This window comes from Trifolium pratense, linkage group LG4 (assembly GCF_020283565.1).
Source record: "Trifolium pratense cultivar HEN17-A07 linkage group LG4, ARS_RC_1.1, whole genome shotgun sequence".
Lineage (NCBI taxonomy): Eukaryota > Viridiplantae > Streptophyta > Magnoliopsida > Fabales > Fabaceae > Trifolium > Trifolium pratense.
In genome coordinates, this window is record NC_060062.1 from 19,095,823 (window position 1) to 19,167,911 (window position 72,089).

The 72,089-nt window shown below is 32.8% G+C and overlaps 5 protein-coding genes and 2 pseudogenes across 10 annotated transcripts; 4 read left to right on the forward strand and 3 right to left on the reverse strand.

Moving 5' to 3' along the window:
- Positions 1–2,160: 2,160 nt before the first annotated feature.
- LOC123924250 (transcription factor bHLH153-like) lies at positions 2,161–6,935 on the forward strand. Of its 3 annotated transcripts, none has more exons than XM_045977078.1 (6): positions 2,161–2,550; positions 4,454–4,579; positions 5,227–5,292; positions 5,672–5,731; positions 5,972–6,019; positions 6,471–6,935. In XM_045977078.1, exons 1-6 carry the CDS (start codon positions 2,509–2,511, stop codon positions 6,624–6,626), a joined length of 498 nt encoding a protein of 165 aa, XP_045833034.1. In that variant the 5' UTR covers positions 2,161–2,508; the 3' UTR covers positions 6,627–6,935. The 3 variants fall into 3 exon arrangements, with proteins under 3 accessions (XP_045833034.1, XP_045833033.1, XP_045833035.1); XM_045977077.1 differs by having other exon boundaries at positions 2,192–2,550; positions 5,672–5,737; XM_045977079.1 differs by lacking the exon at positions 2,161–2,550 and adding an exon at positions 3,468–3,759 and having other exon boundaries at positions 5,672–5,737.
- Positions 6,936–7,712: 777 nt separating this feature from the next.
- On the reverse strand, positions 7,713–10,769 carry LOC123924251 (selenoprotein F). Its single transcript, XM_045977080.1, has 4 exons — positions 10,515–10,769; positions 10,222–10,280; positions 8,872–9,053; positions 7,713–8,081 (listed from the first exon to the last, which is right to left on the reverse strand). Exons 1-4 carry the CDS (start codon positions 10,681–10,683, stop codon positions 8,009–8,011), a joined length of 483 nt encoding a protein of 160 aa, XP_045833036.1. The 5' UTR covers positions 10,684–10,769; the 3' UTR covers positions 7,713–8,008.
- Positions 10,770–12,794: 2,025 nt separating this feature from the next.
- LOC123924252 (BAG-associated GRAM protein 1) lies at positions 12,795–30,061 on the reverse strand. Of its 3 annotated transcripts, none has more exons than XM_045977083.1 (19): positions 29,575–30,061; positions 29,053–29,100; positions 28,804–28,901; positions 27,527–27,602; positions 26,020–26,148; positions 25,854–25,900; positions 25,538–25,658; positions 25,249–25,365; positions 24,978–25,007; positions 24,698–24,797; positions 24,179–24,285; positions 22,723–22,866; positions 22,535–22,639; positions 15,954–16,100; positions 15,710–15,763; positions 14,740–14,803; positions 13,540–13,601; positions 13,404–13,446; positions 12,795–13,272 (listed from the first exon to the last, which is right to left on the reverse strand). In XM_045977083.1, exons 1-19 carry the CDS (start codon positions 29,770–29,772, stop codon positions 13,181–13,183), a joined length of 1,782 nt encoding a protein of 593 aa, XP_045833039.1. In that variant the 5' UTR covers positions 29,773–30,061; the 3' UTR covers positions 12,795–13,180. The 3 variants fall into 3 exon arrangements, with proteins under 3 accessions (XP_045833039.1, XP_045833038.1, XP_045833040.1); XM_045977082.1 differs by having other exon boundaries at positions 26,020–26,151; positions 29,575–30,055; XM_045977084.1 differs by having other exon boundaries at positions 26,020–26,151; positions 29,053–29,120; positions 29,575–30,055.
- Positions 30,062–39,639: 9,578 nt separating this feature from the next.
- LOC123924253 lies at positions 39,640–44,209 on the forward strand. The gene is made up of 6 exons (XM_045977085.1): positions 39,640–39,852; positions 40,510–40,860; positions 42,277–42,587; positions 42,708–42,761; positions 43,065–43,501; positions 43,796–44,209. Exons 2-6 carry the CDS (start codon positions 40,565–40,567, stop codon positions 44,096–44,098), a joined length of 1,401 nt encoding a protein of 466 aa, XP_045833041.1. The 5' UTR covers positions 39,640–39,852; positions 40,510–40,564; the 3' UTR covers positions 44,099–44,209.
- Positions 44,210–49,804: 5,595 nt separating this feature from the next.
- Positions 49,805–51,169, forward strand: LOC123924254. 2 transcript variants are annotated; one of them, XM_045977086.1, is made up of 2 exons: positions 49,805–49,959; positions 50,522–51,169. In XM_045977086.1, exons 1-2 carry the CDS (start codon positions 49,871–49,873, stop codon positions 51,099–51,101), a joined length of 669 nt encoding a protein of 222 aa, XP_045833042.1. In that variant the 5' UTR covers positions 49,805–49,870; the 3' UTR covers positions 51,102–51,169. The 2 variants fall into 2 exon arrangements, with proteins under 2 accessions (XP_045833042.1, XP_045833043.1); XM_045977087.1 differs by having other exon boundaries at positions 50,528–51,169.
- Positions 51,170–63,573: 12,404 nt separating this feature from the next.
- Positions 63,574–65,230, reverse strand: LOC123922225 (annotated as a pseudogene).
- A 178-nt stretch (positions 65,231–65,408) lies between these two features.
- LOC123922226 lies at positions 65,409–67,096 on the forward strand (annotated as a pseudogene).
- The last annotated feature ends 4,993 nt before the right edge of the window (positions 67,097–72,089 follow it).

Here is a 72,089-nt window from a genome sequence, read left to right on the forward strand (position 1 = left end):
GATGAAAATGGGTGATTTCGGATAATTTTTTTGTTAATTATAGTAACAAAAAATATGGTAAGGAAAAATTATGTTATATATTTCTTCCGTTTTAAATTATATTTATTTTGTAAAAAAAAATATTTCTCTCATTATAATTAGGCCACTTTATAATACTATAAGAAAACAGTATTTTGTTTTAGTAAAAAAAAAATATATTTTGATATTGTCAAAAAGAAAAATTGTTCATAAATTCTAACATAGCTCACGAAATGTCGATACTCTTAAGTTTAAGGAAGTCAGCAGAACAATGATTGGAGAATACTTTTTCACTCGTTTGTTTTACGCAAATAAACTTAATTCATTTCAAGGTGAGCAATAATTATAAAATTGGGAACAATTAACTATAAAGCGAGTCATCTGAGCCAACTCATGAGCAACTCAATTCGCTTCTCCTGACACAACTGACCTTCCAATTGTTATTAGTAATCAGCATCCGACAACACATATCAATAAATACCGCCAAGTTCATAGTAGTTTGTGTGTTATGCATTAATAGATTGCACTATCTGTGTTCAATAGTTGTATTCTCCATGTCCACAATGCTTAGCCAATGAAGAGTTTCTCTCACACCCTGTTAGAGTGGAAGAGAGTGAGAGAAAGGGAATAGTTTCATCAATGAGGATTGATTATTATTGATCTTAGAAATACAATTTATAGAGATACAAATTGTAGTGTGATACTTGGTTAACAAGTAACCATGATTAGAGTAACTAACTCAAGTTAGTTACTAACTATCTAACAAACTAAAGTAGTTACAACAATCAAACTAATAACTAACTTGCTAAGCAAGTAACTAACAAGCTGTTGATTGTTTTCACCAAGTCATTGGATTGTATTTCTCAACACACCCTAGGCTTCTTCCTTTGCAATCTTTGGTACCCCCCACAAATCGTTTCGAAAAAGCTCTCACGAAATGTCCGTGCTTGTGCGCTAGACATGCTCCAATACAATACACATTCTCTTCCACATAGCAAGCGTTGTCGACATTGCATTTAAATGTTCTTGATGCCGGTTTTTGGCAAGCGATTACTATTGTTACTGTTGCGCCTTCTCTACTACTGTTGTGCTGCATTTTTGCGCTTTTCCAGTGTTGAAGCGTATCTCTAGCTTGTCTTATAACATAAAAAATTGTTGTCATGCCAACATCTTTTATTTTATACTTTTTCACTCTTCTCCACCATTTTAAACGCTCCTCATCTCCGGAAAGAAAAATTATCCGCCTTTAAATTCCCAAACGGAACAATCCCTACAATGATCCTTATTTACAGATACAATTGAAATCTTTAGTTAGGTAGGACGATATGCTTTTTCTAACGGCTATAACCATTTTAATTATCTACCAAAAAAATCTTTTCTTATCACACCCTTTACTGTTTCTTACTCTTTCTTGTTTTGATTCATTTGATTTCTATATTTTAAGTCTTTAATTAAGAATAATTTTATGATATTTTAGTCATAATTTTTTTCCTTATATAAAATTAACCAACTTCTTAATTTATGTGAAATTAACAAAGAATTTAAAATTTAGTATAACAATTATAATTTATGGAATGGAAAAATAATTGTTCTGGATACACTAAAATAGTCTCACATCACTTGATAATCGAGGTTAATAGTAGTTTATACCCAACACTCACACCTTTTGATTTCAAACCACTAATGCACATTTTCTACAAAAGATAAAACCGTGACGGATTAACCCCCAAACGAACAATTTCTCGGAGATGCAGACTTGAGGTTGGATCGAAACAATAACCATTTTTTTATTATTGGATACAACGTATTGTAAAAATCAAACTTATTATTTATGTTTTTTTTTTTGGTATTCAACTTATTATTTATGTTACAAAATATAAAATCTTATTTGCAAAAGCAAAAAAATTAAGAAAAATAATTTTTGCATTAAATTTATCAATAATATATTACGTTTTCAAAATTATCATTCAATTATTAAGAGAGACGCACTTGATAATAATTTTTTGTTAGTTTAAAATGAACCGAGGAAAAAAAAAGTATAATATAAGATAATCACCAAAAAGATTAAGAGGAAAAAAACTGAAAACAGAAATTCTATCATGGTTGGATATTAGCTGTCAAGTATATTGATGACAGTATACAATTAAATAAAACTTACATAAATAATTAAATACAACTTTATAAATTCACATTTTCACATTAACCTGCTCCCCCTTTCTTCTTCACAACTCTGTTTCTTCCTTTCTTTCTCCTCTTCCTCCATTGATGACCTTTCACTACTAAAAGCTTTTAACTTTGATCAACTTTTTGAACTTTCATGCAAAAATCTTAGAAATGAAATTGTGAACACAATAACTGCTTAAAGTTACAATCTTTCCTGCTTTTAGAACATACCCACCAAATTTTTTTCACTCATCACTTGTTTAACAGTACAAAGGGTTTTGGTTTCAAGTTTCAACCCTTTTTCTGGTTTTTGCTCCAAAGTCATACATGATAGCCAGCTCCTTCAACAATGCTGATTCTATGTTTTCAGTAAGTTCTTCACACTTTTCCTTTTTTTTTTTTTTTTTTTTTTTTTTCAAGTTCTCTTTTTTGTTTTCTATTTTTTATTTGTTTATTTTTCAATTCCAAATAGCTTTATCCCTAGAGAGAGTGTATATGTATGATCAAAATTGTTTTTCTAAGTCTATATAAAAAAAATGTTTTTCTAAGTAAATGAGTGGTTATTTTTGTTAAAAGTAGAAATTAAACTCAGTTTTCGAGTTTACAACACTCTCACACAGACACTGCACACCAACCATTTGCGCTTTCTGTGCTTGGTGGTGTGCGGTGTGTGAGAGTGGTTATTGGATTTATATATTTATGATTTTCAAAACTCAGACCTAAAACCAAAGCCAAAGCCTATGATTCCTTCTTCATTAGATGTTGCCTTTTTCAATAAACTAATTAATTATTCTTATGTCCTTATGCAATTTGTCAATTAAGATATCCTTTATTATTCAACTGAAGTGGTTGGGAAGATTTTGTACGCAAGTTAGATTCATTCATGCAAGGTGTATGTGTATATGTGTGAATGTGTAAATTGATTTGTGTATGTATGTTTGCATGTCTATGTCAAGACTAAAAAAAACACAAATGGTGGGACCATCTAACATTTTTTGAGGTTCTTGCCTTCTTAGCAACATCAAAGAATTAAAAAAATTGATAATTAAATAATAATTTTGATATGGTGGATAAAATCACAATCTAGATAGGATTCTCGTACCTGTATGTTTGGACTGTTAAAAAACTCTCGATTAATTATAAGCCGTTGAATTTGTGGTTCATTGTTAGTGACAGTGATGACTCTTGGCTTGTTCTAAGGAAAAGCTTATGTGGTTTGAAAATGCAATCCATAGCTTGTTCTTTTTCTTTAGCATAAGACTTTTTGGGACCACTTTTGGTTTTGTTATAATAAATTCATGATATACAGTACCAATCAATCTTACTAGTTATTTATTACTATTAATTTTTGCATATGGTGCTATGTATCGTGTGTTGCATGCTGATGCACTTATATTAGGATTCAAGACCCTAGAGCAAATATGGATTTGGATTGTCTGCATTCAAAAATTGTTGTAGTTATGTAGTCAGAGTAGTTTGCATCGTTTGGACAGTTCATTCACATCATACATTTGTCAAATTGATAATTAAGTGGATTGTCTGCGGTCAAAAGGCAATCCGTGCTACCTCGTTGGGGTGGTGAGTTGAATTTTGATAAACTTCCATCAAATTAAGGTTTTGATCTCAGGGTTCCATAATCTTGTGGTCGAGGGTTTTGATCTCAAGGAAGAGGATATGGTGGGAAAAGGGAACTCATTACCTAAAGAGATTAGTGTCTAGCTTCTGGTTGGGGATATGAATGGATCATCATATGATTCAAAGGGTTGTCAGGGTACACAATAAGTCAATAGATATCCCCACATAAGGACACTCATAATTAGTCCTTGCGCGTCAAGAGATCTCATTAAGAAGTATGACATAATGAAAATCAAGCTGAAGTACTGAGCAAACCAACTCACACTGACCCCACTTGCTTTTAATGCTTCCTCAATTTGTAGCAACTGATGTCTCCAAAATTCTATCAAACAAATTTCAAACTCGACATATCTAGCAATAGTTAGTTTGTTCAATTAAATCGATGGATTGTCATCAGGACTTTGTTCTAGTGGTTACTTGATAATTACTCGGATCATTGTGTGTATTTCATGTGCATAATGATTATGTGTGTAACTGTGTGACTGCTACTATGAACAAAACATATCCTTACCGACGTTACCGTTTGATCATTTGTGTATAACTGTTTTAATTTTTTGCCTCATTCTTGCTACTACAATATCTTCTATCTTGGTTAAATTCTTATACATGGTTTTTCTTTGTTGTTTGTTGCCACCAGAATGAAGAAGGGATAGATGTTAGAAAGATGATGGGACATAAAAGGAGCCTTTGTTCCGTTGATCAAAGCAATTATAACTCTATTGCTTCTAAAAAGCAAAAGCCTGATTTATCGATCAGCACTAAGGTTTCTTTTTGCTTTTCTTTCTCCTTTATTAATTATTGTTGTTTAATAATAGTACTATTTCCTTTTTTCCCTCAAAGTCAAAGTAGTTCCTGTATCCAAGCTTTAGAAGATTTTTATTGAGAAATATGCAATGGTGCCTCTTTTCTATGGAAACGTTTCGTAATCATTAGTGTATAATCTATGACTTTCATATACCATATTGGTGGTGGTTATAATTTCAATTCTTGAATACAGCGGCATTATGGTTATTTTCAAATTGTTGTATTAGGTTGGAATTTTGGATCACTTTGGTTTCTGAAAGATGAGACATCAATTCAATCTTTCAAATGTTGAAAGTGATATCAAAATCACCCTTTTATGGACAAACCATGATATTGAGGGGGCTAAAGTGATACGAACTATCCTTGATTGAGGGACTAATTAATTTGACATCATTTTGTATAATTAGGGGACTAAATTGATGTCAGTATCTTTTGAGGATTAAATTGGTGTCACTTTACATATTTGAAGGATTAATCCAATGTAACTTATCCTTAAGGACCAAAATAGTACTTACTCTAAATGGAATGAAGAATCATTAGAACTTTCCTATGTAATTTTTCCTCATTTTTGTATATCATTTCTAATTCCATTGTTTCTGCCTATAGGATAGGAAGGAAAAGCTCGGTGAACGAATTGTTGCTCTTCAACAGCTTGTTTCACCATATGGAAAGGTATACAATAATTGATTCCATTCACAATGTATTATTTAATGAATCACAATCAGTTCTGTATCTAGGGGTGTTTACTGCAAATTAATCTCAGCCTCTTGTTTAAAGCTTCATTGATGATCTAAATTATAGGGCATGTCAGATTATAATTTATATGTTTATTTGACTTGAGTAGCAAAGTAACAACAAAAACGAAAACGATAATAATAATTAAAAAGTGTTTATTTAAGTTACTTAATAGCTTTTGATAAAAACAAAGTTACTTAATAGCTTTTTTTTTTTTGAAGACAAACTTAATAGCTTAATTGTTATTGTTTTTACCAATAAAATGATCTGCTCTAAGTTTCTGTTAGCCTAAAGACTGCTTAATTTCTAACCGCAGACAGATACATCTTCTGTTCTAAAGGAGGCGATGGACTACATAGAGTTCCTTCATAAACAAGTTAAGGTTTGTCCATTCATGCTACACTGTACTCATTTATCATTATAAATATCACAGTAACAAGTTTAATATACCACAAGCATGTATATTCTTGGACCTAAATTAAGTCCTGACATAAATTTCTTGATAAACATACTTCAATAATAAAAGGATGTCATGTAACATGTTGCACATTCCAAATTATGCTAACACAGTTTGACTTTGATCTTATGCAAAAGTTTTCTCTTCGTGTTTTGACAGCTGCTTAGTGCTCCTTACCTCGAAACTTCACCAGCCGCCCAGATGCAGGTGAGCATAACATTAACATGAATACTACTAGTTGTCTTAAAGATCATTCTTATTATCGGTTCATATGCAAGAAAAGGATCGCATCAATTAGATTTATGCATACTTTCAATGTATGTATGTATTTTAGAAAATGATATTATGACATGATATTATGAAGCATGAACACTTCTTAGATTAGGCGTGTCCCGGTGTCGGACACGCGTTGGTGTCTTACACCAAAACGACACTGACACTTATGATGATTACATTGAATTATGTCATTTTCTCAAATTATTATCGGTGTCCATGTCTGTGTCTGACGTTTGTGCTTCATAGACAATGAGATATGATTATCGGTGTCCATGTCTTTTACGAATTGAATTAACTTTTGGAAGTCATTGTAGTTGAATTAACTAGTGATATTCCTAGTGTTAAATTGGATTGTGATAGAATTGTTAATTACATTTATCAGGGTACAGAGTCATGCAGCAGCCTGAGGAGTAGAGGGTTATGTCTTGTTCCTGTCTCATTTACTATTGGAGTTGCTGAGGGCAATGGTGCAGACATCTGGGCACCAATCAAGACCACTTCACCTAAACATGAGAACGATGTCTCGCAAATTCAGTGATTAATTTTGTTAGCTTAGTAGCCTTAAGGTTGCCAAGTTGCTAAACCAGTCTATTAGCATTAAAATTTATCATCTATAGATGGAATCATAGTAGTAGCTAAAATAGTCATAAGCTTTAAGAACCCTTCTATTAAGAAGCTTTCCCATGCCTTAATAATTTTAAACCGGTGATGGTAAGCTTTTAAGTACATCATATGGATTCAATTCTATGTGCTGATTATCAAGTGTATATTTCAATATTCTTGCTGTTTAATGAATGATTCCATGTACTGATTAGCTTAATGAAATTCAGTTTCTATGATTTTTTCATCTCAAGTGTAATAGAAGTAGTAGTATTTGACACTACATTTAGGGGTGCGCATGATTCATAAACCAAACCAAACCTAATATATGGTTCGGTCTGGTTTCTAAAAACCATTTTGATAAAAAACCTTTTTTTTTCTTTTTCAAAATCAGTTCAGATTTGGATTGGATCCGGTTCAGAATCAATTTACAATAGATAAAAACCATTTGACAAAAAGCAAAATTCACGAGTGTTTCTTCTGACTTTGAGTCACAATGTAATGAATCACGAGTCAACTCGTCTTTGAGAAATAGAAACAACACAACTCAAATGCAATTTTCTTGTTTATATGTCGGTTTGAATTGAATAAATCAATTATTAACCACGTACCTTAGATGGGAGGTATGTGCTTCTACAGCCAAAGTGTTTTTATATGATCTGAGAACAATAGATTAATGGCTTATTTGACATTTTCACAGTTACACTTTCTCACTTTCTTTTATCATTTTTTCACTACAAATACTTCCTCCCATTTACGGTTTCACCCTCGGCCACAAGCCTTCTCCCCCATGCAACTTAGTCACTCCTCTCACATCTTTCCTCTCAATATCAAGTGTATATCCATCCGATCTAAGATGAAAATAGTCAAAGCACAGATCTTATAAAAATGCCAAAAACATCAGTTTATAACTTTTCTATAAAGATTGAGTATAAAAAAAATGAACTTTTTTCAAAAGACAGTATAATAAAATTACATTAGATACGCACCATTCGTCCATTCCTGATAAAACATTGAAACAAACTTGTCACAAAAGAAACATACATTACATGGCTTCATTCAATACATTACAATATTCTACAGTTGCCATAGTAACTGGGAAAAGTAAACTGCTGTATCGTAATCAATTATCACAAAAACTCAGAAAAATCTGAAAATAACCAAACTATCATTACATTTCGTTATTCGGTCACTAGGAAGCAGTGACACAGGTGAGTTTAATTGGTTTATCTAAGTTACAGTATATACTCTTTTCAATTTTTTTTCTCGAGTTTAACAAGAACAAGAGTACAAAGCATGAAGAGATCAAATAGAAGCTTCTCAATCAGCTTTCAAAGGTTTCACCTTCTCACGCAGATACTGCAGTATATGCTCACGTTTCCAATTATCGATTCTGCAATAGACAAACAAAAGAAAAAAACATCGATCAAAAACAAGTTAAAACTCTTTTTTTTTGTCTTTTTTCAATATATATATATATATATATATATATATATATATTGGGGTCATCAAATATGGACTTCTAAAAAAGGGGTATGAGCCCCCATTTAGACCCTTTTTGGGAGGTCTATATTAGATAAACCCAACAATATATTAACTACAACCTACAAGAGTACACAAAGAAGTTTTCACTATAGTCACAACTGCTGCTTTTATGTAAATCGAATGCAGCTACACAATATGATAATAGATTTTAAATCAATTCAAGAATGATTTTTCCAAGATGTTGTTGCAATTCTAGTTTATAGTACTTCTGCTGCAGCCATGCAACCATAAAAAAACATTGTTTTTAAATTTTGCTAAATAATCCAAGTAGTTATTGACAAATTTTTTGTTGAATTCAATGTAAAAATCATTTTTATTACAAGTACAACATACAAAAACCCGATAAGCATAGTGTTAGTAATCAGCTGATTTATCAACTCCTAGAATTGTAACTAAATGAGGCAAATGCAATAATCACAACTCACAACATTCATAGATATTCTATAACAATTTTATCAGAATCATGTCATTCTACTGTACCATTCACATCAACTTTCGTTAGCAAATAAAATAGCACATTTGAGAAGTTATATACTTCCAAAAGATGCCTTAGGATCAATTTAAAACCAAACAAACTATAAGCGCCAAGAACAGGATGCAAGCAGTGTATTCAATTGTGGATAATCAAGAAGTTTCACCTGATTGTTTCCTTATGTTGCCCTGCATCATCCAGCATAATTAACTTTGGTGGAGAATTAAAAACATATTGAACTTTAACTGATGGAAATTGGTCTTTTTCATCTTCAATAAAGCCAACAACTTCAGGATAGAAAACAAGTTTCCTCATGCAAACTTCCAATAATGCTCCAGAGTATGTAATCTACAATTAAAGAATTATAAATTATAACTTTCCCATCCAAAACAAGGGTAGAGGTAAATATATGGTGGAATGGTGAAATGACAAAAAATACATAAAAATAGAGTCAGCAATTGAGCAGACAGCCACACTTGATCCTGATATTTTGTTAATTCAAAACATTGATTTTGGGTAAGCTAGGCAAATATTGAGATAATGTTGCTTAGGAGACATTTTCATTGCTCCTGTGTCTTATAAAAAACACAGCTGAGATGTTTTATTTTTAAACTAAAATAAAAAAATATGCTATCTTATTCACATGATTTCCTATCTCCAATAAGAATTGAAGGAAATGTTAAAAACAAGATTATGTGGTTTTCATCACTTCCTTTGAAAATTCTTGAAAACCATAACAAAGTGAAAATCATGCAACATTATTGTAATTAATTGTAACTAATTAATAAAAACAAATCACATGAACATGAAAACAAAAAATATACCAAACACCGCCTTAGAGAACCTCCAACGACAGTCCTAAGAGACAAACTTTGTATAATAGAGTCCAATAAATTCAAAAAGCATGTCCTTAAAGAGTTTCTCCAACGACCACTTTTGGAAAAGATTGACATGGCAGATTGCTTGCCGAAGCGATACGTCCTTAACAATATGTTGGGTAAATTGTGGAACCCATCATAGGTTCTTTCGGGTTGCACAATTGGAGTAAAAAATCAATCGGTCGTTTCACAGTAATTTACACAATGGAGTCCACTTAAGCCATCCATGATGGGCTGCACTATCGGAGGTGCTCAAATTTTACATCATCTTTCAAATCATTCACTTCACATATGGCCATATGGGTAAGGTTGAAATTAGGCAAGTCTAGACTCTAGACTAGACTTTGCACAAATAAGGCAACACTAAAAAGTATATCATTATATATATTCAAGATAATTACACATAAATGAAAAACAGACGGGCAACAAGCCGAGCCGCTAACCCTTTCTGGATGACAACACTTGTTTTGCAAATACAAAACACCACCTTACTTTTCCTCATCACTTGGAATTAGGGTAGTCTAGATTCTAGACTAAAATTTGCCGAAATAAGGCAACGCTAATGGCCTAATACTAAGCAACATTCCCTATTGAATCGAAATCAGAAATCTTGAAGAGGTAGCTAAAATGGATCATACCTTGGTAGTGGCATCTTTGGAGTCTTCAGTGCAACACTTGAGACAATCCGATACCAACTCTGCAACCAAAATTCGAGCTTAATAATACAATCCTAATTCACTCACTCTATTGAAACAAGAAAACAAAACCTATCTATACGCCATAGCTATGAAATTAACATTTGGAATCTCACATTTCAATCAAGTAATAGTGTTAGACAACGAAACTAAACCCTAACCAATAAAATTGAATTTGCGAGAGAGAGAGAGAGAGAGAGAGAGAGAGAGAGAGAGAGATCTGAAATGGATATAACCTTTGTCTTTGACATACTCGGATAAAGTATTGCAGTCAGAGCACAAAGCGAGTCCGGTGAAACCGAGATTCTCGCATTCTCTAGAGCTCAATTGTTCCGATGAAACACCCAAGGTGAGAGTAAACGCCACCACAATCACACTCACAACCACGGCAACGACTTTCCTCATCTCTCTCACGTCTCAACACCTGAACCAGTCAGTCAAGTGAATGTTCAATTGTAATCAGGAATAAAAACAAAACATATTTTCTTTTTATGAAAAATGTTACTCCCTCCTCCCCAAAATTTAGTTTTTTTTTTTGAGTTTTGCACGAAGATTAAGAAATGATGAGTAAAGTCAATTTTACCCTTATTTTATTAAGAAAAAAAAAATATATTTAATTAATGTTTTAACTTTTGTAAAGTAGAAATTGTAAAGTACCACTAAATGTGTATTGGTTTGTTAAAAGGACTAAAGTTTTGAGACAAAATTAAAAAGGTAAAAAGACTAAAGATATGAGACGGAGGGAGTAATATTTTTTTTAGGAAAATGCTAAAGAGTATCCGGACACTCATTTTTCCAACTTGTTAATAAATGCGGAGCTCTCTCATATATGGTGTGGGTATTATCAATGACATTGTCCCAAACTTTATTATTTCTGCACTTCCAAAAACTCCACACTAAAAAGTTGTACAAATCTTGACAACCCGTAAAGCAAATCATCGCACCTAAGGTCCATCCAATTGGGAGAGAATGTATTAAATCAACTACAACCAAATTCCTTACACCAACAAAAAATATGTCCACACATTTGCAAAATATGAGTCAACTTATCAATCGAACAAAATGCTTTGTCAAACCCCTCTATTTTCCTTTTAAGGTGTTGAATGCACAAATTTCAAAACAGAATTTCCTTATTATTAAGCTTAACTAATGCCCCGAGGGACAATTTAGCAATTTCCTTTTTTATAAACTAAAACTACTAAAACTCAGAAGTATCAATTAATAATATACTTTAGTAAAACTTTTTTTTTCCAAGTAGTATGGTGGTTAGAACTTAGAAATTCCACACTTAAGGTGGATAAGTAGAATGACCGATGTTCGAATCCCGACACCCTCTACATATATAATGTAATATCCTTGTCAACTGAGATAAGCTCACGGTACTCTAATAAATCTCAACCGGGAATCTGAGGCCCAATATTGCTAAGGCTGCGAACTTACGAAATTAGAAATGGAAAACAAATTCAAGAAAGAACTTTTCTCTCCTGACCCCCCCATTTCTTTTCTACCCCCCAAAAATCTCATTTTGCACCTTGCGGTTTGAAAATTTTTTGTCAACAAACTTCGGTTTTTACGAACTGAAGTTTTTAAACATGGAAAAAAAATTCGGTTTATATAAACCGAAATAACATATACCCCCCAAAAAGAAGAAAAAATTATGTGAAAATTCGTGTAGAGCTACATGTGGTAAATTTAGCATATCTCTCTGAATATAAGTCGTATGCTAATGATTTTTTATCCAGTGTAAAGAAGACAAAATTTACTACAAGATTGACACCGGAATTGTTAAATTTCATTAAGTATAGTATGAGAAAATCTATCTACAAGTTTCAGAAAGGTTTCTGCAAAATGTTGTAGAGATACCTGTGGTAAATTTATCATAGCTCTCTGAATATAAGTCGTATACTAATGATTTTTAATCCAGTGTAAAGAAGACAAAATTTACTACAAGATTGACACCGGAATTGTTAAATTTCATTAAGTATAGTATGAGAAAATCTACCTGCAAGTTTGAGAAAAGTTTATGCTCTGTTTCTGTACCAGTACCCATTATTTGGTCAAATTGAACCAATTGGATAGTTAACCCTCAAAACAAAAATTATATTTGTATTCTTGACACCCTAAGCTTTCCAACGAGTGGTCGTTTACTCAAATCGAAAATCGTTTAGTATTTCAAATAAATTGTGGAAGTTGAGGGTCTCATGCAGAATTTATGTAGGAAAGTTGGAAAAAAATTTGGAACACAATATTTCGGTTTAATATAAACCAAAATTTTTTAGCATGACAAAAAAATTCGGTTCGTATAAACCGAAGTACCCCCAAGGGCAAAAACGGAAATTCAGGGGGTAGAAAAGAAATGAGGGGGGTCGGGAGAGAAGAGTTCTTCAAGAAATGACTTCAAATCTTTGTGTAGTGACCCCTAATCGAATTGTTTGGGATTCAGATAGTCACATAAACTTCAATTAATAACATTTCTGACATCTTCAATAAATCATCTCATTAACAAGACCAGAAAATTTATGAAATTTTCTCACTATTATTTTACTAATAAAGTGGCAGAAAACAATATTCAAGATACAACCCCCCACAACGCTCAACAAGACAACCCAGTTCTTATACAATAGCAATGCCAGGTAGCCAATATGATGGTTTATTTTGAACTGCAAATCGTATAGAAAGAATAAAACATGACAAATAAAGACATTTTCATTTCCACACAAACCTTTCAAGAACAATGATGTAAAGTGTAAACACTATGACGAGCAACCAAGTTACCGACAGAGATACACTAGACAAAAACCAACTGTGCATCAAAATATACGCATTCCGGCACTGTGTTACAAGAATAAATAACAAAAGAACAGGGAGGTTACAATATTGCACAGACCAATAAAATCCTAATCTAAGGTTGCCCATAAATATTAACTTCTGAAGTTGCTGCAGGGGACGAAGAGGCCTTATCATTCTCGTCATCAGAAGTATGCGACTTTATATATGAATTACAATATTGCACAGACCAACAAAATCCTAATCTAAGGTTGCCCATAAATATTAACTTTCTGAAGTTGCTGCAGGGGACGAAGAGGCCTTATCATTCTCGTCATCAGAAGTATGCGACTTTATATATGAACGAGCAACATCTAACATCACATCAACTTCTTTCTTGTACTACATTGACAAAAAAAAAAAAGAAGAATTATTTAAAGCTGAAGGATGATAATAATGCAATAACTTTTTGTAAACGATTAAAGATCCACCAACCTCATTGACTGCCCCTGACTTTATTTTGGATTGCATCACACACCATTTCTTGAAATGTGCACCTGCAGAAACAATTCATCAATTCAATCATCCTTATTCCTAAATAAAATTCTAATTAAGTGGAAGAAGGAATTTAATCTAGCTGTTATTTTTACTTCAAAATTTCCCTAACGATGTTTGTTTTGGGCTCCTCAAGTCCTGGAATTCTAAGTTACTCCTGATTCAGTAGTTTAACAAGAGAATAGACTATGGGTAGAATATCGAGGAGAAAGGATCCATCCGGTACTCGGATGGTTCTAGCAGGAGAGAGATACATCTTTTTAACATTTAAGAAGATTTTTCCTCTCATTTAAAGTCGTTATTAGTATCTTTCTACTGGTCCCATGCAGTCCGAGAGCACGGTTTCCCATGAGAAGATATTACCAAAGTATCCAGAAATGATCTGGATGCAACTGGTGTCCATGTCTCGTATTGTTTTGAAAGCTTTACAACGGGGACTCCATCATTCCTAGGAACAGTAAACAATACCCCAAGATATTCAACTGTGAAAAGAGAAAACCGGGTCATCTTTTATTTTTGGTTGAGGTTACAGAACCAAAGTTTCCAGATAATTGTTGAACAGGATGTCATAATAAATAACATGGCACCAATCTTGTTTATGCATAAACCAAGATCTGTGATTGTAGGATCAAAATAATATTTAATTCATTTCAATCCAGCTGGGCAAATGGTTCGAGCCTTGTTCATCACATCGTACGTGTGGAATTTGAGTATGTGGTTAATCTTCGAGAAAAAAAAAACTCACTATTCAGTCAGTTACTTTGCCTTCTACAGCTCATTTTGAATTTCATTTTCTCCAAGATTAACCAGCTTAGTATGTTACTTTAACTTTATGGTTGCATCCAAGATGCAAAATAATATTTCTCCCCTTAAATACACTGTGCAACCCAACCTGAGTCATTATTTCTGATGGTTTAATGGTCATAAGTTACCTAAGTTACCACACATATAAATAAATAAATATATAAATGCATGTTTATATTATAGTGACTGTCAGATATTACAATTAGAATAAAAAACTCCAATGTTTATTTGGGTGACTGAATTTGTGACTGGAGATAGCAGAGGACTGTATCATAAATGACAGACTCAAATGCTGAATTCAAAGTAAAAGCAGGACAATCAGGAATCAGAACTTACCCACTCTAATGTCCAGAGTACATGAACTTTCACTGGTTGTCTCCAAACTCCATTTACAGTGCACCTGTTTGACCAAGAACAATAGAGCATAATGTCATCTTATATCAGAAAAATATAAATATTCGAACAAGTATGCTAGGAGACAGACAGGGCACCGATAAAGGAGTAATTGTTAGAATGTTCTCCATTTTATTCGGTTCATTAATTGTGAATAATAATCCTGCTCCTGCCAATCATCTGAGGTATAACCAATTAACCATCCTGGATTTCTATTCTAGAACAGGTATACCCAATCACTCATCCTCCCTTTTAATAGAAAAGTAAAAAATGAACATATTGAAAGAAAGCTAATGATAATAAGAGTTTGTCTACAATCTACATTATATCTAAAATGGAAACACCCTCCTTTCTTTATTAGTGGGCACTACTTACATTAGATGTAGCAGAAGCTAGACAGGATTGTGCCCCTTAACTAAAGCTGGGATACAGTGGGTTTGGTGGGTTGCAGCTTCACTCTCTAAACTAGCTAATCACAGAGAGGTGCAATGCCAAAGTGCTGTCACAGCCGTCGGGCGAGAAGAATGGACAATTTCTAATGACATGTACAAGAATACGCAGAGCAGAACTTCATGCCATATTTAAAGTATGTTAAAAAAAATCTATGTTGCAATATATGGGCTGTATAGAATAAATTGAATAATGAACTTGAAAAGTAGATGTGTTTGACACTTTATCTTGCTTCAATGGCTACACAATTAAAATTATTATGGTTTAAATTGACACACGCATATAGTGTCTAAGAAATGAAATTCCTCAGTGACGGTGGACTATATGTAAACCTTTTTTATCACCAGCAATCATATATAAGCTGAATAATCTAAACGAGATCTCAGTAACAAAAATCTATTATGAAAAAAAAGTAGCAATAACAGCTAAAAATTTGATATATGAAATCGCAAGTATTCTGTACCTCAAAATAGGATCCAAATGGAACATCGTGCGCCTGCTGCACAGTCTCAAACACCTAAAAGAAGTAACACCATCCCATCAAATCGTTTTAACTTGGTGAATAATAGTTTTTTTTTTTTTTGTGTGTGTCTAGGGGGAGGGAAGGGAAGATATGAGTTGCAATCCAGACCACAAAAGAAATCAATATAATAAAATCATTATTATCACTATTCTTCTTGATATATAAATACAAGCAATAGTCTAACCAGGTTTTTCTTGTCTGATGATAGAACAACATGTTGCCACTCAGTCATGGCTGTGTCTGGCGGGCACATAGGGCTGTTACAAAGGGATCTGAAGGTTATCTCTCGGACTTGACCGTCATATTCTTCTGCTGTGTGCCACTGTCCCATCTGAAAAAAAACATGACCATAGAGCAATTCAACAACTTGAAAACAGGATGCCATTTGGTTAACCAAATTTATATCATGCATAATAGTATGTACCAACTATTCTAAAAGCTTTTATTATTAGGTGAAGACACATGCATGGTTTTTTTATTACATTTTTGAGTTTTGACACATAACACATCCATTCACGTGAGAGCCCTTTGAACTTGAAGTGCTGACATTGCACAAACCCACCTACCTTGTGTTTGAACCTCAAATTCAACTTATTATTTGAGGAATGGGGGACACCAAGGATCAAACTCTAGACCATGTGGTCTTTGATACTGTATATGTACTAACTGTTCTGAAAAATGTGAATGACCAATACTACATGTTGGAATATATTTAGTTTCCTAATTTGTTATTTTAAACATATCATTATTTCCTTTTATTTCTCCTAAAATCAAGGAGATAGCCAGTTGTACTTTTATTATAAATACCAGCCTTGAGCTGAGGAATAAATTAGAAAAGCATTCTCTCATATTTTTAACATGGTATGACGAGACCTAGGTTAGGGTTAGAGTGCTACTGTAAAGCTTTCTGTTCGACCCGTGCTTTTACCCGACCCATTCCCATACCCGTTTAGCCTCTCATGGCCGACCACAACAAGTGGCCTTCCCTAGGCCAGGCCTATACCGGATCCTCGGTCAATAACGATGGCCAACCTGCAAGTGCTGGCCGCGGAAACGGAGGAGGTGGCCGCGTAGACGGAGCTGGCCGCGGAGACGGTGGTGGCCGTGGTGGTGGGATACCAGACTTCGGAAAGATACCAGACTTTATCGCCACCAGTAGCGGTAATGGCGGAAACAACGAAAACAGGAATAAACCTGTTTATGGTGACAGAGATTTCAACACAGGCTTCAAAGACAAGGAGGGTTCCTCCCTCAAGGTCGATATTCCTAAGATGAACGGGAATAACTATAATCAATGGGCCCAAACTGTTCGATTGGTATTGGATGGCAAAGGAAGACTTGGTTTTTTGACGGGTGCTTTCGCTGAACCGGCACAAGGAGACCCACTTCACCAACAATGGAAGTCTGAAAACTCCATGATTATTGCCTGGTTAGTAAGCACTATGGAACCTGGCATAGGCAAGCCTTACATGTTTTTGCCTTCAGCAAAGGATGTGTGGGAAGCTGTTAAGGAAACATACTCTGATATCCAAAACGCCTCTCAAATCTTTGGTTTAAAGTCACGATTATGGCATGCTAAGCAAGGTGACCGGAATGTAACTACTTATTACAATGAGTTGCTGACCTTGTGGCAAGAGTTGGATCTTTGTTATGATGACAATTGGAAATGCGCAGAAGATAGTGTTTTATTTCTAAAGAGGCAAGAGAATGATCGTGTGTTCATGTTTCTCGCTGGGCTGAATAAAGACCTTGATGAGGTAAGAGGTCGAGTTTTGGGAAAGGTTCCATTGCCAACTCTTCGTGAAACTTTTGCAGAAATAAAAAGGGAGGAGGCACGACAAGGAATTATGATGGGCAAGACACCTCGCATCTCTGAATCTGAAGGCTCAGCTTTGGCAACTAGAAACCCCTACGAAGGAAAAAAACCAGACGAAGTTCCTCGATGTGATTACTGCAACCGCGAATGGCATACGCGTGAAGATTGTTGGAAGCTCAAAGGCAAACCTCCTAACTGGACTCCTAATTGGAAGAAGAAGAAAGGTGGTCGTGCATTCCAAGCAAGTAATTCTGATCAAGGACAACAATCTACTTCAACTCAGGGTCCATTCACTACGGAACAACTAGAGAAACTGTTCAAACTCCTCGAGTCTCAAACTCCCTCTTGCTCTGTAGCAACAAAAGGTAACTCTGTTTTTCTTAGTGTCAGTCCCAATCATACTTGGATAGTAGATTCCGGTGCCTCTGATCACATGACAGGTGAATCCGCTTTGTTCTCTTCATATAGTCCATGTGCAGGTAATCAAAAAATAAAAGTCGCAGATGGCTCTTTTTCAGCCATTGCCGGTAAAGGGTCAGTTGTGTTGTCTCCAATGTTAACTCTTAAAAATGTCCTTCATGTTCCCAACTTGTCCTGTAGTCTAATGTCCGTTAGTAAGTTAGCTCAAGATATAAATTGTCAAACTAATTTTTTCCGATCTCATTGTGTCTTTCAGGATTTGAACTCGGGAAAGATGATTGGCAGCGCTAAGGAGAGTGGAGGACTCTACTACTTTGACATTGGATCTGCATCACAACTACATTCTGAAACAATAAGTTCCTGCTTTGAGTCTTTTTCTGTTTTGAATAATCATGATGACAATATTATGTTATGGCATTTACGATTAGGTCATCCTAGTTTTCCCTATTTAAAACACTTGTTTCCAAAGTTATTTCGTAATAAGGATATTTCTTTGTTTAAATGTGAAGCATGTGAATTTGCGAAACATCATCGTTCCCATTTTGCAATACAGCCTTACAAACCATCAAAACCTTTTTCTATTATTCACAGTGATGTTTGGGGCCCTAACCGTACAAGTACACTATCTCTTAAGAAATGGTTTATCACCTTTATCGATGACCATTCAAGGGTATGTTGGGTGTACTTGTTAAAGGGGAAATCTGATGTTTGTCAGGCTGTAAAAGATTTTTGTACAATGGTGCAAAACCAATATCAAACTAATATTCAAGTCTTTAGAAGTGATAATGGCAAAGAATATTTTAACGCTAATTTGAGTGATTTTTTTCTTAAAAATGGAATTATACATCAAAGTTCTTGTCCTAATACTCCCCAACAAAATGAAGTTGCAGAAAGAAAAAATAGACATTTATTGGAGGTAGCTAGAGCTTTACTTTTCTCAAGTAAAGTACCAAACTATTTGTGGGGTGAAGCGGTTTTGACTGCTGCCTATTTAATTAACAGAATGCCTTCAAAAGTTCTCAATTTTCAAACTCCAATTGATACTTTCAAAGAATGTTTTCCTAGTACTCGTGTTTCAAATGATTTGACATTAAAAATTTTTGGTTGCACAGCCTTTGTACATGAACATAAGAATGTTGGAAAACTCGAACCACGTGCTATAAAATGTGTTTTTGTTGGATACTCCCCAACCCAGAAGGGATATAAATGTTTTGATCCAAAAAACAAGAAAATGTATGTCACTATGGACGTTACATTTTTTGAAAACAAATATTTTTTTGATGATACTCATCTTCAGGGGGGGAATTTAAAGGAAGACTCGTTTCAAACCGAGGACATGAGTTTTTTTAATAATTTATCTTTGCCGGAATCAGAAAGTTCTAAGACTTACAGTTTTGCACCAACAGAAAATGGCCATGATTCTTTATCTGAGCCTACTCCTGTTATGAGTAAGGAACTTGGTGAATCTGAGCCTACATTTTCTCATGAAGAAAATCATGAGAATTTTCAAAGTAATAATGATGATCTAATTGAAATGCCACAAAGTAGTGAGTCATCTAAAGAGAATAGGTTTGAAGCAGAAAACAACATTTGGAAAGGAAAGGTTTTTGTGAGAAAGAATCACAAAGGAAGTGATGAGTCCACATCTCAACAGTGTCATGAATCTGAACCGGGGAATGATCAACCTCCTAAAAACCGAAAAGGTAAGTCTATCTCTATTTCTGAGAGTCGTATCTTGTATCCCGATATAGATGATCCAGTTGCTGTTAGAAAACCTGTTAGATCTTGCACTAAACATCCCTTGTCTAATTTCATATCATATTCAAAATTGTCTTCATCATTTTCTGCTTTCACCTCAAAATTGTCTAGTGTAGAAATTCCAAAAAATGTACAGGTTGCTCTAGAAGTTCCAAAGTGGAGGGAAGCTGTACTTGAGGAGATGAAAGCCCTTGAAAAGAACAAAACTTGGAGTATTATGACACTACCGGATGGGAAGAAGACAGTTGAATGCAAATGGGTGTTTACTGTGAAGTATAATTCAGATGGGTCAATTGAAAGGTATAAGGCTCGATTGGTAGCTAAGGGGTTTACTCAGACCTATGGTATAGACTACTCAGAGACATTTGCTCCTGTTGCTAAATTGAATACTGTTAGAATTCTCTTATCTGTTGCAGCTAACCTGGATTGGCCCCTACATCAGTTAGATGTTAAAAATGCCTTTCTCAATGGTGATTTAGAAGAAGAAGTATATATGGACATTCCTCCTGGTTTTGAAGACAGGTTTGGATCAAATGTATGCAAACTAAATAGGTCTTTGTATGGATTAAAGCAATCTCCTAGAGCTTGGTTTGAAAAATTCACTCAGTCCATGAAGAAACAAGGGTACGTTCAAGGGCAGGCTGACCACACCTTGTTCACAAAGTTCTCCCAAGATGGGAAAGTAGCTGTCCTGATTGTTTATGTCGATGATATTGTTCTTACCGGAAATGATACAGTTGAAATGGGAAGAGTAAAAGAGAAATTAGCAGCAGACTTTGAAATCAAGGACTTGGGATCCATGAGATATTTTCTTGGTATGGAGGTTGCTCGATCAAAAGATGGTATTGTTGTTTCCCAGCAGAAATACATCATCGATTTATTGAAAGAAACGGGAATGAGTGGATGTCGACCGGCAGATACCCCTATGGATCCTAATGCAAAACTTTGGGAAAAAGGTAATGTTCCTGTTGATACCGGAAGATACCAGAGATTGGTTGGGAAATTGATTTATCTGTCACATACCAGACCAGACATTGCGTTCTCAGTTAGTGTAGTGAGTCAGTTTATGCATTCTCCTTTTGAGGAACATCTTGAGGTAGTCTATAGGATACTGAGATATTTAAAGGCAACTCCCGGAAAAGGATTATTTTTCAGGAAGACTAATGAAAGAAATGTGTCTATCTTCACCGATGCTGATTGGGCAGGTTCGATTACTGATAGAAGATCAACTTCTGGATATTGTGCCTATGTTTGGGGTAATCTTGTGACATGGAGGAGCAAGAAACAAGGAGTTGTAGCAAGAAGTAGTGCAGAAGCTGAGTTTAGAGCTATGGCTCAAGGTATATGTGAAGGATTATGGATCCATAGAGTCTTAGAAGAACTTAAGATGAAAATTGAGCTTCCGTTGAAATTGTACTCTGACAGTAAAGCTGCCATTAGCATAGCTCATAACCCTGTTCAACATGACAGAACCAAGCATATTGAGATTGATCGACATTTCATAAAAGAGAAGTTAGATGCTGGAATCATATGTTTACCTTTTGTAACTTCAAGTCAACAAACTGCAAATATCTTAACCAAAAGTTTGGCAAGACCCACCTTTGAGCATTTGATAGGCAAGTTGGGCATGACAGATATCTATGCACCAACTTGAGGGGGGGTGTTGGAATATATTTAGTTTCCTAATTTGTTATTTTAAACATATCATTATTTCCTTTTATTTCTCCTAAAATCAAGGAGATAGCCAGTTGTACTTTTATTATAAATACCAGCCTTGAGCTGAGGAATAAATTAGAAAAGCATTCTCTCATATTTTTAACACTACATTATATAATTGAAGACATGAGCATTAACATAGCCACGGCAGAATAATCCGAAACCTTAAATTTCTACAATTAGTTTAAAATTAAACATCCAAGTACATATATGCCCTAACATAATCAGAATGTTGCATGAAAAAAAAACTAGTTTTGAATATATATTTTGGTTTTTATTATTAATTAACTTGTAAAACATTGAAGTGATAAACTAATATAAAATCATAGATAATCAAGTTATATAAAAAAATTTAGCCAATATAAAAAGAACCATATTATTTGTTCTAAGAGATAAATAATCATTAATAAAAGATGAATTACAGTAATGCGTACTTTTAGTTTTACCTCAGAAATGTGTTCATTTGACTCGGAACATTTCTGATTAAATAAAAAAAATTATAATAAATTTAACTTTCTAAAAAATAGACCGGTTCAAAGTGGTTTTTAAGTTACCAGAATTTCTAGTTTGTCTAAACCGATAACTTGATTGATTCAGCGAATCTGATCCCCCTCTTTTTCCCTGGGCAACATCTCCTATGGCTAAGTTTATTTTTTATAATTTTGAATTGCATGTTGAATTTTCTATATGTTGACACATATAGGTTTTAATGATAATCTGTATAATATAACACCGCTATTTGACAAAACCACAATTAGCTCATATGCAAACAAACACCTACCACAACAATATCTTATCTTATATGGATCACAAGGATTAAACAATTTTAAAACGAAGATAACTATCTTAATTTGAACAATCTTGCTTTGTGCATCTAGCATTGCTTTCAACAACAGTGTAACTCAAGAGTTCATCAATTTAAGGAAAAACCAATAGCAGTCACGAAACATAACGAGTAAGTTTGTTATTATTTCACGTTTGGTTTCCATTCTATCCATTTAAGAAATTGACAACATTTAACAAGATACACACTCTAATAATTTAAGAAAACTTACCACAAGATTAGTATCCTTTCGTACTGAGCGATACATGCTAGTAAATTTTGAATCATCCTTTAACAATAAGTTAAAAAATTGCTCAGCTGTGCAGGGGAAATCATCCTGGAGACGGATCACTAGTTATATACCAAATAATTAAAATAGTAATTGAGCTCATGAAGACAGAAGGAGAAAATGATGCATACATTGTATATACCAACTAAAGCCTCTTCTTTGGTAAAAGTTTGAAGTTTTCCAGCTTTCGGCATGCTGGTTTCGGGAACCTTATCTATTATGTTACTTCGTCTGACAGAACTGCTATGTGCACGCAATTCTGATTCTGCATTTTCCTGCATAACAAAACATTGAATCACATAAATTTGTTTTTGATTTATCCAAAAAAAATTGGGTAAAATTCATATAAAGTCAAGAAAAAGAAAGAAAGAAAGAGAATCAGGTCAAAATATAGTTAATTTTTTTCAAAAAATTTGCTCGGCTTTGTCCTTTTCAGTCGCTGTCTTCACTTACTTTTGGTTAATGAGTCCAACCCTTGGTCAACAACCAATTATTTCTCACCAGACAAAGTCGGCCTCATGGGTCAATTGATGCTATAAACCCCAGCCACGTATTAGCTCTAAAGATGACCATTCACGTCTAAAACTCTCAAAATGATCTAATATGTACTCCCTGTTGACTCAATTATAAGCAAAAGTACCTACTTTCACACTTGTTAAGGATATTAGATAAGTGCATTTAATGTTATTGATTTCATGCAAAAAAGAAACTACATTTACTCATTTACCCCGCATTTACTCATGTACCCCTAATTATTACGGTCATCTCACAATATCAAGTAATTAATGTTAGGGTATTTTTGAATTTAAAATAACAATAAATGTGCATAGAAAAGCTAACTTTTGCTTCCGTCCCAAAATATAAGGGAAAATTGGTCAAAGAAAGTTGATGTATTTGGTTAAAAATTTAGACTAAATACATCTACTTTGTTTGACCAATTTTCCCTTATATTTTGGGACAGAGGGAGTATATTTGAGTCCAACAAATTTAAGCACTTTTTGCTTATAAATGAGTCCATAGTAGTAGTTTTCTATGGTCTCCCTCTACTTCCATACATACCTAAATCACTTAATAAGACAAGATTCTATCATCTTCTCTACAACAGAAGATACTCCGTTTATCTCTTAATGGTGGCATTTCCAATCATATCATATCCTGAATATTCATCCACCGCAACACTCTTACCTTTTGAGACACTAAGGGCGTTTTAGTTTAAACAATGTATTTTAGTTCATGGAAGCATATGTTAGAAGAAAATATGTATAGATTCTTTAACTATACAACTCCCTAGATTAGTTGTTAATATTCCTAGACTCTACAACTTCCTAGGCATTCAATGTATTCCGTTGTATCTTTCATTATAAATACAAAGTGTGTGATCTGAATTTGACACACAGAAATTACACAATCTTATAGCATAAAACTTATCGGTTTCATAATGTGTTCCCAAAAGTACATGATGTTGTAAAGGTATTATGGCTAGTTTTAAATCACGTGGATTCTATAACATGAAGCATCTTGTTCAAAATGAAGATCGTAATTATGTAATAAATATAAGAAGTCCAATTGATTAAGCAAAGCTGTAACCTTCTTCTCAGTTTCCAACATATCACGGAAGTTCTTTGCTGCACGTTGTAGATTTCTAAATGCATGATTCCTATTCCAAAATGATGCAAACTTATATCTGACTCTACCTGAAATATAGAAGAAAAAAGAGCTAATCAAATCATCCAATAAATACTGCCTTTTGTGCCAAAACATGGTGATCACTTTCATTTGCTGAATAAACCACTCAGATATTTGTAAAACTATGGATATTGAATTGAGGAGAGAAACACTAAAAACAGTGTTATATATCATTCACAGTATACTAAGATGCCAGTCATAATGAAAGCACAAAAGTCAGCCAACAATGACGGAAACCCGCACGTAATTGTCATAAATCTATTACTAGACCCAAAAAAGGAGGAGCCAAACCCATGCAGAAGTTAGGGTTTAATTTGATTGAATGTATTTATCAAAGAATATGAACAAGCATTATGAAGTGCAATTAAAAGTTTCCTGAATGAAATTAACAGTAAAATAGCCTTTAAACATATTACTAACCATCAGGACTTCCCAAAGGAGGGACACCATGTCCACCAGCACCCATACGAAGAATAATTGTTATAGCAGGATTAATAAATGCATGTTGACTCCTTCGAATCTTAAGAAAAAGCAGAATAGTTGCACCAGATGTAAGTTTTAATATGATTTAATATGACTGAAATATGAAGTTGGATGAGGAGAGAGAGAGAGAGAGAGAGAGAGAGAGAGAGAGAGAGAGAGAGAGAGAGAGAGAGAGAGAGAGAGAGAGAGAGAGGGAGAGAAACAACAGAAATTGTACCTCATCTATATCTTCAAATGGAATAACCACCTGTTAAATATCCCAAAATTATTAATACCAGTAATTAATTTACATCTGATCTTTCTAATGATAAGAGATAAAGACAATATAAATGCAAAACAAAGGAATCAACAACAAAAAACAAATTTGCAGTGATAACAAGTGTAAAGGGCTTATATTTCCAAATGATGGATAAATCAACTTGAACAGGTAATGATATATATGCTCTAATATTTCAACCTTGGCAAAAAAAAAAAAAGTATAGACTGACCTTCATTTGTTTTGAGAACACATTGGAATGGAAACAAATGTGCCATGTTGAGACATACATACGACCATGATACAAGAATGACCTCTCAAGTGCACAAGAGTAACTATGATCAACAACCTGAAATAGATGCTACACCCATTAGATCTGCAACACAATCGTAAAAAGGACTAGACAACACTGGTGTGTACATATGAATGTTTGTGTCTGTTGATATAATATCAAAGAAAGAACATCCTAATGGATAAATATAATTAATAAAAAAATGATAAATTTTATTTCGGTTGGTGACCTCATCTGGATGAAGATCAAATATCGTTTGAAGAGGTCCTGGCTTTTGATGGACAACTGTGGGTCCCTCTTTTTCAGAGGGTATCCTTCTTCGAGTGTTGGCTCCGCCATAACCATTTACCCTATCCGTCAAGTCGGTTAATAAATATTAGAAATAAGCCAACATATAATGATAATATATTAATAACAGTGCTAAAGTATCTTGGACCTAGATAAAATAAATACAAGTTTCAAAAAGGAGTAATAGCACCACTAAAAGTAAATGTAAATCTAAATTAAATACATAAAAAGACCAATTATAAAACCAAAAATCTCACCTGGCAGAATTTGCAGATAGCTTTTGTGTTTTTATATGAAGACAAACCTGTCATTCAATTAACATATCTTTAATGATGTTTCTGAGGCATAAAGAAATGCTAGCAGATCACACAACAAAAAGTCATGAAAATTATGAAATCAAACAATTTTTATGAAAGATATTACCTGCCCTGATGGGCTATCCAAAGTATGCCACACTGCACCAGTTTGACCTTCACTTTCAACTGGAACAGTCACTGAACCAAGAACAGCACTTTTCCAAATTATATCCCAATCATAAATTGTGACATTGATCTGCTACGTCAGCAGGAAAAGAGGTCAGTTTCAAGAAAACCTACATAACAGATTTGTTCTGTCAATTGAGAAGCATATACTGAAACTACACATGTAAGTATTTTGATGCTTCTCCTTTATAAGTGTGCATGTTCATGGGGCAGTTATTAGAGTATGGGAAGAGAAGGTATGGATAAGTGTTATTTTATGAATGATTCTCCGAGGAGCCGTAGGGTCTGGGTAATGTGCAGTATCATCTGATGTAATCTTTTGAATTTTTTGTGCTTTTAATCTGTGAAATTTGTTAGTTTGCTATTCTGTTATCAATTGGTTTCTATGTTGCATGGGTACTCCATTTTAGGTTGAGTACCGGTACCGGGTACCGGTACGCGTATGGTACTCCCCCGGTACGCACCGACGCCGTACCCTTTTTTTTTTTTTTTTTTTGCAATGGGTACACGCATGGTACACCTGTGATACGCGCGTGGTACACCAATCCAAAAAAACACATTTTTTTTCTCCTTTTTCTTTTATTATTAGTTTTTTTGTAGGAAGATTTACTTTTTTTATTTGTTTATAATATAAAGTAACAACTATTGCTAAAAAACAATAACAAAGTAGCCGCCAGAATTATTCACTCATTCATTGAAAAGAAATAGACTAAATTCAAAGAGAGATGAAGATCTAGTTTTTATTCATACCAATCTTCGTCTTCTCTCAAGAAAGAGAAATATTAATACTTATAATGAAAGTGCAACAAAAATGTGGGATATTCATAGAAATGAATGAGATTTATTTAATATATAGTTGATATTCTTGAAATTGCTAGTCTTTCTCACGGTGAACCTAACTAGAGGTCACTCTTTTTAGTGATGATGAAGAGGGAAATAATTGACACTTTTACAGCTAATTGGTTTTTAATTTCATATTTTGATGTTTCGAACAATTTAAATTACATTTAAAGTGTGATGTGATATTTTTATGTTTAATTATTTGTTTTAACAATATAACTATATTATTTGATATATATAATTATATTTTAAAAAAATTTATAGGGACGTACTCATACCTTAGTTTTTCTAAAAATGACGTACCCCGTACCGGTACCGGTACCGGTACCGGATACCGGTACCGTACCCGCACCCGGGCAACATATTGGTTTCTATCAGAAATATATAGCTAAAAGGCAGTAAAGCTATTTGGTCTATAAAAAAATTATACATGTTCCCAAAAGACAAGTTTTACAATTATTAAATAATTTCTTCGCACTTAATGAAAAAAGCAGCTTCAAAATCACAACCAAGGAATTGAACCTCAAAAACCAATGAACCAAGCAATTGTATGCTGTTGGTTATAACTTACAACAACAAAAAGAAAGCATGGATGATAAGCCAGCTACCTGGACAGGAAGTTCATCGACAGAAAAATTGAACTCTTCGCCCCACATTGGATTTCTTGAACCAGGGACCATGGAACTGCATTGGCACACCAGAAGATAAAATTACTATGGCCCAAAGAACAATGTTGAGAAAAAACTTGTTTATGAGAATGAATACGCTGAGTACAGAAAATGATAGAATACAAACTGAAATTGGTGTCTTAGTCACAGAATTTTACAGAGACTACAACAATAATGCTGTCCTAGTGTTGTGAAACTCCTACATAGAAAGAAGTTATCTCTGTCCAAAACTAACGGATTCACACCATATTTGCTTCCTAACTCCCTACTTACATCATATATCATGAGTACATACCTGGTACTAATTTGTCATGCATATTAGATGCATAACTAGCATATAACTGTTCTGCACATATTAAATACATAACTATTACATAACTGCCCTGCATACACTAATACTGTGCCGCGTAACAGTCACGTGACACAGTTTGACATCCAATGCCCCCTTCAAGAGTAAACCTTCCAAATAGGTGAGTTATTGAATCTTTCAAGTTCCATCTCACATCAGAAAACATGTAGGATGTGTTAGATTTGCTAAAAAATAAGGGACTGAATAGGACAACTTCAGTTGTACTATGTTTGATATTAAAACTATTTTTGGGACTGGACAAACTGGGGTCAATGGACTAAACCACGGGACAACTTTTTGTTCTAAGTACAAGTTGTCTAAAATACAAAAATTATATTTTGTCCAACAAATATCTTACAAGACAACAAGTTGTACAATACCTTAAAGTTTGTTTTGTGTTGGTCTATCTAGTACTTATCTTTTGCAGATCAAACTGACCCGTATTATCAGTTTGCCACACCTCTAACAGATTCTGATAGTACACATTCTTTAATTTCTTTTTGTTCTATGATCAATTCCAACAGTACATGTATTCAATTTAAGTACAAAGACATTCCGCGGCTTTACATATATATATATATATATATATATATATATATATATGCAAGCAAATAGAGGTGTCCACCTATCTTTAATACATTCTGGACTTATTTTAAAGCAGTTCAAACTCAAACTATTGTTTCTAATGAAAGATCAATGCTAAACCTAGAAGTGCAAACTATAATTGCAATGTTCATGAAAGGAAAAACCATTATTCTGCAACCGGAATTGCAGAATAATTCATGATATAGAGGTGAAGTACTCCATAGAAAGATATGTTCAAATGAAGGGGGTAAAGATAAAGAAAAATAAAATTTTATCATCAAACCTGAATCGCTTTTCATTGCCACATGTGATGATGACATAAGGATCCGATGTGCCATTTAAGTTTGCAGCAATCAGATTTTTAGCAGCCAACAGTTCTAACTGCAAATAAAATTGAAAAATATAGAAACAAAGTAAAAAAAAAAAAACCATTTATCAATAACTTTCGGTATACATAAATGCAAGACTTGATGTAATTTGACTTCTTTAAGCAAAGTGGTCCAGACTGAACGTTGTAAGAAATTCAAATTACCTTAATCAGGTAGGCTGAACTTTGAGAATCTCCTCTAGACTGGCCAATCTACAAAAATAAGTGCAGAACTGCATGTCAACAAGTTCAAAATTATTCCACCAAAGAATTAACGTGAAAATGTTTAGCCATTAACTGCATGTTTGGTATCACATTAACTTTGCAAAATGACGGGACTCATCGTGATTCTGGCAAACTCACCGTGATACCAGACATATACTAAATTGAACAGAATTTTCTTTCGACAAATTGATCAATTCACACACGCAAACAAACTGTCGAAAATGAAATCAACAAATACTTTACTTCAGGTAAATTTATCAATTCCTCATTTATTACTATAAACAGAAAATGAATTCATACACAAAAGCACAAGATTCTTCAAAAGAACTAAAAAGGAAAATAGTTAAAGTTAGAAGAATATGATCCAACTAAAATTTTACCCGCGTGATTTTGAAATAGTACAAAAGAAACAATAACAGAGAACATAATAAAGCCGAATGAAAAGACGAAAGTAACCTTTACCTTATCGTCGGAGGCATGAACGGCGGAAGAATTATCAAGCGATCGATCGGAGCAGTGATCACCGCTTCTGAAAGTGAAAAACCAATAAGCGAGAATAACAAATACGGAAGCAGCGAAAGCGACTTCGATCTCCCATAAAGAAGGAACGAGAAAACCGAGGACGGCAAAATCCATGGCGGTTAGAACGAAAACGGACATGATAACCGATCAGAGAGAGAAATTGAGCGTTGAAGCGGTTAATTTAGGGTTTAGAGAATTTGACGAAGACATTGTCGTCGTTTTTGTCCATTGGGGGAAGAGAGAAGAAGAATTCAAAAGAAGCGACGACGACGTAAGGGAGTTATGAAGGAACAAAACAAGGATAGTCAAAGTTGGACCGTTGGAGGAGAGGAGAAAATAAGTGTGTTAAACAAAACCGGCAGCATACACTCTTTCTTTCTCGCGAGTGTGTTTTGATTTGTTTGCCTTTCGGTAAACTAAAATGGCCACGATCACTTGGTGGTAAATAATGCTTTTGACATGATTTTATTCTTTCTAAATATAGTAAGGATTTTTGGTAACTTGTGAATTTTAAAGACAAATTAATTTTGGTTAAAAAAAAAAAAGACATTTAATTAATGAATCTAAAATTAATCTATATCTTCTATTCTATACCAATAATAAAAGGAAAACTTAAGGGGAGTGTATTGGATTGAGATTTCATTGAATTTTAAAAGACTTTTTTATGATAAAATAACCGTGAGGTATTCAATCAAGACTTTTATAAAAGTTAAATAAATCTTGTGGTATTCAATTAAGACAAACAAATTTTTTTTTTCAGGGCAACAAAATCTGTTGGTATTCAATTAAGATTTGGTACTACTTTTAAAATGTCTACAGGTATTCAAAAGTCTACCGATTTTGATGGATTTTTCTTTGGAATGGATTTTGAGAGACTTTTTAGTTGAAAATACACTTGATAGACTTTTACCGATTTTGATGGATTTTTCTTTGGAATGGATTTTGAGAGACTTTTTAGTTGAAAATACACTTGATAGACTTTTTCAATAATCTCACCAAAAACCTTGAGACTTTTTTGAACTCTCCAAAACTTTTTATTTTCATCGCAGTGCACTGTATCAAATTTTTTCTTCTTCTTTATTACTTTCACAGTTCATCATCACTGCACCCCTTCTTCTTTTCTTTGTTCACTTTTTCAAGAATCTCACCAAAAGACTTTAGACTTTTTCAAACTCTCCAAGATTTTTTACTTTTATCATCATTATACCGTTCTTCTTCTTCTTCTTCTTTACCAATCAAATATGTTTTTTTGCAAAAAAAATATTTTAACAAATTCTACATTTTTTTTACAAACTTTTGATTCATTACAACTTTTTACAGCAAATTTTTTTCGTTACATTCATCGGCTTCTTTTCCCATCAATGGTGGTAATGGTTTTTAGTTGTGATTAGAAACATATACGTTAAAAAATGTAAGGTGTTATGAATAATTTGGTGGATGTCCATTAAGCATTGGCCCATTCCACTGACCCATTATATTGTCCTATAAATAGGACTTGTATTGTCATGTAAACATACACCTTGATGAGAATAATACAATCTCTATTCTTTCTCTCTTCTCTTCTTCTCTCCTCTATACTTATATATTATTACTATTACTTAAATTTTCATAACACGTTATCAGCACGAGCTTACCAACTGAGGTACGCAATTTTTATTTTTGATTATTATATGATTATGAATCGTTTGAACCTTGTATACTTATAAAGATAAAATAATAATAATAATTAAAATTAAATAAATAAATAAGCATCATTCCTTTATGTATTTAATTGATTCAATGTTGTTTATGCTTCGTGATATCCGACATTTGTATGGTGAAGCATAACACTTTGATCATTAATATTACATAAAATGTTGATCAATTATTTATTTATTTATAATATGTATCTTGGACGTTTGATATTGTTTGAGTTTCGTGACCGACAATAGTCTGGTGAAGCATCATTATGCTTCGTGACCGACACTTGTATGGTGAAACATCGACACTTCGATCATCCAAAAGAACATAAACATGTTTAAGAATTCATAATCTTGGTTCCTGAAGAACCTAGAAAGTTAATACATGAATTCCCGAAGAATTCATAATTTTGGTTCCTAAAGAACCTATTCTTAGTTCCCGAAGAACTTAGACATTTAATACATGAATTCCCGAAGAATTCATAATCTTAGTTCCCGAAGAACTTAGAAAAATTAATTTTGTTCCTGAAGAACTTACGAAATATCACCATTTATCATCATGCATCCCTAATGGATTGCACATCAAAATACTTTTATGTGTTATATAGTTCCTGAAGAACTAATAAAACAACTTCTTTTTCTCTTCAATGAATTCAATATTCCTACATCCTTGAAGGATTGTAAATTGATAGTGATTTATTACATAGTTCCTGAAGAACTCATATTATTCTCTATGAATTCCTGAAGAATTCAAAAGAGTAGTTCATGAAGAACTCAAGATTATTCCATGCGAATTCTAGAAGAATTCAATAATTTAGTACAATACTAATACATTCATATGTCATTCATATGTACCGTAAAAAAAAAACAATGTCATTCATATGTTAATTTGATCAATCAATCTCATTGAAAACAATTGAATGCCTTTTATTTCTTTCTTTTATTGTTTTCAATTTATTACATTATCGATTAAGGAAGTATTATGATTGATTCATTTGAAATTAAATGATTTGTTTTAAAAATAAAACTAGTTGATTTGACAAATTTTCAAATATCAATTGAAATATCATATCCTTTAATTTCTTTTGTGATTTCTATTAGCCAAATTTTTGTAATTGTGATACTACCTATTACTTATGGGATTTTTGCAAGATGAAATCAACTTTTAAATGATGAATTAAGTGATTATTTATTTACATTATTTTTAACAATTGTGATGTTTCCTGTTACTTTCATATACTAAGTTTGAATGTTACTAAAATAAAAGGTGTGCATGACTTAATACTTTATTCATTTTATTTTATACGTTAACTTTGTACTATGTGTTATTATGAATTAATTCAGCTACTACAATGCTTAAGGTATGAATTGTGTCTTATTAAGAAAATATTTTTCTTCCATAATAAATCAATTTAATTGATATTTTTTTTTTGGAAATAAAATTATAATTCATACCTTAATCATATCTTTTTTTTTTGGAAATAAATTTAATTATAATTTATACCCGGAATATTTTTTTTATATATTCAATTCAAGAATATTTGTTTGATATTAATATCATATCCTTGATTTATGGAATTTAAATTTATTTTTTGAAATTTTTAAATATTTGGTGTTGATTGAATGTGAGAACTGAGAATCATATATAATTTTAAACTATATTAATCTCACGATTTGATCCTAAAATATTATACGAGGAACTCTTTTTTACTTTAAAAGTTGTAACACTAATGTTAATTATTTTGTTAAAGTGTTCTATTTGGAAATTTATTTTAGGCTCAATTTTGTTAATTATTACACCAAATTTTTTTTTTTTTACGATAATTTTTACACCAAATGTTATTTATATGAATGTTTGTAAATATTCACTTGCAAATTGTTATTGAAATTATTATTTTGAGGAACTATTAAGACAATTGAGTATTAAATTATCCTTACATTGATTTATTATAAGAGTTTTTTTTATTATTATACATTGGTTTGCCGTTGATTTGTGGCTATTTGAGATGACTTGTAAAGTCATCAAAATTTATTGGCTCCATTTGTAAGGAAAAATTCGAGTGGCAACCTGAAGTTTGCTTGGAGCTCATTTATATAAATGTATCAATGATTGGTAAAAGCACTCACTCGTTAATATGATGAAACGTTTTTAAACGTACATAAATGACAATAGTCCCAATTGATTGCATAAGTATAATATTCTTTCATTCATATATAAATATCAATATGGAAACAAGAAATGAAGAGATGTTGAATATCTCTATATATTACTAATTTACTACACATATTTTGGATAAACTAAGTGTAATGAAAAAGTTATAAACCAGAAGTTTATACTACACTTTTATATATAATAATGCAATTGAAGCACAAATTATTGTAAACCAGAAGTTTACAAATCATATTAAATTTATTGTTGGCAATACCGGTTGGGTCATCCCGGATTTATTATGATGCGAAAAAAAAACTATAAATATATATTGAAGGGCCCGAAGTTCCTTCATTCTAATAATTTTTATTGGTTACTAATTCCCAAAAGAAATTGATAATTTGAGAATCTGGACCATTTAGACATTTTGTGACTTGAATTGATGCATCAACTAAATTGGTCACATGCATATTTACTCACAATCAGAAGTTTGTGAGATTATTTTCTCAAATAGTTTTGCTAAGATCTCATTTTCTAAATTCTTAGAAAATATGTGATAAGTATCGTATGTCAATTGAAATTACTATGAAACATCCGGTAGTATGTTCATACAAAAAAATGGACTTAAGATCCATTCTTTAGACGTCTAAAGTTAATTACATGATTGATACTTATGAGATCATAACTTCTAATTTATATTTTGGGAACATTCAAACATGTATATTGAGATACTAATTCGCATCAAGCCAACTAGTTATTATAAAGTTCTCCCCTAATTTACAATTTGAACTTTGTTTATAAACATGATTCCCATATAAGCATTTTTGGATGTGTTGTGTATGTGCAATTGCTCCAATAGAATGCATTTAAACGGTTCTTAAAGAATATTGGGAAAATGTATTTGATATGAATCTCCATCTATTATAAATCACCTTGAGCCAAAAAATTGGAGAATTATTTACAGCCCTGTAGGCTGATTTTCAAGTGATGAATTAATTTTCCCAATATTAGGGGGGAGAATAAGCAGCTGAAAAATATGAACCAGAAGTTCAAATGAATCACTTGAAATAAATTAATGTTATTATCTCACATTGATCCTCATATAAAATAGTTTGAACAAGAAGTTCAAAAGATAAATCATTTGCAAAGTTTATGAAATCAACTATCAGCTGCTAATGCTCCGATCAAAATGGATGTCCCTGATGGACAGTCTTATATTGCAAATGAATTTTAACCACCCTGAAGCGTGGTAGATCAATCGGTTCCAATGAAAAAAAAATCCTCAAATAAGAAAATGAGCTAAAAAGAAAGATGACCCAAGTGAGGATATGAAATTGTCAAAAGAGTATTTGACATAATTGAGTTATAAGTTCCAGAAGAACTTCTCAGGTACCTAAAATTTATGATAATAAAGAGATCTCGACGAATTATGTCATGAATGAAAATTATGTCACGAATGGAATATGATGGAACCGAAAAGAAGTCAACGTTGATGATATTTTTATATATAATATAGCGCTATTTGTGAAAAGAGTTAATGAGGATCATGAACTAAATTCTATTGAGAATTATAGACAATGATTGTCTAAATGAAAACGCAATTGCTACGTAATTAAAGTCACTTTGCAAAGTGAAGATTTTTGGACCAGCAGTCCATACACCTGAAGATGTAAAACATGATAGATACGAATTAATTTTCGTGTGAATAGAAAATGTTGACATACAAACATTAAAAGCTTGATTTTTTTTATTCAAGCATATTGGTAAAAGTTTGCCATTGAATGTGAAGAGAAATATTCACCTGAAGTGAAATCAAAATCCTTCTCTTACTTGATTAAGTTTATTAACACATGGAAAATTCAATTTATTTGAAAAATGTGTCACGATATATTTGTATGGCTCACTTGTTAGTGTGAATTATATAAAACTCCTCGAAGGATTTAATTTCCAAGAGACATACATTTCAAACTATTTGAGAAAAGAAAATATACAAATATTTAAAGTTTGACTCATTATTAAAGAATAATGATAAACGTCTATCATTAATTTTCAAGAGACATATTCACCTGAAGTGAATTCAGAACTTCTTTATAATTGATTAAGTTTAGTATATGTATTTGAATGGCTCACTTAATAATGATGATTACATGAAAATCATCTCACTTGATAATTATATGAAAATCCCAAAAGGATTTAATTTTCGTGAGACACATATATCAAACTATTGAAAAGGTGGCTTAATAAACATGAATAAGTCTCCTTAAATACTCGAGCAATATATATGTATGTTGTATAATATTCTTGTTGAATATTTCCAAGTGAGAAATATGAAAATGACAATTTGTTCATTTTAAGAAAATATTTGGCAATGAATTTTTTTATCTATCTATGTTGATGATAAAAATATCATCAAGAGACTCCTTAAGAGCTTGAAATATTGTCATTTCTTACAAAATAAGTATTTGAAGAATATTTTAGAGTTCGAGTAAATGATGAAGAACTAATTGGTCCTGAAGTACCACATTTTAGTTCAATTGGGGCCAAATACATTATGGACCTATTATTTGTTGTCAATATATCATCAAGTATATATTTTGTTATTTTAGATATGCAGGTAATTGGTTTAATCCTCGTAAAGTTATAGATCACAAACAAACTATATGTTCACATGAAGAAGTACAATTACTCATGGAGATCTATGAAACAAACAACAATAACAATATCATGAAACAAAATGATGAGGAAAGTTGAGCACTATAGAAGATAAATCAAGAATGTGATTTGGTTGAAGTGTGTGATTCATCAGATACAAGAATTTGTGAGTTTTCTTCTAAAGGGTTCTTGCAACGATTCAACATGAAGATAATGTCGCACAAACTACATATTTGGAGAAGATTATATGATAAAGAAGATAAGACATGTCTTTCTACAAAGTCAGCTTCAAGTAAAACTTTTGAGCAACTACTACAACTACATAAGATTATTTGATTTTCTTCGTCTCATATATAATTGTCTTTATGAGGGGGAGATATAAATATGTTCTGCACTCTTTTTCCCTTAACCATGGTTTTGTCCCACTGGGTTTTTCTTGGTAAGGTTTTTAATGAGGCAGTTCACACACAAAGGATGATGTACTCTTTTTCTTTCACTAGGATTTTTTCCCAATGGGTTTTCTCTAGTAAGGTTTTAACGAGGCATATCCTCGATGGACATCCAAGGGGGAGTGTTATGAATAATTTGGTGGATGTCCATTAAGCATTGGCCCATTCCACTGGCCCATTATATTGTCCTATAAATAGGACTTGTATTGTCATGTAAACATACACCTTGATGAGAATAATACAATCTCTATTCTTTCTCTCTTCTCTTCTTCTCTCCTCTATACTTATATATTATTACTATTACTTAAATTTTCATAACATAAGGTTTTTTGTTGTTTAAATATTTGGATTCCCAAAAAAATATAATTTCTTTTATTAAAATTTATTGATTCTTTTAAAATTTCCCAAGTATACAAAAGTTTCCTAATATATAAAGTATTATGATATCTTGATTGTAAAAAGTATTTTGAAAAAAATCTCTCAAAATCCATTCAAATCATGTGTTAAAAATCTTTATTGTAAAAAAGTCTTGTAAGAAAGTCTTTAAAATCTCACAAAATCAATATAGTCCAACAAATTTTCATAAAATCACCAAGACTTATTTTGCAAAAATTGTCTCATAAAATCTCAATCCAATACACCCCCTAAAATTTGGTGTAGCATCTTTTGTTATATCCAAATTTACCCTTTATTTCAAACAATTTTTTTTAAAATTATTTAAAAAGGAAAAAATAGCATTCTTAAAAAAAAAAAAAAGGTAAGGTAACCACTCAAACAATCATAAATGGGAGAGAAGAATTATTGCGCTCACTGTGAAACAACACAATTGGGTAAATTCAAATTTCTTCTCTCTTCTACATACATCTCAACTCAACTTGGCCTTCAATTCAAAATCATGAGTTTTTTGTGTTAATCTTTTTATTCAATTCAGATTTTATTATGATTGATTAATTTTTGTCATGTTTTAGCCTTTTCTAAGTGTGTGTTTTATTTCTTTTGTGTAATTTGATGTGTACTTTGATTGTTTCACAAATTAATGTTCTCTTGTAGAATTCATATAAAGAGAGTGAGAAGGCAGAATAACACACCGTTAGGATTTTAAGCAACTTGTGAATCCTTGGTGCCATCAATTGATCCTACTTATACGAAACAAGAAAACCAAAAAACAAATATTAGTCGAAACAATGGAAACAACACTAATCAAGATTTTTAGGTGATGAACTTATCTTTGTCTATAAGGAAGAATATGTCAAGAAGGTATTCATCAATGCAAGGACAATTTAATTGGCAAAATCCTATCTAATAAGACTAACCCTAAAACATTCTCATGGGAATTTGGTGTAACCCATCACATTTCAAAATCTCTAACATTGAAGGTAACATGTATCAGATTTTGATGGACAAAGAGGTTGACATCAATAAAACCCTAATTGGTAATCTTTGTGTTATTTGTAATGTGTGGTTTGTAGTATATTAACTTATTAGGAGCGCAATTGCAATCTTAAGACTCTAGATTATGACCGCGTTCTTTTTTGAATCCATATTTAAGGGATGTCCATGCACTACAAGACCATTTGTACGGGAATACAATTAGGTGCACAAATTGGAAAAGCAAAAAAATGGGATTTCATGGATAGATTACAGATACGAGAACTTCACAAATATCAAACATCATGTGCTTTTCCTAATGTGAGTTACCATGGCTGGGAGTTTTTTGGGCCAAAATTTTCAACAAGGCCCGATAAAAAATGCAAGCCCAATCCAAACAAAGGAAGGCAAAAGTTTTGTTTTCCAAGAATGCGTCAAAAAAAAAAGGCAAGTCAATATTCCTCCACCACACTAGGTCAAGAAAACCAATCATCTGAAGCAGCCCCTTATTAGCTTCCCTTTAACTAGAATTGGATTCAAAATTGCAAGCATCTTATGATACCATCCCAAAACAACCCTAAATTTCAAAAAGTTAATCGCAAATCATCTCTGTCCTATTCCAAACCAGATTCCTCACAAATTCAAAATCCTGACCCGTTCAGCCCCTTTCATGACTTTCTCTTTGTCTAAGCTCTCTCAAAAACGAATCTCACATTGATATATTAAGATGTTGACATCAATAGAGCCCTCAATGGTAACCCTTGAGTTATTTGTAACGTGTGGTTTGTAGTATATTGACTTGTTGGGGGCGCAATTGCAATATTAAGACTCTAGATTATGACCGCGTTCTATTTTGGATCCATATTTAAGGGATGTTGATGCACCGCAAGACCATTTGCATGGGAATATACAATTAGGTGCACAAATTGATAAAGTAAAAGAATCATCCCTCTATGACTGTCATGATATGGCCAAAATTGTCAAAATAAATATTTGTATTGATCTTGTTAAACCCTTCAAAGTTGGAATGTATGTTGGTAATGTAAAAAACATACTGATGTTCTACTTCACATGTGGAAAAGATGATGACATTATTAAATCGCGGGGGCTTGACTTAGTAACCCCATGAAGTCTATGAGTGGAAGCGGGGTCCAATTCATCTTATTCCTAATTAGGCCATGTAAGATATGATGACAAATATATCTTTCATTCCTAATTTGTCCTATAAGTTCATGAATTTTTTATTTTTGTTCCAATATATATATATTTTATAAATAATCCTTGAATGTTCAAATCATTTGATATTAGTCCATAATAACGTTGACTTCGGTTTAAAAAACGACGAGTTAACAAATATTTTGACACTTGACAACAATGATGTGGCTTTCCCTAACATTAACTTCCGCTTCATAAACTATTTTGCATTAGTGACTTTCTCAAACTAGCTAAAAAAATCCTTTCACTAACTATTAGATCGAGCCAAACAACGATCATTCAATAAAACCATACTCATTACAAATTAATTTCGATAATTAATTAAATTTTTTTGCTAAATCACATGACACTATTTAAAAATTATATTTTAAAAAATTAAATATTTTAATTTTTAATACATTAACTCTACATATTTCCATAAAATCTTACTATTTAAGGACACTCTTTAACCGTTCCCTAAATTTAAAATGCCTAGTCATAATCATAAATAAATAAAACACAAATAAAGATGTAAGGAATAGATGACACCTTATTATACATACATGATGATGTAAACCTAAATTTTCGTTTGTTTACACTTACACGATTCTCACACCTCCCACCACTACTACTACTACTAGGTTTATTTATAACGTTAACTTCACTTCCCTTGCTTTGCTTCACAATCGGCCGCACACTCGCCTCTTTACCGCATTTCTCTCTTCTGGTACTTTCTCTATCCCTCTTCTTCACTCACTACCTCACATCACATGCACGTTCACTTTATTCATCTTCTTCAATTGTATATCTTCGCACACTCTTAGCTATTTTTATGCTGCACTAATGTTTAATTTTACGTATCTTAATCTTCATCCCATTTTGTATACTTTTGTTAGCTGGATTTTGCTTGGTTTTGAATAATTCAGCTTGCTTTTAAGTTGTATGTTGTGGTCTGTGTGGAAAATTGAAATTGGTTTAGATCAAAATGAAGTTTGTATTTGTGTAATTATGATCTAGATTCTGTTGATTCTATTGAACAATTCAGTTGATCAAATTTTGAATCAAATTTTGTTGTTAAATAATTTATTTTACAATTCGGTTTTTTGCCAATTTATTTTGTTAATCTATTATGGTTTTTGCAATGGTAGTTGATTAACTTATTGCTATAAGTTAGTTTTGTCAAATAAATATGTTTAATATTCAATTATAGAAAATTATATGATGCCTTGTGAGGCTAGGGTTGAGTAACTTCCTGAATCTTTTTCAATTTTGGATCTCATACATATAATTGTGTCTAGAATTTTTTATTTATTTTTTATGATAATGTAACAATTTGGATTTTTTTTTTGTTTGTTAAATTTATGTGTGTGTTGATTTCGAACAGGTAAACTAAAAGGGTGCCAAAGTTTGCATTAATTAGGGAGAAGGTTTAGAGTGACATGGCTAATCCCATTGTTAAGGTGGAGTACTTAGTTGAGGAACAAATTGGCACCACAAGCGCAAAACTTTTTGAGGACACAGAGGTTGATATTGTGAGCTGGACAAACAAGGGCGATGTTGGATCTACAAAAATTGAGGACCTTGATGCAACTGAGTATTCAAGTTCCTTTGCTGATACCAACTCTGATGCTGAAAATAGTTCAAGATCGAGTGATGCTGAAGTGGAGTCAGAGTTCGTTGGTGAGAATAGTGTGGCATGCCCCTTTGATACTTTTGGTCCTGACTTCCGAACGAGGTGATTTTTATTCTAAATCAGTAAATTTTAAATCATGCTTGGACATATATTACAAATCAATATATGAAAAAGAACCCAAGTCTTGTAGAAATGCTGAGAAGTGATTAAATAAAGTAAGAAACCATATGCTGTAAAATAGAAGTCCTTTGTTAGAGGTCAATATGTTGAGATTTTATTTTTGAACTAGTTGTAAAGTACAAAAACCGTGGTATGCTTTTGGATATTCAAATTTGATAGTTACAGGTATTTTACAAACTATTTCAACACCGATTCTTATTAGAAGTTTATACATATGGAATTTAAAAGGCATTTTCTAGCTGTAGATGGCATGTGAAATCCTTAGATATTGCATGCTTCAATTTATAGGAAAATAGGAAATTGCTTAATAGTGCGAAAGTATGATTCACGAAAATATGCGAATGAAGTGGTTCTAAATTGGGAAAAAAATTCGGCTAACTCTTTGACCAATTTCACTTCATATTTCCTTATTTAAAAAGTTTTAAAATTTAAAACAGACGTAACCACGAGACATCACAATAAAATCGATTCACTCTAATGTGAGATTCTTTATCTGGCTTCACCACTCTCTCATCTTTTGTTTCCTCCCATCCGTTTCTTCCTCCACGGCTCCATCAAACTAGCGAGGGTTACCAACTGGGAGGATTACAATTTGTAAATACCCAAGACAATTACTTGTAAAACACCAAGACAATAAGTTTTTTTTTTTTGACAAAAGACATTAAGTTTTTTGAATAGTATAGAAATTGGTTTTACACAGTTCTTAATCATTTTACTGGAATAATAATAATTGCTAATGAAGGACAAATCTAGAGCAGTTTAGAAAAGACGACAACCATGTGCATGGTGTGTGAGACTTTTAAGTTTTAAGGGTACAGATAATTTATTTTTTTTGGTACAGGGTACGCGTAATATTTTTAACAAAATAAATGCTTATGAAACACGCATAATGTGTCAAACAGTTAATGCACACTCAACCAAAAATCCAATTTTATCAGTCAAGTGCATTATGTGAGCAGTTCATGAGCCTTTCGTGAAAATATCTCTCGCACTAAATATAGCACAGCTCCAATTTATATTATTAACCAGACAAATGTTCATCATTCATAGTTTTTGTTGTAACCCTTGACGGAATAATTTTGCACCGGCATCCGGTAAATATTAATATCAGAGAATCTCTCGCTACTTTTTGTTTGGTCTTTCATTATTAGTGTCCTTTTCACAGTTAATTAATCTGAGTTTCCTTATGCTAATCATCAATTTATCTAGTTAGATTGTGTTTTATGGTGAATCAAATTTTTTGGATGCTGTATGTTTGTTACAATATGATTGTTATCACTATAGAGATATTTGATAACTATGTATATTTTGATAAATGGATTTCCTGTATAAATGTAGGAAAAGGAAGTTGACAGATCATTGGAGGAACTTCATACGGCCTCTAATGTGGCGTCTCAAATGGACGGAGCTAAGACTCAAGCAACTCGAGTCACAAGAATTAAAGTATAGTAGAGAACTTGAAGAGTATGATAGGGGAAAGCATACAGCAGGCGATCATTTTAACTTAGGAGAGTCTGGTTCAAAGTCAATGCCATTTTCAAGTCACCAGTATAGAAGTAAGGCCAAAACGAGAAGAAAAAGAAAGAAAATTGAGGACACAACTGATGTAGCATCGTATACAGCGCGTCACTATCTGTTCTCCTATATTGGTACAAACTTTTTTGCATTCATTTATCTTTATACCTGATTTGCACATAGTTTCCTTATTGTTTACGAACCGCTGTTCCTACCACACAAAAGTATGTGAATTTTTCCTTTACTTACTGTAGAAAATAAGAAGTCCGATGCGGATGTCTCTTTGGATGATGATTTTGACAATCCAGGTTAGAAATCCTGCTTCGTAGATTATACTTAGTACCTTGCTGATAATGATATGCTAAGTCACCGCTCACCAGTGCCATTAACGTTTCTTGCTTTTTATTTCGTCAAGAGAAAATGATGATGACGAAAACTGTTTTATTCAATTGAATTATGTTTCTGGTTTGTGTGTGGCGATTTATCTTTCACTTTATTAACTTTTGAACAGTAGTGAGTGATCTCCCTTTAACTATGCCTCGTAATCACATTTGATTTATATCCAACTCATTAACCATGCCAAGTTTTTTTTATATGCTCTTTTGGTGTAGTGATCACAGAGCCACATGCCAATTCAACAGAAAAAAGTGTAGATCAACCTTTGCTTAAATGCACCGCCGCCGATGTTTCCTATGAGCTGCTCCTTTGGAACATTGACAATCTACATTGTAGGGTCCGCACACTGAAGAATGGCATCAATGAAATCACGTCCAGAAATCCTTCGAATTTTAGCCTTATTCCTAGCTATGGTCTAAGCCCTGCAAACTCTGAGGGCGATGGGTACACAGCCTCTATTGGAGGTATATGTAATTCATCTCAGCATGTAGCTGATGAGTTTGAATTTGGAGACTTTGTCTTTCCTGACAGCGCAGTTTCAAGTTTTGGAGAAGCTACTGATATTCCAGATATAATTGAGAGCACTGTTGGCTTGTTGGCTGCTGCTGATGTCACCTCTCAATCGGCCTTGGTTCCCGACTCTGGTGAACATGTGAGTTTTCTAAAATTATGAATTTCATACTTTTAATTCATAAATTTTTTATCAATTCCTTAGCAGATTATGACTAGAGCTATAAAAGTGGTTTATGCCTGTAAATATGATTTATTTTGATGTCCATATTGATAGGTACTTGTTATGTTCCTTTTTAATTGTCGTTTTTCCAGAAAAATTATGTTCCTTTTTACTTGTCATTTTCAAAGTTCAATGCAACATTACCTATTGTTACGACCAGTGGTGGTTTTACTTATTTGACTATCTTCACTTTTGACATGGATGATTGCGCAGATGGTAGACAATGTTCTGATGCATGAGCTTCAGGAGGTAAAAAAGGAAGTGGAAGCTCACTATCCCATTGAGAAGCTGCAGGAAGTGAAAAGGGAAGCAGAAGAAGGTTCACATTCCTTCTTTATTCCCATGTTAGATACTAATATAGCACCAACAACTTCTGCATCTCAAGAGCAATCTGCTCTCAACGCATGCGTGAATAAAGATATAAGCTTCCCAAAAAATAAGCGAAAGCGCGGGGAGCGCAAAGCTGGTTCTGGTGCTTGGAACAAGAAGTCTTCTGGCGAACCTGATAACCAGTAAGACTTCACAATTTGTTGCAATAACCAGTGAATAACCAGTAAGACTGTATCATTTGTAGCACCGTTTTCTTCTTCTGTTGACATTTATTTAATTAAACATTTTTAACTCACCGTTTTTTAGGCCCTGATATTTGTGATATGATTTTATTTGGTTTAGCCACTAGTTGTAGTTGGGATTTATAAATTAATGTCGAGGTTTAGACACAAAAGTCGCGCAGCGTATAATTCGAGAGAGAGATAAAACTCGAAAACCGTATACACATCAGTTTGATGTTAGATTGTGTCCCGTAAAATGTTGTATCCTTTGTCACTTGACAATCACTTTTAGTATTTCACTTAGAGGCTAAGCTTAGTGTTGGACGTTAAAAACCAAGAAGGCATGCAAAGAACACTAGAGAGAATGCTCCTAATTAGATCAATTAGCACAAAAAAACACAACTTTTTCAACAAATGAAAACAAGTCTTAAGGACTATAAAATATGTTTTTCTTTTTTTGTTCTCTAAACAAGTATTACAGCTAATAGGATTTTCTGCTGTAGAAATGCCCCCAGTTATTAGGGGTGATCGTATCCGAACCAATCCAAAAGTAAAACCGCAAATCGAACCAAACCAAACCGAAAACCGCAAAACCGCAAACCGCAAAAACCGCAAAAACCGCGGATAACCGCAAAAACCGCATTAAGTTACTATTATATATTTATATTCCAATATCGTAAAAGAAAATATATTTATATTCCAATATACATGCCCAATTACCAAGTCAGTCGACCAAATTAATCGAACTTCAAGTTGTTTTTATTTTTTGTACTGAAATTTTATTTTGGTGTTGTAATGTTATTTTAAATAAACAAATTTTATCGGTACCGTGATGTTATTTTGAAAATTCAATTTTTTTATATATTTAAAATTGTAAGTTACTATAATGTTATTTTGGATAAATAATTTTTGTTGGTACTACAATGTTATTTTGGAACTTTAATTTTTTATTTTTTTTTATGCTTAAAATTGTTCGGTACAATCGTTATGTTTTAAACCGCACCAACCGAACCGATCCAAACCGCATTGGTTTGGTTTGGTTTGGTTTGGTTTGGATGACTTTTTAAAAATCAACCGAACCAAACCGAACCGCATGCATTTTTATCTCGCGGTTAGGATGACTTTTATGCTCAAAACCGAACCAAACCGCACCGCAATCACCCCTACCAGTTATAACATAGTTTTCCATCCGGGGACCGTCCTATTTAAAATTAATGGTTGAGATTATTTTGTATTGCTTTTGTTAAGATGCAATATGAGTTGATTGATTTGAAATGGATGACTCAGATCTACTACTACGTGTAATTGTGTGATTTTGTTACAGCAGTAGAGCCTAAAACGTATAGCTTTGTGTAGCTTCAATTCTATGAGGAAACTGCTATTTTTTTCCTTTAAAAAGATTATAAGTTTTGATTGGTCTTCAAGGTTTTAAATGTTTGCTTGTCTTTGATTACTTAATTAAGATCTTCGTGGGCGTGAGATTACAGGTTTGGTTGAAAATTGAGAATTAATGAAAATAAGAGATAACATTGCACGTGAAAATGCCATCATTATATCTTCGCTGTGCTAGCTAATAATATATTTGATTTTAATTTTGCATGACTAATTAACCTTCAAGTTGTGGGATTTTATAATACACTAGGCCATATCTTGTCAAATTTAGGTAGGTTTGATTCAATGTCATGACAATGGAAGCTAAAATTTATTCACAAGTAGATTAAAAAAAAACACAGATAAAGTTTAGCCACATGATATGATATCATTTTTCATTTTAGTGAATAGGCAAGTTGGGTAGTATACATTGTTAATCTGTTAACATGTGTTATAGAGTCCCCGAATTTTGTGAATTGGCAAATAAAGTGCGAACGAAATAGGCTAAATTTTCACAACATGCCAAATTAAAAAGTTGAAGTCCGACAATCCGACTAAGAGATGTGTATACTTTGTGTTTGACAATATTTTGAATTAAAATTATCTCCGGTAGAAGGAACCTATAAAAAAAAGACCACCATGTTTACTTTTACCATTAGAGACTATGTCATGATACATTAAATTAACATATGACCTTTCACGTAGATTTCACATGATGTGGAATGTCAAATTTAAGCACATTTTATATCAACTAAAGAGTTCCACCTCATCATTTTTACCTCATAAATTTCATATGTATTTTTTTTTTCACCATAATATTGATTATCCTAGTAAAAAATTACATGTTCATTTAACCTGCATGTCACATCATAACATTTATGGAGTAACGAAACGAACAAATTTATGGAGTAACAAACAAATTAAATATCAATATGACTATCTTGATTCTACATTACAATCTTAAAGATGTATTTGTCAAATTCACAAATTTATAAACTATTTTAACCGATGTTCACAATTTGAGAATCAATTTAACTTATTCACTATTTTTTATTTATAATAATAATAATTCACCGTCTCTTTCACACTGAAGATGAGGTAAATTTCTTAAAGTTATTACTTTTCCTTCTTGAAAGCAACTCACTTGACCTTAAATTCCGTAAAGTTCGCAAAGATATAGAAGCCATACCATAGTGGCAACATACCTTTCTTTGTGATTTTGATTGGAAGGTCTTCGTTCCAATTCAAAGTGAACAAAATCATTTTTCATGGTCTACAATGTTGTACTAAAAGCACTCAAACCTCTAATTCTTTTTTGACCCCTCACCCACACAATACATTACTATACCAATAATCATAGTGATAGTAATACTAAGCAAGTCTTCCTTCAAAAAAAAAGAAAAAAGAAAGTAATTGTAAATATAACCCGATTGATAAAAATATTATTTTATGCAGGACTTGAGTTTGAATCCTGATACCGGTTAAATGCAAATAAAACATTATGCTTAATGGAGTACTAGTAGTATAAAATTAACTATTAATGGAAGTGAAACATTTATGCTTCAAGGTTTATTGAATGGACAACATTTTATGATGCAATTATTTACATTAAACATTCTTTTAGACACAAACAAATTCACCTTATGGCCCCTATTAGCAATCTTTGTTTGTTGAATGACATTTGCCAAGATGCCAACCAACATCTCCAATCATAGTGTCTTTTTCACTTTGCTGCAGCTTTTTTGAGTTTTGGGATAAATATAAAGCACCACACAACTTTAACGAATTTAAAAAATATATACTAATAATACATCAAGTGGCAAAAAATTAGTATAACCGTATAATGGATATATATATTTTGAGAATTTTAAACTTGGAATAAAAGAGCCTCCTGAGTGTCTCCCTTGAGCTTAACTCAGTTGGTAGGTAGGGACATCGCACTATATGTGCAGAGTCAGGGTTCGAATCTTGAATACTCCATTTATTCACCTTTAAGGTGAAATTTCTAGCCACTAGATTACTTGACAAAAAATAAAGAGTCTCTTGAGGTTTCGTGAGCTTAACTCAGTTGGTAGGAACATTGTATTATATATGTAGGAGTTGGGTTCGAACCCCAGATACTCAACTTATTCACCTTTAAAGAATTAAGGTGGAATTTCTAACCACTACACTACTAGACAAAAAGAAATTGTCCTCTTGAGACTTTTTTTTATAAAATCTTGTTTAAATTTCTAAAGATATATATATATATATATATATATATATATATATATATATATATATATATATATATATATATATATATATATATATATATATTTCCAAAATGATTACACATGGGTGAAAGACAAACGAGCAACAAGCTGTGCTGTTAATCCTTTTTGAAAATTACATTCGTAGACCTAGGAGAGACAATATTGCTATGCATGCATGATCATTTGAACTCTTTTTAAAAGATCAGCAACATCTGGTGCTAGGAAGCCAAAAGTGTCAAACACGAAAGATATTAATTATTTTTTAATTATAGTGTATTTTTTTTTTCGAGAGAATTTGAGCTTAATTTTTAATGGAAATAATTTTTGGCCATATTTTACATACTTCATTGCGAAACTCTAAATTATTGGAACCTCTTTCTCTAAGAAGAATTAGAGGGTTAATAATTTTTTTTTGAGGCAGATGGTTAAAACTTGAGTATATACTACTTGAAGAAATTAATCAACAACACATGTTTTTGGCCACGATCATAAAAATAACTCTTTCTCTAGGAAAGTTCCCATCATCATCATAAACAGAAAAGGTGGAGGAGCTTGTGTAATAATTGTACATCACAAGTTCACATTCATTGTAATTAAACATTTCCTTCAATATATGCATGACATGGAGTGTCGATTTTGAGATGCTGATGCCCACATGAAAGGAAATTAATATTATGGCTCCTTTTTTGGATATACTTTGAATTGGAAGAAATATTACATTGATGTGTATGGGATAATATTGTTGAGACAACATTTTAATTGCAAATACCTGTAGCTTTTACATTTCCCTCCAATTTGATGAAACAATTCTAGTCTCATTCCAAATTCCTAATTTCCTTTCTTAATATATAAAAGAAAAGAAAAGAGTTGTCTTATTTTGACATATAATCTTGATACTAACACAATTATGTTTAGTAAATGATAAATGTGATTCCAACAATGTGTTACAATTAACCATCTATTTAACATAAATAATCACAATTTTAAATCTCATTACGATTTAAGGTGTATATATGAACACAAATTGTGTTTATCACATGTTTATTTTATCACATGATGAAATTTGTGTGGATATGTATATTTGTACCTAAAATTCATGGTTAATGACGTTCGATATCGTGTTCAATTTCGTTAAGTGAAGTGTTAATGAATTGCAATACCTTGCTATTAGGGAACTTAATTAATCAAATATTTGAATTGCGTTTAACTATGGAAATCACTATCAAAATTGTGTCAAAATATAATATTTTGCAAAAAATCAACATTTTGTACGAATTAAATTGAACTTTGAGAGTTTGAGTTTTATAAGTACAAATTAGATGGTAAAAGACCGTAGAAATACGGTAAGACACAAATTCGAACTCGCAAGCTTTGAGTTTTGTATATACAAAATACAACCTATATGGTAAAAGACTGCAAAAAGATGCACGAACACAAGTTTGAACACAGTTCTCTACTTCTCGACACTTAGTGCATGTGATTTTCGCTTGTGCTCTTTAAAACAAAACAAAAAAAAAACAAAAATCTAGCTTTGATGTGTGCATGATTACATAACATTTATTCCTTAAGAAAATATATCACACCATTTACAAAATAGTAGTAACTAACATGAAATCAAATAAAATATACTTAATTTTGTTTATAAATTTTGGTCCACTATGATTACCTTAGTATATTAATTAATGAGTTAAGAGTTTGTTATTGTTGACAAGTGAGTAGAGTTATGGCTAAGCATCACATAATTTTTCTACCATAAAGGCAGGCCAAGCATGTCTTAAACTAATTAATGACCTCCATGGTCTTTTCTTATGGCAATGATCATAAAGATTAGTAGCAAAATACGATTATAAGGTTCAACAAAATAATGAATTAAATAACACTATTCTTACCCTTTTGAAGAGAGAGGGGCCACATAGGAGTAACATTTTAGCATTAAAAGTTGTAACATTTTAACTTTGAAATTTCAAATATCTCAAAAAAAAAAAGGAATCATGGCAGCCAAAGCAAAAGATAAGTGTTGGGTTACAATAAAGAATGATAGAAAAGGAAAGAAGCACGTTGCCAAGTCACAATCTGAACCAAAAAGCTCTTCTTCACTGTTAACATCACAAATGAAAATATTTTGCTCTCTTCCTCCACCTCTTTCATATTTTCAATTTTCTTTGTTCATGCAAGATCCAAAGAATGATTCAAACACAAGGTATACTACTTACTACACCTCCCTTCTTAATGCTTTAGTATATTCTTTTTTGCTTATTAACAAAAATTTCTATAATAAGTATGATCATCTATAAGCTTGGAGATTATATATATATATATATTTTTTTTTGTAGTTGATTGTTGAGAAAATGCTCACATTATTCTCTAAGGCCTAAACTAAACTTAACATTTTTCCATGTTAGTAAAAATAAAATGGGGGTTGCAATAGAATTAACTTGTATTAGACCAAGTCTAATTATTTTCTTTATATAATTATGGTCCTTCTAATTCCTTAAAAAAAAAAATTCATGATGTTAATTATAAATTTTGACCAAATCAATTCCTTGGCTTACCAACTTTATAGGTCTTTCAACACTGAATCTAAATTTGGAATTTCCATTCTGGCATAGTCAAAATTTATATTGACTTTTGTGTACAAAACCTTAAACAACATCAAAAATATCATATAATAAATCTTCAAGGTTATAATTTTTTTCTTACTACTTTGGTTCTAAAATGAATGTAGCTACATCATCTCATCATGAAATTCATTTAATTTCAAGATGCAGGAAGCCATGGTATCAAAGAGCAATGCATGCAACAAGTTTATGGAAAATAATTCCAAAATCAAATGAAGTTTCCACATCAATAAATTCAACATTATGGAAACCAATACCAAAATCACCTCAAATTCCTACACAAAGTTCCAACAATAAGACCAAGCTAAAAAAATGTACATCTCTAAAGGTAGCAACATCTTTTACAAGGGTATGTCTATGTGCACCAATTTATTCTTACAATGAGATTTTGAGAAATGAGGTTCCACCTAGAAGAAGTAATAGTTATCCTAGATCATCATCATCATCATCTTCATCAAAACCATTGCAAACAAATATTAATGCACATGAAATTAGAACTCATAGTGCTAGGCTTAGCACTGAGGGGTCAAGAAGAGTTTTTAGGGGTAAATCATTGACTGATGATGTTTTAATGAGAAGGTTTGTTATTGAGGAAGAGGCTATGATGCAAATTAGAAGAAAAAATCAAATGGAAGTTATTAGGAAAAGGAGTTTGATGAGGAGAAAAAGGCTTGGGCCTAGTCCTCTTAGTAGAATGGTTCTTGCAAATGATATTGTTGGATAGTTTTAATTTAAAACATTAGTTCAATTCTTGTTATGTTTTTAATCCAATTGGTGAGTTTTTATACTCCATATCATTGTCACACCTATTCCTCCTTTTTCCCTCTCTTCTTTCAACCTTAATCTTGATTGCTAAGTTTTTTTTTTTTACAATCTGTGGGCCAGTTTATACAATTGGGTTTTCTTCTAATCCCAAAAATTTGTGTTTTTATGGCCCAATTTTGGGTTTCATTTAATGGCATTGTTATGTATAGTATAGTATCACAATGTTAATTTCATTCCATATTCATTGACTCATTCATTTTGATTTCCAGAAAGAAAGTTATGCATTTAACTTTTGATAATGTGAGAATTGTTAAATTAGGCTTCAATAAAACAAGTAGCTAGGAATATGATGAAATACTTTGGGTGAATTGTCAAGCAGACTACTTTCACCGACAACAATTGAGAGTCACTTTTAAATTGAACATGTCCAAAGCCACAATGACAAGCCTATTCCATCGCGCAAATAAGAGTACTCGTTTCCCCCTCAACAGTGGACAACAACGTTGACCGCCATGTTGTAACATTGGTCACAAACTGGCCTGCATGGTCCCAAAAACAACACGCCGAAGTAGTCACACCTATCTCAACAAACACCTGCGTCAATATTGCATTTTATCCACCCAAAGTTTAGTTTCATCCACTGACTAACATTGTTGGTCGCAACAGGAACTGCTAAAGGTTGCTCTAATTTGTTGATAGAGAACCACTTATTCCACATGTCAAAATATGTTCTCCCTACTTGTGTTGGTGTATGCTCATTATCATTCCAAACATGATCGTTTAGGTTGTGCCATTTGCACTAAAACAAGTTTGCAATATGCCCCACTGTACCATGATCCTCATTATTGCAAATTGCAAACTCCCGAATACCCGATCAGCTCAGACCCATAATGATAAACATCATTCTACATGACATCCGCCAGGCCTGCTTCCTACTTGCTTCCTGAAGCTGCTACACTGACTATGGCCTGGCAAGTGCACCGGTTTATCGTCGAGTAATAAATTCTCAATTGAATGAGTTCGTCTTCACAGGGATTGTGTCAAAACGATTAGTTTTGTTTAGGAATTAAACACTAAAAATACTTTGCATTTGCTTAGGTTTTTGTGACAGAAATAGATAATAGAAGATAAAGAGAATTCACATAAGGAAACTAGGTTAAGTGGTTTTGAATCCCTCCCCTACTCCTGCTAATTCGTCGATGCGAGAAGCAAATTGTTGTGTGAAGGAATCAATATGTGTCGACATAAGCCAAGAGGCAAATCTTGTGCCACTCCACCAGGTCGTTGGTAACCGACGTTATATCGCTTACTATTCCTTTTATTATACGGCGGATTAATCTTTAGGTAGTGAAATGTGTCATCGCATACTAAAATCACACTATTGCAATCGAGAACGCTGATACTAAACCAATGATAAGAGAACCCTTGTTTGTCACGTGTTAGCCTTTAACAAGTTCTCAACGTTAAGCTTACCTTGATTGAACAGCTGTCGAACCTGCATAAATTAATTATGTATACCATTAATCATTTGCTCCTAACCTCGGGTACTTGTACTACCGTTCCCAATGTTGGCTAGCTATATTCTCTCTTAGTTCGGGATTAGAAGTGTTGTCACCAGGTCACTTAATCCTTAGGGTTTATTCAATAATATGATCGGTGTTACGAATAAAACTTTAAAACAGAGACAATAATAGATAATAAACTGAATATCAATTAATATAAACTTTTCCGAACCAAATTATATAGTCTCAAACATTCATTGAGGAGTTCATCTACTCGACTTAGAGACTTGTACTTCTCTGAATTTCTGTTCTGAATGAATAATTGTGGTGGAGGAAAACTCTATTTATAGTTAATTTGAACTTGGGCTTCACGCTTCATCGTGGCACGATGCACACCATCGTGACACGACGTCTCACATGATTGCATCGTGGCACGAAGGACTTGATTTTCTTCCAAAATATTTCAGATTTTCTTCAAATAAATAACTAGCCCATTGTGGTACGATGACTTCCATCGTGTCACGATATATTCAGCTATTTTATTCATACGTTTAAATTTAGGCACTTGGTCCCTTGGAAGCACAAGAATAGGTGGAATAATAGTCTCACTCTCACTCAATAAATGAACCTTCGTGTCTCTAAGAAATGTTTGTGCTAATAAGTTGGTTGGTTTGGAACTAGTATGATAGACTTTCAGTGGTGGAATTTAGCACTTAATTTTATGCAGGAGGGCTTATTCCATAATCAGTGAATATTTAAACTAATTAAATGCAAGAACTATATAATCAATTAGGTCTTTCTCAATGCATGTTTAAATAATATAATGCTCTTTAGAATGAAATAATACTTTTATGGTTTAAATATGATTTTAGTCACTGCAATATTATTATTATTATTAATCTAAGTGTGCATGGTTTATATATATTAATCTAAGTTTTGATATACTTTTTGAAAGAAAAATCTATAAACAAAGTCTTACCAAAACATACACTAAATCTAAACTTTGTCGGTCAGCAAATGCAGCCAACTAATTGCTATGTGTAGTGTAATTATAATTTGCTTATAAGACACTCTAAAAACATACTAATTCATAAATAAAATTAACTTGTAGAACAAGGATAGTTGTTATGTGATTTGTATTGGAAAAGGCTAAGTTAGGTTGTTTTATGACCAATAATGTGATTCTAATACATGCGCATGCTTCATTTTTAACTTACCAAGTACTCCCTCCATCTCTAATTAAAAAACACTCTTTCAAACATAAAATTTGTCCCCAAATGTAAGCAACTTTTCAATTCGCAACACACATTTATTATTACTTTTCCAAACATAACCCTACTTTGTATTGAAATACGAAAAGTCAACTACAAATACATCTTTTCACAAAGGACAACTTAGTAATTGTAATACCCAAAAAGTACATGTTTATTACCCTACCAACCTTTCTTAATATGCGTGAAAAACTTCAATGAGGGCTTATATTAAGGGACGGAGGGAGTTTTTTTTTTTTTTTTTTCGTCAAAAAAAAATTAAAATTCTTTTTCTGTTTACCATAAAGTGTACTAGCTCCTATATATAGAAAAAGAAATATTTCCATTTCAAGCTTACTTTTTATTTACAGTTTCAAACTATTTTTGACAAATTTTTATCTTTAGACTAGTTAGAGTAGACTAAACTTTAAAACTCGTATAAGTTGGAGGGTATGTTTCTGCTTTCTTGATTGAGTTAACTTATTTGACATGCTACAATTAGAATAATAAAATATCTTCAGTTAAATTAACATTGTTTTAACTTAAAAAAAATCACATTCAATTAAGATTTTCATATCCAATGCTATTATAGATCTTTGGCTTAAATGCAGTTTTGCCCCCCTGTTTTGATTAAATCGGAATTTTACTCCATCTGTTTTAAAACGCGGATTTTTACCCCCCTATTTTATAATTTTTTGGATTTTGCCCCCCCTAAAATTCTGCTTTCAAGTCACAACTTCAAAGCTTCGCACACAACTCAATTTGGATCAATAATTCACCAAACGGATATCTAAATGACCGTAATCGAGTTATCTTTCCACAGAATCAAACCCCACTAAATTTGGAATTACAAAGAGAGATTAATTACCGTTTTAGTGAAGGTATGTCCCCCAAATATTCTGCACAAAATCTGCTTTCGAGTCACAACTTCAAAACTTCGCACAAAATTACATTTGGATCCATAATTCACCAAACTGGTACCTAAATGACTGAAATCGAGTTAGTTTTCCACAGAATCAAACTCCACAAAATTTGGAGTTACAGAGAGAGATTAATTATCATTTTAGTGAAGGTCTGTCCAAATCAATTAATGTATGGAACTACTACTGGTATTTTTGTCTTGTCTCTCACCCTGTAGCTCATTTTTCAATAGTATTTACATTTCCGGAAAGCTAACGAAATTACCCTTGTTGTCATTTAAATTTCGTCAAATTTGGAGTTACGATGTGTTTGGTAGACGATGTTGAATTTGAAGGTCATAAGTAGATTTCTGTAAAATTAGTAATTGGACAGACCTTCACTAAAACTGTAATTAATCTCTCTTTGTAACTCCAAATTTAGTGGGGTTTGATCCTATGGAAATCTAACTCGATTATGGTCATTTTGGTATCCATTTGGTGAATTATTGATTCAAATTTAGTTGTGTGTGAAGCTTTGAAGTTGTGACTCGAAAGCAGATTTTGTGTAGAATTTTGGGGGACATACCTTCACTAAAACGGTAATTAATCTATCTTTGTAACTCCAAATTTAGTGGGGTTTGATTATGTTGAAAGATAACTCGATTACGGTCATTTTGATATCCGTTTGGTGAATTATTGATCCAAATTGAGTTGTGTGCGAAACTTTGAAGTTGTGACTTGAAAGCAGAATTTTAGGGGGTGCAAAATCCAAAAAATTATAAAACAGGGGGGGTAAAATTCCGATTTAATCAAAACAGGGGGGACAAAACTGCATTTAAGCCTAGATCTTTTTAATTAGATTAATAACAAGATATCTTTGTTAGGGGTGTAAGCTGTTAAAAAAATCCGATTTAATTGACAAACCAAATAAAAAATTAACCGATCTTGTTTAATTCGGATAAAAAACCGAACTAAACAAATAAAACCGAATTAGTTTGGTTTGATTTTCAGTTTTCAATTTTAAAAATCGATGAACCGATCAAACTAAGGGTGTGTTTGATTCGCAAAACAGCAAGTTTTGAACAAAACATTACAGGACAAAACAAGATAGTACATAACATGACAACACTGTACCGGAGCGAGATAGAGACATAATATTTTTATATTAAAAAATAAAATAGATATTTTTGTATTTTTTTTATAGTTGTACTGTGGACAAAAAGTTGTCTTGTAGTTTAGTGAGTAGTTTAGTGAGGGACAAAAATTCTTGTTTTTGTACCTATTTTATCCAGTTCCATAATTCTGTTTCTAAATCAAACAAGGCACTTAACAAAAGTTTTTCAGTTCAGTCCTATTTTTTAGCAGATCAAACGCAACCAGATCTTATAGTTTAGTGTATAACAACTTAAGAAAATGGATTTTTTTTAACCAAGGAAGGAAATTGAATTATGTTAGTAGGGAATACACCGGTAAAAAATAATAGAAGGGAATACACAAGAAAAATGTATTGTTTGAAGAAAGGAACGTCGTAAACCGATCAACGTCTGAACTGAAACCAAACTGGTTAGTTTGGTTTGGTTTTATTTTTGAAAAATACTAAAAATCGAACCAAATTTAACTGATGAAAATTTCATCAGTTCAAACACTTTTTTGACTAAAAATCTTTCCAAATTAAACCGAATCGGTTACACCCATAGTCTTTATTATGAATTGGGCCGAGTTAAAACCTAATTCTTCAAGGCCAAACAAAAAAATCCAAACTTTAGTCACCCTAGGTTTCTCTGAAACCCTATTGCTAATTGCCGACCCTAATTTCAGTGGTCGAAGAGGGGAAAACGACAGGGATTCCAACATGGATACAATCGTTGCACTCTCCCCATATTGAAGGTGTACACTTATGCTCAATCAAATATTGATTAAACGTCAGAATGCTTGCAGGTAAAACCTGCAAAAGAGATAAAGAACTATTATAACAGTCCTCTAATTTGGTCATCCTTCTAAGGTTTACTTCGAATCAATCTTAAACAAAATTAACCTTGTTTTAACTCATAGATAATATGACCTTTTATTTTATTTTATTTTTAACAAATTTAAGACTTGTTCAAGCCACTAGGTTTGGTCTAGTAGTAGTGGTGAGAGATTTAGATAGTATGTTATAGGTCCTGTGTTCGATCCCCAGCTCATTGTAAAAAAAAAAGACTTGGTTCTGTTGTTGTTATTTTTATGTGAGATAAAATTAATTAAAGTGAACAATTTAGAGTTTTTTTTTTGTTTTGAATCAAACAATTTAAAGTTTTATCGAATATATTATTCAACATTTGATCATTTAATATCGTCATATTATTTTTTTATATCTAATTGTTTAGAGTAAATTTTCTGAAAGCATATGTACTCAACAAAACTCCTTTAATTAATTAATAATTAAACCAACTCTAAATTGTGGAATGAAGCCTCGATTAGGAATCAATCTGTTGGTAGTTGGTATGAATTTAGCATATGAAACAACGACTAAATAAAGCAACAAAAAGGTAAGAGGTTGCATTTTCTTCTTTCTTTTTCTTGGCATTTTCTTCTTTCTGCTAATGAACAAAAATCGTAGAGTATATATATAATCTTTCCAAAAATATGTCATCTCTACTAGTTTTAGCTAACAACATAAGTTTGTGACGTAACAATTTGCAACTGAAGGCAAGCATATTTGGTCACCTAGTGAATTGACATCATGTGTTTCAACTCAAAAACATTGATGACACAATGCATGTTCATATGATGTGCCAAATCATGTTTTCAATTATATTCTATACTTGCACATATTTTTTAATTTCTTTTTTTTTTTTTATAAAAAAATTGGCAACAATTTTTTGATGTACAAATTATTGGGGGTCATGAGGGGCATATGGATCATATAATATTCCATGTTGAATAAGGAGCAACTGTACAAGTGAGCTAGATATCACATCTTAATTTAGAGATTCAACTAATTTATTGCAAAAAAAACTTGTATCTCATTGTAATTATAGATTTATGAGAGAGTTGACTCGTGATATCCACAAGTTTACATACAATTTTGAATCCCCTATAACATACATGTCATGTGCATCGTGATGTAGTTACGTTGATCGTTAATAAGATTTCATGAGAGAAATTTTTCTCACTAAATTCAACGGTCTTTATATTATAGGGGGTATCCATCTTCCAAGTTAAACAATTTTGGCTTATTGTGACTGCCGTTTATGAGATTTTTGTTGCTGAACCTCTAATTTAATTCTTAACTAATAATAATTAAGTAGCATAAAAATTTGAATACTCAAGAAACATTGAATTTTTAATTTAATATCAAATTACTTATACAAAATCATTCCTACGTGCGTTCTTAGATGCAAAGTCACAAATAATTGTGTTTAGCTACATCAATATGTTCTTTCATATTTTTCTCAATATATAAAATGGTTGTACGATTCATCATTTCTTGTGACATATTGACGATCTCAAGTAGTTTTTCAATAAATTTTACCTTTGAAAAACTCATTTTTTGCAAATGCAACAACCACCGACATAATTAAGAGAATTTGATTAGCAATTGGAACATTTGTATAACCAAAATGCTTATTTGATACTTGATACAATGATAGTACACAAAATAATAAGATAATTTCTCTTCCAACCCCACGTTTCTTTTATATCCCCTAAAATCTCATTTTACCCTTCTAAATTCAAAAAAACTGAAACACAAAATTTCGGTTTCTACAAACCGAAATTGTTAAACATGAAAAAAAAATCGGTTTATATGAACCGGAATAAGATCAGTGTTAAGAAAATACATTTTGTCCAAAAAAAACTCCCTCTTCATCTCATCTTCGCCGTTTTCCCACCCAGCGCAGCCACTATGTTGGCATTTGTACCCTGTTTCACTTTAATTGATGCAAACCACAATAAAATTGAAATAGATCTGACAACACCGTTTGAATCAAACCAGCAAATTAATACAACCCAACTACTTAACAAAATTCCATTTCCCAAAAAAGGTATGAAGCTAAACGACTCAAATTTTAACATGAATCAAAGAGAAGAATGAGTTGCAGTGTGAGAAGAAGACGACACGAAGCAGCAGCGAAGAGGAGGATGACGCATCAAGACGAAACAACGGTGAAGAGGAAGAGGAGAAAAGTTCGTTCGACGGTGCAGAGGAAGATGCAAATCGATTCCTGGTGTTGTGATGCAAATTGAAATCGTTCGACGGTGCAGACGAAACAACGATGTAGAGGTGAGAAGAACGCAAAATCTGGAACACAAAATTTCGATTTTTATTAACCGAAATTTTTGAACATGGAAAAAAATCGGTTCCTAAAAACCGAATTACCCCCTAAGGCCAAAAACGTCAATTTCAGGGTATAAAAGAAAGTCTGGGATCAGAAGAGAAATTATCAAATAATAATAAGCAAGAGACAAAAGTAAAATATATTTTTGTAGGGCTTAATGGACCCAAAAAAGCATATATTCTTTTGGGCTAGGACGGTTGCCCTCTTCGTTACGACCCTGCTTAATGCTAAATAAAATGTAAGAATATATTCTTTTATAAATGGTTAGATATTTAGTTAAATTGGAAAAAGTATTATTAAAAAGATTATACTAAAAATAAAATAAGGAGAATGTTAACTTGTGCCCTTAAGGGCACATATTAAAAAGATAAATGTTGAAATTTTTTATTGAACTTGTGGTGTATTCAATTATCTAAACATTAAATTCTTTGTATCATTAAATGCTATATTTCTATTTTTAGATAGCTTAACATGTGCCCTTAGGGCACAAGTTAACATGACACTTTAAAGAATTCTCAAGGGATAAATTGTAGGAAATAAATTTCCATGATTTTTAAAATTATTTTCTTCCCTTTTAGTAGACTTTCGTTTTTAAGATGCAATTAGGTTTAGGGTTATCAACCTTGGGCGCAGCCGCCCCCTCCCCCCCTCTCTTTTTTTTTCTTGCTCTTTTATTTTTTTTTTTTTTTTAGGTTTTCTAGCAAACATTTATGTCAAGCTACTAGATTTAGTCCAATGATGAAGAGTTTAAGTAGTATGTCATAGGTCTTGGTTCAATCTTAGCTCTATTGTAAATAAAAAAAATAAAATTGACAAAAAATCTCATTGTTAAAAATCTTACAATTATGTCCTCGTGAGCTAGAGACGTTGTATTATGTATGCATCAGCCAGAGTTCGATTTCTGGACACTCCACTTATTATTTACCTTTAAGAGTAATTTCTAACCACTAGACTACTAGATAAAAAAAAATCTTACAATTATTATTATGTTTTTGATAATTTACAATTATTATTATTTATTTATTTGTATTAGATAGATAGATGGACATTATAACACACTATTTTTTTTTTTATGAATTATAAACACATTTAATATATTTTATTTTAGACAATTTTTAAATGGCTTTCAAGGAAGCATGCAAAAGACCTCAAGCTCAAGTCTTCGTTCGCTTAAAAAAATGTACTTGGTAACGATTTTCTACAGATTTGCTCTCTAGAATGCTCTTTTTGGTCAACGGTACAGGTAGGGATGTCAACGGGACGGGTATTGAGCGGAGGATACTTTACCGCTCCTTATCCCTCCATCTAAAATGTGTTCTCCATCCTCATCTCCATTCTCTGCTTCGAGAAGTATTCTTCCTCCATCCCCATCCTCGCGGATTCCCACAGTTCTCAAGGAGATCCATCAACCTTAAAAAAATATCAAATTTCTATTATTTTTAATCAAACAAGTTGTAAAAAAAATAGTAAAGTTTAATTATAAAACAAATAAAAATATTATTATGAGTCTTGTAATAGTAATTAATTAACATCAAATATAAACAAATGTATACACATATATTGTGTGAAAATATAATTAAAAATAATTTATAAAGTACTTTTTTTTTAACCAAACAATTTATAAAGTACTTAAATATACAATTATAAATGTTATTTTAATAAAGTTTTAGGGGATGGTGTATCCGCTGGGCGGGGGATAAAATTCCGTCCCCATCCCCAAACCTCTCTCGGGGGGACTTTGTCCTCTATCCCCATCCCCATGGGGAAAAATTCCCCATCACCGGGTCCCCGAATGGGGCAATCTCCGCGGGGATCACCATTTACAAATAAAATTGGCATGAAGCCTCAACTCAAAATTTTGAGGTCCTGTAATAATATTTATATATTGTTAGTTTTGATAAAATATCAAATGTACTCCATAGATTAATTTTGAGGCCTTATAATAATAGTTATATATTACTAATGTTCATAAACTATCATATGTTTAGTAAAAAATATCCTAATCACATAAAAAAAATTATTACATGTTTCTTGATTAGGAATTTTCTCCCCTCTCAACCGAACCATGAAATCGAACTCGTGACCACATGTTTAAGGGGACCAAGACCCTTACTCCTTAGACTAATTCATTATTGATGTTTCTTAGTTACTTATAATTTAAATAGAGGATGATTCTTTTTAATTTTTTAATATTTTTTATTAGGTGTCTATTTTTAATATTTAAAAACCGGACCTCCAAATAGTCAGGACCGGCCCTACCCTTGTTCCAAACATACCATTAGGTTTTCACTTGCGTTCCAATGTTTTTCTTTCACGATTTTAAATTAATTCTAATAACATAAATAACATACAAGAATGACAAAAGAAAATTTAATACAGTAATAAATAATTAATGAGATGCATATTAATATAACACATCAGCACTGCCACATAAGCAAATATGAATTAAATTTGTCAACAATAACGTGTTTTTCGTGTATAATAGTAAATAGCGTGTTTTCCGAATATTAATGTAAAGTATCGCGTTTTCTACGTTGATCGTTTTTTTTTTCTTTTAAATTTTCTTGTGTAACTCATCAATGGAGGTTGAAGGTGCTGACAAGAGTAACAGAAATAAAAAACGAAAAAGAGGGTCATAGGAAAGAAAGCCGATTGCAACTTTATTGCCTTGGGGCATCGCATTCTGGATATCGTAATAAAAAGTATTTCTCTACTCTCTTCAGTCTGGTTTGCTTTGTTGTAAAAAAAAAAGCTTCTCGTTGATGAAAATTTGAGGTAATTTAATGCTATATGATTCTGCTTTTTTTTTTCTTGATAAAGATTTGATTTTTTTTTTTGTTTATGAATTTTTGGTTTGTTGATTTTGTTTTAGGTTTTATGATTTGTTGTTTTTAAGGCTTTATGTGAGGGTTATTTTACACAATCGTTGTGCCACAAATTTTATTTTATTTTTAACCAAAATGAACTCATTGCATTTCATTTAATATAATAAAGAAAAAAAGCTCTATGTTTTAGATTTCTGTTGGTGATTTATGGTTTTGATGTGACTTATGTGATTCTTGTTTTCATAATAGAATTAGCATTTAAATTTGCTGAAATTGTTTGTGTTTTCTTGTTTTTAACTATGTTTTAGATTTCATGCAAGTGATGAATTGGGAATGGAATACTGTTTATGGTGATATAACGTGGACTCAATGTTATTTCCTTTATTAACAATTTTGCGGTTTTTGACAAAACATGCATGTTGTGTGAATTGTGATTTCCTTCCTCTGAAATTTCCACTCAAGAATTTTTCTGATAGAGACACTTATTTGTTTGTTTTTTTTTTATTTGTTACGGATTAAAGATCTTCTAATCACTGGCTTTTTAAAAGAAGATAAATTAGTGATGGTTTTGAAAAGATAATAAAAGATTGAGCTTGTGCTTTTGGTGAAAACCTTAGCAGAGTGTTCAACAATATCTTTCAAAACTTGCTTATCCAAAAAAAAAAAAAAACTCTTTCAAAACAATAGAGACAAACAAAATTAGTTAATAAATCATAGATATCAAGATCGTTTTGAGAATGATCTTTCAGTTAGATCAGAAAACACTTACGGTGGGGTGTGTGAATAATATTGATGAAAATAAAGTATAGGAAAGATATAATCAAACAACGAGAATTATACTGATTCACCCATAATCTTAGGTTATGTCTAGTCCCCACCACCTGTGTTGTCCACTATAATCTTTAGATTTTACAGATCTAAGATTACAATACTTCCTTGACGTAGACCTAAGATCAACCTCCAAGCTCTTAAAGCTTATCACACCTGACTAATTACTCAATTAATAGTTACGTATTGACTTAAGTTCCCTTACAAGTATAATTGATTTGAATTTAAGCAAAATTGAAACTGAGTACAAAATGAGAAGCTTAGATAAACAACACTCTATTCTATTTGACAAGATCTAAGATCTTTAATAATTAAGTTTGAGAATGAGAGTGACTAAAAAAGATCTTTGAGTTGAGAGTGATTGAAAGTAATTGTAAAGACTTGATCGCTTTAAAACTCTTGGCATTCCTCTTAGACCTGCATGATATTTATAGATGCAGCTTAGTTTGTGAGCCTTAAATCAAATAAGTTCGTTAGAGCGAATAATATAGTTGTTACTCAACTTCAAAGACAGCTCAAAAATCCCTGCATTTGTTCCATTTTCTCTCGACGTTCTTGGTTTGTTCTTGATTTGGATCAGCAAAGGATATGAGTAGAGAATCAATTGTGAGTTGTAATGAGTTGTGATAACCTTGCTTCACACATAAAGATGTCTAATATACCCATTTGTGGCTTCAGAAAAGTATGTTTGACAATTAGTGGTGGTTTGTATGAGTGGTTTCAAAAATTGTTTGCTTAAAGCTCAGGAACATTCTTCATTCATTCTTGAAACGTTCTAGAAAAAAAATACTTAACAATGTATGAGCTATTAATCCCTAACCATCGAGGAATTTTTTTCTTTAAGATATAGTCTGCATGCACATTAAAGTGTACCTAAACATTGATTCTCTTAAGACTTGTACAAAGTTGTCTCCCTTCTTTCAAATGGGTAGTCAAAGATCCATCCTTCTGCTAACAGATGTTTTTTTGCCTTCAACTTCCACTTTCTTTTATCAGCCGAGTTTTTGTCAAATGAGTGAAAGTAGTATTTCAGGATGGCTAGAGGACACGATTTTGGCTCAGCTTAAATATTAACTAGAGAAGACTCCTTAGTTGGAAGACAAACATCCAAATCTCGTTTCATTTGTGGTGGATCACAGAGCAGATGTGAAAGATGTCTATCAATTTGGGGTGGCAGAGAGTTCATGTTGGAATCCTCTTGCAAAACTTTAGTAACATGAAAAAATGAAGTGTAAAACTTCTGGTGACATATATCCGGTGACTTGTATCAGTACCATATATTTTGAGGACAATTGTTTTCGGTCCATTCAATTGTCCTTTCAAGATAACCAAGATGTTTTCTAACTTTCGTCTTCAAAATTTCCCGAACCGCCTTGCTCCTACATCCAACTGCATACTCATTAACAACTTCATGACATAATTCAACTTCAGATGGTACCAAAGGTTTCTAAATTATTGACGTATAGCGTCTTCGGTTTTTATTTGAATCTAAAACATCAGCAGCATAACAGGAAATTTATTTTTGTGATTCAATCTCTTCATGTAAAAGACTTTCCTTCCAAACTTTCGCTTCCACCAAAGGAATGAGGCTGTGCTACCACAGTTTTGATTAGCATCCAACATGTTTGAGGAGTCACCATTTTCCTTGGGCCTATTAGTTATTCCAATGTCAGAACCAATTTCATTACCATGACTAGCATCATCAAAATAAACATCATCAGGTGGTTCATATGACCCTCCTTCAAGTAAATTCTTCGGAAGCTTTAATGCGAGGCGAAATTCATTTTGAGTGAGGGTATAGTGATCACCAATCACCTCGACAACTATGTCTCTCCACAACTCCTTCACATTACCAAATCGTTTCTCCTCCACAAGTCCATTCTCTAATGATTTCGGCAAAATCATTTCTCATTCTAACATCATACCAAATTTGTTTCACTGAGGCTGCAACATTGGGTACCCTCTCACACTCCTCAAACAACTCAAGAAAAACTCATTTCCCTCTTGGTAACCAATTCTTAGTTGATTCATCCCAATCTTGAGTGATCCTCAATTGTTTAACTTTAACCTTCATTTCATCACCCAAATCAGGGAAGAATATGCTCCTCTCCTTCATTCAATCGTAGTGATCGAATGTGATCGAATATCACACCTTCCCACCAAGCATCTTGATAATTCACATCAACACATAGTCCAAATGGAAGATCTTTTATCCGTAACTCAATTGATGAAGACACTGATTTGTTTGTTTTTTTATACGGATAAATGATCCTCTAATCATTGGCTTTACTCGATAGAACTCGCCCTTGGGCTCTAGCTATCCCGAGGCAAAGTTCGGAGGGAACCATCTACTAGACAGTTCGATTAGTCATTTTCCCTATACCCAAGTCAGACAAACGATTTGCACATCAGTATTGTTGCGGGCCTCCATGAGAGTTTCCTCTGGCTTCGCCACGCTCAGGCATAGCTCACCATCTTTCGGGTCCCAATAAGTATGCTCTCACTCGAACCCTTCACAAAATATTGGGGTCGGTCGGCGGTGCAACCCATAGGAGGATCCCACCAATCAGCTTCCTTGCGCCTTACAATTTTACTCGCCCGGTGACTCGCACGCATGTCAAACTCCTTGGTCGGTCTTTCAAAATGGGTCGTACGGGGAGACCATGGGCCGACGCCTGGAGCACGCAAGTGCCGAAGCACGTCGAAACGGTGTGCGCTGCCGTCCACAATCGTGATGATGACGTTTCCACAGACATTTCAATAACACAGGATAAAGGATTTTGTATTTGGACTCTGTATTGATGTGAATTATCAAGATGCTTGGTGGAAAAATGTGATATTCGATCACTGCGATGGAACGAAGGATATGAGCATATTCTTCCCTGATTTGGGTGATGATATGAAAGTTAGAGTTAAACAATTGAGGATCACTCAAGATTGGGATGAGTCAACTGAGAATTGGTTACCGAGAGGGAAATAAGCTTTTCTTGAATTGTTTGAGGAGTGTGAAAGGGTACCATTTGTTGCAGTCTCGGTGAAACAAATTTAGTATATGTTAGGATGATAAAGGATTTTGCCGAAACCATTAGAGAATGGACTTGTAATGGGAAGGAGTTATGGAGTGACATGGTTGTCGAGATGATTGGTGATCACTATAACCTCACTATACATGAAGTTCGCCTCGCATTAAACCTTCAAAAGAATTTACTTGAAGAAGGGTCATCTGAACCACCTGATAATGTTTATTGTGATGTTGTTGGTCGTGGTAATGAAATTGGTTCTGAAATTGGAATAACTAATAAGCCCAAGGAAAATGGTGACTCCTCAAACATGTTGGATGCTAATCAAAATTGTGGTAGCACTAGGCTCATTCCTTTGGTGAAAGTGGAAGTTGAGAAGGAAAATATTTTACATGAAGAGCCTGAATCACAAAAAGAAATTTCCTGCTAAGCTGCTGATGTATTAGATTCAGATAAAAACCAAAGACGCGGAGGCTATACGTCAATAATTTGGAAACCTTTGATACCGTATGAAGTTGAATTCTGACATGAAGTTGTTAATGAGTATGCAGTTGGATGTAGGAGCAAGGCGGTTCTGGAAATTTTGAAGACGAAAGTTAGAAAACATCTTGGTTATCTTGGGATGACTTTTTTTTTTGTTGATAGACGAAATGACAAAGTGGAGTGTCTGGGGTTCGAACCTCGGTCCCGACGTTCGACACTAGTAATTTCAGCATTTCTGCCAGTTGAGCTAGGATTTGTAGACATCTTTGAAGGACAATTGAATGGACCGAAAACAAATGTCCTCAAAATAGATGGTACTAATACAAATCACCGGATATACGTCACCAGAAGTTTTACACTTCATTTTTTCATGTTACTAAAGTTTTGCAAGAGGATTCCAACATGAACTCCGTGCCACCTCAAATTGATAAACATCTTTCACATGTACTCTGTGATCCACCACAAATGAACCGAGATTTGGATGTTTGTCCTCCAACTAAGGAGCCTTCTCTAGTTAATATTTAAGCTGAGCCAAAATCGTGTCCTCTAGCCATCGTGAAATACTACTTTCACTCATTTGACAGAAACTCGGCTGATAAAAGAAAGTGGAAGTTGAAGGCAAAAAAACATCTGTTAGCAGAAGGATGGATCTTTGACTACCCATTTGAAAGAAGGGAGACAACTTTGTACAAGTCTTAAGAGAATCAATGTTTAGGTACACTTTAATGTGCATGCAGACTATATCTTAAAGAAAAAATTCCTCGATGGTTAGGGATTAATAGCTCATACATTGTTAAGTATTTTTTTTCTAGAACGTTTCAAGAATGAATGAAGAATGTTCCTGAGCTTTAAGCACACAATTTTTGAAACCACTCATACAAACCACCACTAATTGTCAAACATACTTTTCTGAAGCCACAAACATGTATATTCGACATCTTTATGTGTGAAGCAAGGTTCTCACAACTCATTACAACTCACAATTGATTCTCTACTCATATCCTTTGCTGATCCAAATCAAGAACAAACCAAGAACGTCGAGAGAAAATGGAACAAATGCAGGGATTTTTGAGCTGTCTTTGAAGTTGAGTAACAACTATATTATTCGCTCTAACGAACTTATTTGATTTAAGGCTCACAAACTAAGCTGCATCTATAAATATCATGCAGGTCTAAGAGGAATGCCAAGAGTTTTAAAGCGATCAAGTCTTTACAAATACTTTCAATCACTCTCAACTCAAAGATCTTTTTTAGTCACTCTCATTCTCAAACTTAATTATTAAAGATCTTAGATCTTGTCAAATAGAATAGAGTGTTGTTTATCTAAGCTTCTCATTTTGTATTCAGTTTCAATTTTGCTTAGATTCAAATCAATTATACTTGTAAGGGAACTTAAGTCAATACGTAACTATTGATTGAGTAATTAGTCAGGTGTGATAAGCTCTAAGAGCTTGGAGGTTGATCTTAGGTCTACATCAAGGAAGTATTGTAATCTTAGATCTGTAAAATCTGAAGATTATAGTGGACAACACAGGTGGTGGGGACTAGACATAACCTAAGATTATGGGTGAATCAGTATAATTCTCGTTGTTTGATTATATCTTTCCTATACTTTATTTTCATCAATATTATTCACACACCCCACCATAAGTGTTTTCTGATCTAACTGAAAGATCATTCTCAAAACGATCTTGATATCTATGATTTATTAACTAATTTTGTTTGTCTCTATTGTTTTGAAAGTTTTTTTTTTTTTTTGGATAAGCAAGTTTTGAAAGATATTGTTGAACACTCTGCTAAGGTTTTCACCTAAAGCACAAGCTCAATCTTTTTTTATCTTTTCAAAACCATCACTAATTTATCTTCTTTTAAAAAGCCAGTGATTAGAAGATCTTTAATCCGTAACAAATAAAAAAAACAAACAAATAAGTGTCTCTGTCAGAAAAATCCTTGAGTGGAAATTTCAGAGGAAGGAAATCACAATTCACACAACATGCATGTTTTGTCAAAAACCGCAAAATTGTTAATAAAGGAAATAACATTGAGTCCACGTTATATCACCATAAACAGTATTCCATTCCCAATTCATCACTTGCATGAAATCTAAAACATAGTTAAAAACAAGAAAACACAAACAATTTCAGCAAATTTAAATGCTAATTCTATTATGAAAACAAGAATCACAGTCACATCAAAACCATAAATCACCAACAGAAATCTAAAACATAGAGCTTTTTTTCTTTATTATATTAAATGAAATGCAATGAGTTCATTTTGCTTAAAAATAAAATTTGTGGCACAACGATTGTGTAAAATAACCCTCACATAAAGCCATAAAAACAACAAATCATAAAACCTAAAACAAAATCAACAAACCAAAAATTCATAAACAAAAAAAAAAAACTCTCTGCCACCCCAAATTGATAGACATCTTTCACATCTTCTCTGTGATCCACCACAAATGAAACGAGATTTGGATGTTTGTCTTCCAACTAAGGAGTCTTCTCTAGTTAATATTTAAGCTGAGCCAAAATCGTGTCCTCTAGCCATCCTGAAATACTACTTTCACTCATTTGACAGAAACTCGGCTAATAAAAGAAAGTGGAAGTTGAAGGCAAAAAAAATCTGTTAGCAGAAGGATGAATCTTTGACTACGTATTTGAAAGAAGGGGGACAACTTTGTACAAGTCTCTATAGAATCAATGTTTAGGTACACTTTAATGTGCATGCAGACTATATCTTAAAGAAAAAAAATTCCTCAATGGTTGGGGATTAATAGCTCATACATTGTTAAGTATTGGTTTTTTACTAGAACGTTTCAAGAATGAATGAAGAATGTTCCTGAGCTTTAATCACACAATTTTTGAAACCACTCATACAAACCACCACCAATTGTCAAACGTACTTTTCTGAAGCCAATAACGAGTATATTCGACATCTTTATGTGTGAAGCAAGGTTCTTACAACTCATTACAACTCACAATTGATTCTCTCCTCATATCCTTTGCTGATCCAAATCAAGAACAAACTAAGAACGTCCAGAGAAAATTGAACAAATGCAGGGATTTTTATGAGCTATCTTTGAAGTTGAGTAACAACTATATTATTCTCTCTAACGTAATTATTTGATTTAAGGCTCACAAACTAAGCTGCATCTATAAATATCATGCAGATCTAAGAGGAAGGCCGAGAGTTTTAAAGCGATCAAGTCATTACAATTACTTTCAATCACCCTCGACTCAAAGCTCTTTTTTAGTCACTCTCATTCTCAAACTTAATTATTAAAGATCTTAGATCTTGTCAAATAGAATGGAGTGTTGTTTATCTAAGTTTCTCATTTTGTATTCGGTTTCAATTTTGCTTAGATTCAAATCAATTATACTTGTTTCATCAAAAAAAATCAATTATACATGTAAGGGAACTTAAGTCAATACATAACTATTGATTGAGTAATTAGTCAGGTGTGATAAGCTCTAAGAGCTTGGAGGTTGATCTTAGGTCTACGTCAAGGAAGTATCGTAATCTTAGATCTGTAAAATCTGAAGATTATAGTGGTCAAACTCACAGGTGGTGGGGACTAGACATAACCTAAGATTATGGGTGAATCAGTATAATTATGGAGGATGATTATATTGCTAGCATTAATGGATGCAAAAATCTCCTACATGGAAGAATATTGTTAAACAAGGGAGAAGTTTCTCCAACAATTGATGCCCTGCATGAAAAGTTAAATGCTCTTTGGAACACTCTAGACAAATGGACTCTCACACCTATTGATAAGAGTTTTTTCATCTTTTCATTTTCATCCATTGAGGACCGTAGAAGGGTTTTGGGAGCCGGATCATGGAGTTTTTCTCTAGGTACTCTTTGCTTATTTTCTTCGACACCAAATTTTAATCTGAATTTGGTTAAAATACTAATGTTTAATGTTGAATTAGAATTCACAGTCTTCCTAGCTATTGAATATCAGAGACCACAAACTCTATTTGCAATTAAATAGGTATTGAGACCCTTATTGCCCTGATGAAACAACAACTAGTAGGAAATTTAGATATTTTGCTAGAGTCTTAGTGGATCTTGATAATGATATGCTTGAATTCTTGTCTGAACTCATTCCCGCTAAACGAGAGGGTTATGCTTTTAATGTAAGTGTGGCGTATGAAAGACTCTCATCTTTTTGCTCATTTTGTCATGCCATTGGTCACTAAGAGATAATTGTTGTGCACAGAAAAATACACAGCCCTAGAGAAAAAAGACAATGACAAAAAAAAAAAAAACTATTGTTGTTGCTAAAAAAACTGCACAGCAGACATGAAAAAACATAGGAAAAAACTGCACAGCCCTACACAATTCTGATACACAGTATGCTTAGCTTGTATAGCATTTACCACGATTTTGGAGTCACTTTCAAAGATTATATTCGACCGCCCTCTTGAAGTAGCTTCAGGTATTGCCTCCAATAATGTCATGGTATCCCCTTCCAAAATTGAGAGGTGATGCTTACTAATGTTTGTACACCAGCCCAAAATTACGCATACACCAGCCCCAGCCCATATGTCCGGAAGTGCCAGTGCGGTTCGACAGATGCAGTGTTGTGTTGCTTCTGTTGCACTCTGTTAACAGCCCTCCATTCCAAACCCAGTTGTTATGATTATTCCAAATGCACCAAGCAATTGTTAGTTCCACATTGTTAAGCAATTGTTATGATTATTCCACATGTCGCTCACATTGACGAAAACGGGAAGGTAAACAACCATGGCACTCCCTCCAAATTAGATGTTTAACTTTTGGTGCTGCTTGGATGCGCCATATAGATCCTCAATCTCCTTCTAGTGTGTTATTTTGATCAAATGCTTTACTCTTTATGTAGGTTTGTACTCGGATTTCACCGTACGATTTCCATTAATTCTCAAATTACTACATCAACCGGTCTTCCTCCACCTCCTCAAATAGAGGTATCCTAACTATAATTTCCACTACGGATACTGAAAAAAGAGAATGAATTTTCTGAGTATCACATCTTTTAGTACCCTATAATAATAAGTTATTAACATATAATTCATACATATACATTGATTTTGAGGAGCATGCATCCTCCCCACGTAGCCATGGTTCCGACATGATATTGATTTTAATCTCATCTCCAATCTTCCACCTACATCCATTAATAAGAATATCACGTGACTTCCAAATACTGCACCAAACAAAAATAGGATTATCACACCAACTTTTGCATCAAATAAAGAGGAATGTGGAAAGTACCTGTCCTTATAAATCCTAGCCACCAAAGTGTTTGGTTTTGATACAAAATTCCACGCTTGTTTAGCAACCATTGCCATGTTAAAAGCATGGAAGTTTCGAAAACCCAATCCGCCACTAGCTTTTGGCCCAATATAGCAACCATAGATGGAAGACAAAGATATATACCCGTACCATAGCCAAATAACTTTTATTTTAATCACCACTTTTTTTTTATAAGCAATGTTAGTTATTAGTATTACAATGTTAGTTTTTTTCTCCTTTGTCGGGACTTGAATCTTGGACCTCCTGCTCCTTAACCTTTAGCTCAACTTGTTGAGCTACCCATCCCACACCATTTTAATCACCACTTTAATTGAGTTTCCAATTTTATTTTTAAACACTATTTTTTTTATGTAAGAGCTTTTTTTTAAACACTAGGCTTAATTGCGGTTTTGGTCCCCCTATTTTCACCATTTTGCAGTTTTGGTCTGTCTATTTTAAAATTCGGCAGTTTTGATCCCCCTAACACATATTTTGTCTAAAATATGGTGATACAATGTGTTTTAAATTAACTTTCTGA

Bases quoted from the DNA above. Each gene is read 5' to 3' on its own strand.
- LOC123924251 (XM_045977080.1), bottom strand. From the start codon at position 10,683: ATGAGGAAAGTCGTTGCCGTGGTTGTGAGTGTGATTGTGGTGGCGTTT. The intron at 10,281-10,514 runs GTTATATCCATT...TTTTGGTTGCAG, and splicing joins CGAGTATGTCAAAGACAAAG to AGTTGGTATCGGATTGTCTC. The intron at 8,082-8,871 runs GTGAAACTTCTT...TGTCTATTGCAG, and splicing joins CAACATAAGGAAACAATCAG to AATCGATAATTGGAAACGTG.
- LOC123924254 (XM_045977086.1), top strand. From the start codon at position 49,871: ATGAAAATATTTTGCTCTCTTCCTCCACCTCTTTCATATTTTCAATTT. The intron at 49,960-50,521 runs GTATACTACTTA...TTTAATTTCAAG, and splicing joins AAGAATGATTCAAACACAAG to ATGCAGGAAGCCATGGTATC.
- LOC123924252 (XM_045977082.1), bottom strand. From the start codon at position 29,772: ATGTCCGTTTTCGTTCTAACCGCCATGGATTTTGCCGTCCTCGGTTTT. The intron at 24,798-24,977 runs GTACAATTTCTG...CTTTTTCTTAAG, and splicing joins CATTTGAAGATATAGATGAG to ATTCGAAGGAGTCAACATGC. The intron at 13,273-13,403 runs ATATAAAGTCGC...ATTGTAATTCAT, and splicing joins GTTAGATGTTGCTCGTTCAT to ATATAAAGTCGCATACTTCT.
- LOC123924250 (XM_045977077.1), top strand. From the start codon at position 2,509: ATGATAGCCAGCTCCTTCAACAATGCTGATTCTATGTTTTCA. The intron at 4,580-5,226 runs GTTTCTTTTTGC...TTCTGCCTATAG, and splicing joins ATTTATCGATCAGCACTAAG to GATAGGAAGGAAAAGCTCGG. The intron at 6,020-6,470 runs GTGAGCATAACA...TACATTTATCAG, and splicing joins CACCAGCCGCCCAGATGCAG to GGTACAGAGTCATGCAGCAG.
- LOC123924253 (XM_045977085.1), top strand. From the start codon at position 40,565: ATGGCTAATCCCATTGTTAAGGTGGAGTACTTAGTTGAGGAACAAATT. The intron at 42,762-43,064 runs GTTAGAAATCCT...CTTTTGGTGTAG, and splicing joins TGATGATTTTGACAATCCAG to TGATCACAGAGCCACATGCC. The intron at 43,502-43,795 runs GTGAGTTTTCTA...ATGATTGCGCAG, and splicing joins TTCCCGACTCTGGTGAACAT to ATGGTAGACAATGTTCTGAT.